A 72,089-nucleotide genomic window follows, 5' to 3' on the forward strand; every position below is an offset into this window, starting at 1 on the left:
ATGAGGAAAGGCTTCATAAGTTGTCTTGAAAAAATAAGGGCTTTTAAGAGGAAGAAGTGAGGACAGAATACGTTCCTGGCAAAGGGTATATGCACTCTACAGAAAGAGGAAATGGTTCATCTGATTAGACTGTAGTGTAGGTGAAAGGGAGATCATTTATAATGGAAAGATAGATTGGGCTTAGGTTGGTAGAAGAGTTCAAAGTTGGTCCTAATTGTAGCAGCAAATCATTGAGGGGTTGTGTTTGCTTGTTTGTTTGTCAAATATGTGAATAACATGGTCAGATCTAAGTTTCAGAAAGGCTGTGAGTAGGGGTAGCTAGGTGGTATAGTGGATAGAGCACTGCATCTGGAGTCAGGAGGACCTGAGTTCAAATCAGATCTCAGACATTTAACAATTACTTAGCTGTGTGACCTTGGGCAAGTCACAACCCCATTTCCTTGGGGGGGGGGGGACAAAACAAAATCAAAACAGAAAGGCTGTGATTAGTGGATAAATTGGAGAAGGGAGAAATCAGAGATTGAAAGATTTACCTGAATCATATTACAATAGTACAGATAAGAGGTGAAAATATTCTAATTTATGGAGGTCATAAAAATGGGACAAATTTAAGGGGAGATAGAAATGGCAAGATTTGGCAACTGAAGTAAGAGTGAAGCATTGAGAATGACACTGATGTGGCAAACCTGAATAAGGTTTGTCATCTATTATCATCTTCCCACATGGGCTTGGAAATCTAATTATTTATTTCACCTTTCTTTTCGCCTCTATCAAAGTTAATTAAACACTTTTCTTTGTAAGCATCCACTATGAGGAGTCTTAGGTCCTTCCTGCCTCTCCAAACCTTGGCACTATAATTATGTTTTTGCTTTCAAGGTAATTGGGGTTAAGTGGTTTGCCCAGTATCACATAGCTCATAAGTATCTGAGGTCCGATTTGAATTCAGATCCTCCTGACTCCAGTTCTATCCATTGTACTACTTAGCCACCCTTGTAATTATACTTTTAAAATGTAAATTGACTAATGATCCCACTTTATATTAAAATTTTTGAGTCCGTTTCTACTTCTTCATTGGAGTGATTTCCTTTTCTTTTAAATAGCATTTGATTCTTGATAACATTCTATTTTTTATGTATTGTGAATCATGCCTGGCCATTGACCAGAGTTGCTACCATTACACCAAATTAAGGTGAACAAAAATTTACCTCTTACCTTTAACTTTCCCTTTAATGTGACAGGTTTAAAATAAATAGACTGTGAGATTTCACTATATCATTTCAAGCTATGGAGTCTTCTTTTTTTTTCCCACCTGATTATTTGCAAAAAAGAACTTTCAGTTTTCATTCTTTTGCAAGCTCTGGCATTCTCCATTTTTCTATCACCCTCCCTTCCATTCCCCCTTCCCCATGGTAGTGAGCAATCTTATATAGGTTGTATATGTACAATTGTGTTTAACATATATCCAAATTAGTTAAGTCATTAAAGAAGAATTAGAACCAAGTGGAGAAATTATGAGAAAGAAAGGAAAAGCTCATTTGCTTCATAAAACAATATTTAAAAAGTGAACATAATATGCATTGCTCTGCATTCAAAGTCTATAATTTTTTTCTCTGGATATGGATATCATTTTCCATAACAAGTCTCTCAGGGTGGTCCTTGATCATTGAACTGCTTAGAGGAGCTGCATCCATCATACGCATAATGTTGCTGTCAGTGTGTACCAACATTAGTTCATGCAAGTTTTTCCAGATTCTTTTTGAAGTCCATTCATTCATGATTTATTATAGAACAATAGTATTCAATAGTATTTATTGAACAAGTTTTGTTCAGCCATTCCCTAATTCTTGGGCATCTCCTCAATTTCCAATTCTTTGCCACTACAAAAAGAGCTGCTTTTTTAATGCTTTCTTTTTTAATGCTCTCTTTGGGATATAAACCTAATAGTGATATTGCTAGATCAAAGAGTATGCACAATTTTATTATCCTTTAGGCATAGTTCCACATTGTTCTCCAGAATGGTTGGATAAATTCACAGCTCCAACAATGGTACATTAGTGTTTCAGTTTTCTATGGAGTCTTCTAATCTCTTGCATTTCTGGTATCTCAATATCAATGGTATTCCTACAGTGATTTCATTTTTCATAGCACCATAGACTAATATCTTGTGAGTTCAAAGAAACACAAACATACATACTAGTGCTTTCATTTTACAGATGAAAAAACTGAGACTCACAAATCAGTAACTTTCAAGATCCCACATCAAGATAATTGTTTACAAGAAAATAAATAAAAAGCATAAAAAATATCAGAGGATAAGATTCCACATCAAGGCTAAATTTTGAACCCAGAATCTTGACAACTCTTCCAATATTCCATGGTACTTCTGTTTTGTTAAAGAAATTAATAAAAAATATTTACCTTGGCAAGTAGCAGTGTTTTGAAGTAATAGTGTAGGAAGATTTTAACTACACATAGTTGAAAGGTCACCTACATTGCAATGCATTGATAACAATGCTAGGAAAAAAACCTTAAAGAGATCATAAAAACCTCCTCATAATTTTAATGAGTTAAAGGGAGATCCATTTTCCATAAGCACTTTTCCTGTTTACTGTCCTAATGTATTTTATAATACTTTAATATGTCATAATAAAAACTGACATTTATGTAGTGGTTTAACATTTGCAAAGTGCTTTAAAAAATTCTCATTGGAATCTCACTGCAATCCAGGGAGATAGGCACTACAAGTATCTTTCTGCCAGTTTTGTTGATGAGAAACCTAAGTTTACAGCATCTATATGACTTGTCCAAGGACACACAACAGGTAAGATCCAGAGGAAGAAACTGAACCCATACCTCTCCAAGTTCTGCTCCATTAGTCTAGCCATTATATTATACTCTTGTTATATAAACCATTTTATTAACAGATAATCTAGGACATATTTTTAATAAATAAAATTCTACAAATTTCAACAATGCAAAGCACAAGATGACCTTTTCTGCAAAGCTACTAGAAAAATGACCATATTTGTATACTAATTTTAAGACATAGAATAAATATATCCAGGTTAGGATATATAATAACCTATCAGTAGCTTATGAAATCCACATTTCAAGGACTCTTGAATTAAACCCAGGGACACATTTTTTTAGAGAACTCACTTGGCCCATTCCTGCCATTCAACCAACTTTTACCTTGAGAATACTCACTTTCAGTAATGTCAAAGAAACTGGAGACTTCAATGATTTTCTTTTTTTAGTAAAGAAAGCAACCGGATCATCCTCCTACCCTCACCCCTTATCACCAAGGATACATAGTACAATTTCTTTGCTTTACACTAAAAAAAGAGTAGGTTTCAAATACTGCACCAGCTTTGTGGTGATTCTGTTTTGGAAATTTTTCCACTTACTATGAGAGCAGCTAAGAGACAAAAACTGATTAAGAATTGAGGTAAAAGCAGGACTGAGGAAAAAAACAGTATAGACTTAGAATGTAGCAAAGTAGGGGATTTCAGTGACACACACAAAAAAATAAAAATAAAATAAAAAGCAAACAAAATAAAAACAGTCTATTTTAAATCTGTCACATTAAAGGGAAAGATAAAGGTAAGAGGTAAACTTTTGTTCACCTCAATTTGGTGTAATGGTAGCAACTCTGGTCAAGGGCCAGACATGATTCACAATACAGATTCTGCCTTACACTAGATGCAATACTTTGCAAACCATAAAGCATAAACCATAGTTTGCATAGCACAGTTATATGATAATAATAATAATAATAATAATAATAATAATAATAATAATGAGTTTTGCTATTTTTCCCCTGGAACAAGTTTATTGACAAAATAGAATTAGACCATAGAATTACATGTCAATTTAAGGAAAAAGAAAATACCAGAGTTTATTTCCAAATTAATTTTGGAATTTTCTCTTTTTCTCTAATAACTTCCACAGTAATGAGCTCCTGTGATATAAACTATTGATAAGAAGATTTTTAAAGTATTTTTGTTTTAAATATACAATTTTAGCAGCAGTAGCAGTCCCAGTAAATTTTTGTTCATCATTATGCTTTGCTTAGACTAATACTAAAGTTGGTATATAGTGTGTTAACCACTGATGAAAGGGTACAAATTCGATTTCTTATGAGCAGAGTACATAATCTGCTCACAGAAAATTTAAAATTGACTATGCTACTAAAGAGATGATTAGTGAAGAGAAGAATAAAAACAAAAATCAGATTTTATTTTTCAACAAATGTTACTTATTAGTCTTAGTTTCATCCTATTTCCCACTGTTCTAAGATGGCGCTAGCCTTTCTGACTCTGAGGCACATTGGGCAAAATGTGCCCCTCTTGTTTTGTACTCCAAAGGCAAAACCAGTTCCCATTGATTACTTTCAGTTGACAAATGACATAAATATTAGTTACCGTCCCTGTCTGTGTGAGAGAAGCCCAAATGCATTATGTCATTGTACAGAACTGCATATGAAATCAATAAACTCAAGGAAAATGGCTATAAAACTGCAATTCTTTAAGTCAAGGGAAAGTAAATTGCTTATGCTGCCCAGGTAGTTTGGGATTTGTTGCCTGTTTCCATAAGAGAGATTTTCTTTCCAATAACTTCAGGCTCAGAAATTACAGTTAGTCACTGTAAGCCTCAAAGCCTGATGCATTAATCTTTATATATGTTCTTTTCCATTGCATCTTGCTTTATTTATGAAAATCATTTTTTCTGAAGTAATACCATAAGCTATACAACTTGTTTTCATGAGGAATTGAAGTTTTAAAATATATATCAAAATAGAACAAGTGATGAAATCCTATTTGAAAAGTACCATGCAGAAATTACAACTATTTATTGGTCATGATAAATGGTGTTCTGCTTTTCTTATAGGTTGGAATTTTGGGTGCAGTTACAAATCATTGCTTAACCCTCTGGTGATGCTTTAAAATATCACATTTTGGAGGGTCACTCCTTTAATTCTGATCACATGCTTGCTTAATGGATTGAATCTTGCAGCATGCTGCCACATTTATCTTCAGTAATGGTTAGGAGACCTCATCACTATACAGAACATGGGAAAATGAAACAAATATATTTTAACACTCAATCTCTTTCCAAAATACTTCAAAGAAAAATATCTGATTAGAGTTATGATTGAAGAAGTGTTATATTAAAGAATAAAGTGATGTAATGTGTATCTACACATTTGTTTATAATTTCACATAGGAGATTAATGCTTTGTTCATTTTCTGAGAGACATCATTTCATTCTTCTATAATTATCTCTACACTAAGGTGATCACTATTCCATCTGCTCAACTCACGAAGTTGGCATTGATTTTTTTTAATTAAAAGCTATTGAATAAGACATCTGACTAAAAACATGTTCAAGATACATCTGTTTTTCATAATAAGCCCACATTTGCTGGAACAAAAAAACAGGAACATTTATTGGGAAATTTTAGGAAGTGAAAACAGTACAAATTATTGCTCTGTCCTGATGAACTAAAGCACTCTCTCCTCTTCCTACATACTCAGTCCCTGGAAGAGTGGGATCAAACTTAAAGTGATTGTGTCAATGCATTCCCCACCACCACCACCACCAGCAAAAGGGGAACTGTTTTCTTGCAGAATATTGTGACTTAATGAAAAGATTACTTCTCAAGTCTACATCTACACTTGCCTTAGAAGCTGTGAATACTGGGAGATTTGACTATGGACTCTACTTACTGACTCTTTCAACCTGTTAAAGGTCACAAGGTTATAATCTACTCCATTGTGTCTCCCACACTCTATTTAAAACAGGAAAGAACAGGATTTATGCATAAAGAGTGACACTATAGATAAATTAATAGACCAAGAAATACTCTTATCTATCAGAACTCTGGAAAGGGATAAATCTATGACCAAACAAGAATTAGAGAACATTTGTAAAATGCAAAATGAATGAATTTGACTTTATTAAATTAAAACATTTTTGTACTAATGAAATCAATGCTGCCAAAATTAAAAGAAAAGCAGAAAGCTGGGAAACAATGTTCACAAGTAGGAGTTTTGAGAAAGGTTTCATTTCTAAAACATATAGAGAATTTCATCAAATTTATAAGGTCACAAGTCATTCTCCAATTCGTAAATGTTCAAAGGATATGAATAGACAGTTTTCAAATGAAGAAATTAGAGTTATATATAATCATATGGAAAAAATGCTCTAAATCATCAGTGATTAGAGAAATCCCAATTAAAACAACAATGAAGTACTACCTCACAATTATTAGATTGGTTAAGATGAGAAAAAGGGAAAATGATCAATGTTGGAAAGGTTGTAGGAGGACTGTGACATTGATGCATTGCTGGTGAAGTTGTGAACATATCCAACCTTTCTGGAGAACAATTTGGAACTATGCCCAAAGAGCAATAAAATTGTTCATAACCTTTGACCCAACAATTCTAATTCTAGGTCCATATTCAGAAGAAATTATAAAAAAGGGGAAAGTCCTACATGTTCCAAAATCTTCATAACAGCTCTTTTTTATACTGGCAAAGAATTGGAAATTGAGGGGAGGTCCATCAATTGGGGAATGGTTAAACAAGTTAGGGATACTATGAAATACTATTTTTAATATGAATCTATAAATGTTTGAACTCTAAAGAAGCATAGAAATACTTATGGGATCTGATGTTGAATGAAGAGAGTAAAGCCAAGAAAACAATATACACTTCAACAATATTATGAGATGAACAACCTTGATGGAAGCAACTCCTCTCAGCAGTTCGGAGAGCTAGGACAATTGTATTCGACTGTCTATGGACTATGTTATCCCCCTTCAGAAGAAGGAAAACAAAACAAAAATGCAAAAAAGCTCTTCAGAATCCAATGAACACTTCATAAAGATTATCTCTTATGTATCCCCTTAATCCTAATTCCTCATACCTAAAGTTATTAATCTGTAAACATGTTTATCAAAACATGTATGTACAATGCTAACCTGACTATTCACCACTGAGGGGAGAAGGGTGGGAAGGGAGGGTAGAAGGAAGTTTTGTACCTTAAAAATATACATGTGTATATGGATGAAAAGCAATCAATCAATCAATCAATCAATAATGCAGGAAAGGATAAACAGACAGTAAAGAAGCAGTGGGACAATGCATTCAAAGCTAAATGACATCGTACTTAGGAAGATAGGGTAGCTGGTGTCTTTTCACTGCTTATACTTTCCACTGCTATCTCTGTCCCCATCCAAAGACTAATAGCATTTCATCTTCTTCACCTGAATGTCACCAGAGGATTCCATCTGTTTAAGCCATTTATTTGCATATTTAATTCTGGCTTAGAAGACAACTTAAAAAGGTAGATTTTTCATGATGTAAGTCAATAAGAAGCATTACAATCTATGTATGCTCTGAATTAGGGAAGGGAAGAATGCCTTGTCCTTGATGGTGTATGGAATGTGTATGTGTGTCTTTATGTTGTATCATATTTTAATAGCATGACATTTTTAAAATGATGAGACATTTTAAATTTAATTTGAACAAGCATTTGGAACATCTTATAGCATATGGCATAAGAATTTTCTCTAAATGGCTCTATGTTTTTCCCAGCAAGCAGTCAATATCAAATAGGGAATTCTTTCAATTCATCAAACTGCAATTCTTAAATATGGAATTACTGAATTTGATTATTTCTGATTCCTATTTTTTCTTTTATATTTATTGATTAATTTATTGATGCTACATATATCAATTTCTCTATTTCTCCATCAGAATTAAGTAGGTTTGATTATTGTAGTGTTAAAATATATGGGTAGGTCTGGAACTATTTGCCCTTTATGCCTATTTTTTCTTTAATTCCCTTTGAGATGACAGCCCTTTTAAACCTAAACATCATTATTTTATTTACTTTTTTACTTCCACTTTTTATGTACAAAACTAAATCTATAAATGTATTTGGGGAGTATGACCTATTTTTTAATCATATTGAGTCAGCCTATCCATGAGCAATGCATATTCTTTTAATGCTTTGTCAAATTGGATTTGTTTATAGATTTTTGTAGTAGAGTATATGTATACAAGTCTTGAATGTTTTCTCAAAGATTGGATCTTAAATTACTTTTTGTTCATAGCAGTTTTTAGTTGAATATCTCTTTTCATTATTTACTCTCAGATTTTGTTATTACTATGAAGAAATCCTGTGTATATTTTTGTTGGTTTACTTAGTACCCTGCTGTATTACTGGAGCTATTGTTTTAATTAGTTTCACTATTCTCTGGAATATTTTAAGCAATTCCAAATAGAGAAAGTGTTGTTTCCTCTTTACCAGTATTTATCACCTTAATTTTTTTCTCTTATCATATACTATCACTAGCATTTTTCTAACTAGGTCAAATATTTGTGAAGAAAAGAGAACCCTTCATTTATTCCTATCATCACTGAAAATTGCCAACTTTTTGTTTGATATATGTAAGTATATATATATATATATATATATATATATATATATATATATATGCTTTAAAGAGTTGCTTTTTAAAAAGTCTTTCCATTGTAATGCTTGTATGATTTTTGGCACCAAAGTGTATTATATTTTGGAACTGCTTATTTTTGTATTGTATCAATTGGAACAATTGATACTTTCATGTGACTTTGCTTTTATTCTTAACAAGAGCAATTATGTTTATAATTTTCCTAAAGATGAACCATAGTTGAAATACAAATATAAATAGGAATTGGATATAGTAAGAAAAACCAAACAAACATATATTATGGAAATCTATTTTGGCTGGGAATATATTTGAAATTTATTTTCTATTTTATTCTATTGATTTGTATTGATTATCTATTTACTAATGGCATTCCTAGTTTAGATATTTGGGACCACATTTTGCACACAAAAGAAATTTAAGAGAATGTTGTTTGATTTTTTTAGTTTTGAGAGTTATTAGAAATATGTGTGTATCATAGTTTTCAACTGCCCCTTAAATATTAGCATAACCATTATTCAAATTTATAGCAATCTATCTTATTTGGGACAGTTGCTTATTTTTTAAAATATCTTTTGGTTTTTGCCTTCTAGAATGATCAACTCTTTTTGTAAGAGTGAAGAATATAACATTACAATTTCATAATTATTAATCTGATTGCAATTATTTAGTCTTCCTATTTTGTTAGCATATAATTCTGTATAGTAGCTTCTTGTATTCTTTTCCTTCTCTTTTGATCTTACAGTATTTTGTTCTTTTAAAAAGGTTAATATTTTGTTTTTCTCTCTCAAATAGTTGGCTAAAATTTGGTCTCAAATACTTACTATCTGTGTGACCTCTTGGCATGTCACTTAAACTTTCAGTTTTAGTTTCCTCATTCATAAAATGAGACTAATAAAACACAGAACTCCTAGGGTTATTGTGAGTATAAATTGAAATAATAACTGTAAAACAATTAACAAACCCTAAAACATTTTATAATCACTTGCTCTTGTTATCATAATCATCATTCCAATAACTAAGTTTAAGTCTTCCTTATCATTTATATAATGTTACTATTAATTTTGTATATTTCTTCTCTAATTTTAAAAACCTGAGTTTGTTAATTTATTTTTTTTGGCTTATTTAATTTTGGACAATCTCATCCTCCCTTTTTTCATAATTTGTTATTTTTCCCTCCAAGGAATGGTTCATTATATCACCCAATTCTTGTTTTCTCATAATCATCATTTTCAGTTTCAAATAAACAATTTTTGTAGCTATGAAATTATGTTGTATTACAATTATAGGTTTTCATTATGGTTGACACATTCATTCAATATATCATTACTAAGTATCCATTCAGGTTAGCATCTTTGCTTGTGTTTCCCATATTAATTATTATGCTGGTTTAAAGTAAAGTATGCATTTATGTAAAGGATGTATTTCACATTTTTTAATTTATTTATGCATTCTCTGAGACATGACATATTTTAAGGTATTGTATGATACTGAGAACCATTAAGATTTCTTAAATATAACCATCATGAACCTTTCAAATCTTCAAGAATTTTACCAAATTTTCATTATAAATATATATATATATATGTATATATATATATACATATGTATATATATATCTTAATGTTTTATCTAGGTCTGAGAAAGGAAAATTAAAGTTCACTACAATTCATGCTATTATTATTTAGGAATTGTTTTGCATTTCATTTACCTTTTCCTTTATAAACATAGATGTTATGCCTTTTTAAACATATATGTATAATACTAGTGCTATTTCATTGCTTAATTCTGCTTTAAGCATGTTTTCTTATTTATCTGTTTGTCATTATGAATTTTCAAAATTCTTTGTCACAGAGCATGAGGGAAAATTCTGCTTCAAAATTAAAAAACCCTATGCAAAGCAAATTTTGTTTTAGACTCATTGTCCATATATATATATATATATATTATATATATATATATATATATATATATATATATATCTCCTTATTTTATATGCATTGCTTTTGAATTTATTAACTTGCTAGGCTTTGTTTCTTATTCATTATTTATTGTCATTTTGTTGAATTGTTTAATCCATTTACATATAAAGTTGTAGTTGTAGCATTCTATTTATTTGTTTATTTGTTTGTTTTTGCAATAGCTTTTATTCCGTTCTCCTTTTAAATCGGTACTTTTCTCTCTGATGGATTTTACTTATTATATTTTGATGCTAGTTTATCTCCAAAGAAATAAACTCACCTGTGCTTTCATTTAACTGCCCTATCCCAAATTCCTTGAATTCACTTATCTTACTTACTTTTCTATTTTCTATTATTAATACTTCTAGCCTTTTTTTACTCTTCCCAATAATTCTCTCCAAGAAAAATACAAGGTAGAATATCATCCCTTTAACAGTCACAAACTTTATATTTTTAGATCAAGTAATATTATTTTGTAACATTTTTTCTTTTTATTCATATAATTTATGGCATTAAACAAGTATTTTCATAACATAATATAGTAAAAACGATTACCTGAAACTGCAAATCTATTGTGTATAACTTGATATTCCTTTTAAAAATAGTTTTCATGTATTTATTTTTTTTCTCCTTTTTTTCCCCCTCTTCACAAGAGATTAAACAAATATGCTTGTCTTCTATTTATCAGATCTTTCTCTAGATACAGATAGGATAATTTTTCATATGTCCTTTGTAATTAATCTGATTATTTATAATAATTTAAAGTTCAAATAAGAAGTAGTATTTATAGTGGTGACACTCTTTTCTAAGGAATTTGAATTACCATTTCCTCCTTTTTCTGTTCCATTCTAGTCTATTCTAAATTTTATCCTTCAATTCCTAAACCATATACCTTCTCTACCTCTTTCTTAGAAATTCATTTGCAGGGGAAGATGTCATATAGGAATCACTAAATAAAGCTAGCGATCAGGAGTAGAATGTGACTTCATTGAAATGTTTAGGGTTGAAGTCCAAACTGCAAAGAAAGGAAGAGATTCACTTAAGCTCTCCCCCAAATCAAATCAAATACCTTTAAACAACAATTCTAAACGAATTCTAGACCACAGAACCCACTAAAAGATAGAGTGAAACAATTTTTTAGTCCAAGACAACTTAGAAGGTCATCAAGAAAGGTTTGTTTCACCTGGGTGAGAATGGAACATAATCCGGTACAGGCTGCTTTAGTACAGACAAAGCCCAACAAGTCAGGAATCGACCTGGGGAGTCACTGAATGGGCAGCTCCAGCAGTTAACTGTGGAGACCTTGGCCCATAGAGAAAAGAGAGTCAAGTTCTAGGGTGAGAAGGAGCAATGGAAAACAAAAGAAAATAATGTGAAATATCTCAGTGGAAAAACAAGTGACCTCAAAAATAGATCTAGAAGAGGAAATTTAAAACTTATTAAACTGCCTGAAAGTCATGATAAAAAAAAAAAGCCTAAACATCTTTCAAGAAATATCCTAGAACCAGAAACATGGAAACTAGAACATGGAAAGTATATAATAAACATCTCCTGAAAAAGATTCCAATATGAAAGTTGCCAGGAATATTATTACAAAATTCAAGATCTCCTGGGTCAAGGAAAAATATACTAAAGGATATATACATATATATATATATATATATATATATATATATATATATATATATATATATACTAAAAATATACTAAAGGAAAAATATAATAAAAACAAGTAAATAATTCAAGAATCATGGAGCATCAATCAGGATAGCACATTTGTAATTTCTACATTAGAGGATCAGAGGGCTTGGAATATGATATTCTAGAAGGCAAAATCGCTTATATTACAACCAAGAATCAACTGTCCAGCAACACTGAGCATAAATTTTAGGGAAAATCATGAATATTCAACAAAATAGGAGTCTTTCAACTTTACTGATGAAGATTAGAGGTGAACAGAAAATCTGATCTTCAAATACAAGACTCAAGAGGAACATAAAAAGGTAAACAGAAGAGGGAAATCATAAGGGACTTAATAAGGTAAAACTGCTAACATACCTATATGGGAAGATGACAATGGTAACTCATAAAAACTTTTATTATTAGGATAACTAAGAGGAGTGTGTGTGTGTGTGTGTGTGTGTGTGTGTGTGCGTGTGTGTGTGTATACATACATACATACATACATATATATATATATATATATATATATATTTATACACCTATATTCAGAGGGCATGAGTATGAGTAGACTATTATGGAATAATGTCTAAAAACTGGAATCAGGGGATGAGAGGGAAATTTAATGGAATTTAATGGAAGAGAAAGAATGGGATGGATTGTCTCACATAGAAGAGGCAAGAAAAAGCCTTTACAATGGAAGGGAAGAGGAATGAGGTGAAGGAGAGTGAGTGATCCTTATTCATAATAGGCTCAAAGAAAGAATAGCATACCCTTTCAATTGGATATAGAAATCTATCTTATCCTATGGGAAAGGGGAAAAGAGAAGAGGAGAAGAGGTGATAGAAAGAATGGAGACTGGGAAAGGGGACTGTCAGAAACAAAACACTTTGTAGTGAGGGATAGAGTGAAAGGAGAGAATAGAAAAAGTAGGGGCATGGGATGGAGGAAAATACAGCAAGCAAAAACTTTGAGGCAAAATTCTCTGATAAAGGCTTTATTTCTTCTACATATAAGAGAACTGAGCCACATTCATAAGAGTGGGAATTTGATAAATGATCAAAAGATATGAAACATTTTCAGATGAAGTAACCAAAGCTATCTCTAATAATATGAAAGAATTATCTACCTCACTATTGATTGGGGAAATGAAAATTAAAAGAATTATGAGACACTAGAAAAGGAAAATGACAAATGTTGGAGGGTATATGAAAAAAATGAAAATTATTATATTGTTGGTGGAGCTTTGAAGTGATTCAACCATTCTATAGAGCAGTTTGGAATTATGCCCAAAGGGCTATAAACTAACCATATCCTTTAACCTAGCAATATACTATTTAGATCTATATCCTAAAAGAGATTGAAAAAATAAAGGAAAAGTACCTATAGGTAATAAAAATATTCATAGAAGTTCTTTTCTGGTGGCAAAGAATTGAAAATTGAAGAGATATCCATCAATTGGGGAATGACTGAACAATTTGTAGTATGTGATTATGATGGAATTCTTTTCTACTATTATAAATGATGAGCAGGATGCACATAGAAAAACCTGGAAAGACTTACATTAGCCAAAGCAAAGTGAAATGCACAGTGTTCAAAGTAACAGCAGTATTGTAAGATAATTTACTTTGAATGATTTAGCTATTTTCAACAAAACAATGATCCAATACACTCTGAAGGAATTATGGTAGAAAATGACCTATCCACAGAGAAAGAACTGAAGGTTTTTGTATACAGACTGAAGCACTTTTACTTTATTATTCTTTTGGGGAGGTCTATTTTTCACAACATAACAATAGGAAAATATTTTGCATGACTATATATGTATAATCTATAATGAATTGCTTCTTTCTCAATGAAGGGGGATGTCGAAAGAGGAAAGGAGAGAGTTTGGAACTCATAGTTTTAACAATGAATGTTAAAAATTGTTTTTATATGTAACTTGGGGGAAATAAATACTAAAACAAGGAAAAAATTATGAGCTTATAAAAAGAAACTAGGAGATAAAGTGAACAATAAAACAAAAAGCCATTTTATCTTCAACTTTAAATCAAGTGAAGGCACAAAAATAGGTGGAATCAAAGACAGTGAAATCTTTTGTATTTTCCCCTGGTAATAATGAAAATATAAATCTATTTAAAGAAGAGAAACAGAATTTATTAAAGATAATCAATAGCTAAATTTTATAAAAACAAATGTCTGTGCTTTGAATTCATAAGCTCTTTTAATTTGAAGATTTGCAACTAGTTAACATGCATGATGCTCCAAGCAACTAGTATCTACAGCAACCATTTTTGTTTCCTCATCTTGCTTTTTGGAAAACATTCTGTTGGGCCAGAGGCTAACAGTAGAAGATGTTCACTTAATAGCAACATCTGCTTGCCATAACCAATCAGCCTTGCATTAGTAGTTTTTTTTTGCTTCCAGTCAAACTTTAATTATGAGTAAGAAAGATGCATGCCTTTGTTTCATATGTTTTGTGGGGGGGGAGGGTTAGTTTATAGCATTTCTTCATATGACATTGAATCATAAAACTGAGGCATTGATATATTACCTATATTTACATATTTGAAGGAATATCATGGAAAAATCATTGCATGTCTCTCTTTGGTCCCAGAAGGCAGACCCAGAAAAGACTGATAAAAGATAAACAAAAGTGATGTTCACGATCAGGACAACACATCCTCTCAATTAGAGCAAATCAAAGGAAAACTAAACATCTTGTGGTTCTTAAGATACTTCTAGCTGCTGAGATGGAACATGTGTGTATGTGTATACATATGGATACACATAAATATTTGTTTATTTATATATACATACACATATACACATCAGCATGTGTATCTACACAATTATCTACCCTCATATATGTGTATATGCCCACAATCTGCTCATTCATACATACTTTTATACCTGCATGCACATATATACATATCTGAGGAATGTTTTTGATGTTGTCTTCATGTTACTGTGAGGCTGCCTACTAAGAGATCAATTAAGCTGAGTGCCACAAGATTGTGAAGTTAATTCCAAATTTTGAAGAGGTTTGCCATGATCGTATCAATATAAATCAGCAAATTATCCTCAGCAGCAAATTATCCTTAAATCAATGATTCTCAAAGTGTGGTTCATGGATTCCTGAGATCCTCAAGTGGAATACACAAAGTCACTGTTCCATGACAACCTTGTCTCACTGGTACCACATTGCCTCACAATTTCCTCTAAAAGTATATAATGCAGGCTAAGTGTAAAGTAAACTCTCTGATCTTCTTCACTACATTTACCCATCCATCCATAGGCACCTTCTTGTCCTCATTCTCTACTTTTTCAATTCCTTTTGTGTTTTTTCTTCTTTCATTAGGATGAAAATTCCTTGATAGCAAGAATACTTTTTTTTTTATTTTTCCTTGTATTAATATAAGCAAAGTTCCTGGTTTACTGCTAGGGCTTAATAAGTGCTTATTGATTTGACTTACACAACTAACTGCATTTTTTAAATTGTAAAGATAAAATTCAGATAATATCTAAAACCAGTCATTGTCTTTCATTATCTGGAAGAAAATTTGACTGTCTTCCATAGAAGCAGAGGCTCTATAGTATATAGTAGATAGAGACCTGACCCCAAAGATTAAGAATCTCTGTTCAAGAAATATTTTATGTGTGAGCATCTGTAAGTCATATAGCCTTTAAATGCTTCACATTGCGCCTACTATTAAAAGTTGTTGACTTTCCTTAGTTGAGAGATTGACCCCATCTCAGAAGTCCCCATACCAAAGAAATCATTGGTCTATTCCTTAACCCTTGCTTATCAACTTGTCTGTCAAAGTAATGGGAAGTGGTGTTTTTGATTCCAATGATATTTACACTAACAAATGCTTTTGTTGGGGTTTTTTCTGTTGTTATTTTAGTATTCTCTGGCCCCTTGTTTACTATGCTACTATTGATTGGTTGATTGATTGCTTCTTATCTTTGTTATCAAAGAATACCAAAACGATATCACTGTATTTGACACAAATTACAACATTGGCTGATTGGACCAATATGAGCTCAGATCTTTCTATCACAGGATGGGCACAAATAGTCCACGTGAACACCTGAGGTGGGTACTCTAAAATGACAAATGTTACATTTCTTTTGAGCTGCTTCCATTCTGCTTTCCTCATGGAGTGCAGCCCCTTTACTGATGAGACATGCCAAGCTGGGCATTTGTGTGCTAATGTCTCCCATGATGGACAGTCATTTCTAAATTTTTTCAATGAAATCTTCAGGGTGTCTCAGTGTCACTTCTGACCCCATTGTGAGTGCTTGCCCTGGATGAGTTCTCCATAAAAGAGTTTTTTGGGCAAGCATACATTTGACATTCTAACGATATGTCCAGTCCATCATAATGACCCTCTCTGTAGTAATGTTAGAATGCTAGGCAGTTTAGCTTGAGAAAGGACACAAGTGTCTAGTATCTTCTCCTGCCAGATGATCTTCAGAATCTTCCTAAGACAATTTAAATGGAAGTGACCCAATTTCCTGACATGGCACTGGTAGACTATCCAGGTTTCACTAGCATATAGCAATGAGGTCAACACAACAACTCTATAGACTTTCAGTTTGGTTATGAGTCTAATACTCTTTTTCCACACTTTCTTTTGGAGTCTCCCAAACACTGAACTAGCTCTGGCAATGTGTGTGTCAACTTCATTGTGAATGTGTATCTCCTGGAAAGGACACTGCCAAGGGAAGTGAACTGGTCCACAGTAATCCAAACTTCTCCATTTGTTGTAATTGATGGTTCTACATATGGACGCTGTAACACTGGCTGATGGAGCACCTGGGTTGTCTTGGTGTTAATTGTTACACCAAAATAAGCACAAGCAGCGGAGAAGGATTTGTTGCATCTCAGCTTCAGAGGCTATATTGAGTCACAATCACCTGCAAACGAAGATCCTGCACCAACACTCCCTCTACTTTGATGTTGGCTTGTAGCTTTTTCAAGTTGAAGAATTTGCCATCAATGAGTTAGCTGACTTCAGGGAAGGCTTCTGATAATATGGTTGAAAACATCATGCTAAAAAAGCATGGGATCAGGAATACAGCCTTGCTTCACTCCATTGGTGCCTGGGAAATCATGAGAGCATCGTTCATGATCCAGACCCCTGCCTGGCACACATGCAGTCATGAGACTGATGTAAAATTCTGATGAACATCTCCAGGAAACAAATTATTGAAATAATTTATACATAAACCCTCAAGAGTAATGGAATCAATGACCTTGGTCAGATCTATGAACATTGTATGTAAAACTCTATTCTGTTCCTGGTATTTTTCCTGGAGTGGTCAGATAGTAAACATCATATTGACTGTTCTTCCAACCCTTTCTGAAGTCATACTAACTCTCATGGAGGTAATCAACTTCCAGGTGAAGGATTAGTCTATTGAGGAGTACTCTGACATGAATCTTACAAGCAATGACTAAAAGAAAAAGACCTCTGTGATTTTCACAGAACAATCTATTCCCTTGACCCTTGTAGAGATGGACACTCCACACCTCTACATTACCATTACTACAAAAATGGAACTGGGGCATGCAGGTTTAGTGTGCTCCATAGATTCTTCTAGACAAATAGGAAACTTCATAGGATATATTTTTAAAATTTAATTAAAAAAATCCTGATATTCAGAGTACAATAATCCAAGTGGAGAAGTTTGGGGAGAAAAATGTTTTAATCTCACTTTCCTGACAAATGAGAAACTTCAAATACAAATTTCAGTCTATATGATAGCCTACACTTTTGTCACTGAAATTTCTGGAAGGAACATATTATATGCTATGAATCCAAATTATTTAGTGGAAAATTAGTTCTGTGTTTGTCAGTTTCAACCCTCGAATAGAAGTCTTGAGCTTATTATCTATGCAAGGAAACTGACAGTACTATTTTTAATAAGTGCAATTAAATGAGGTACATGAATTACTTTTTATCAACAAACTATTCTGGGAAAATGAATACTTTGAAAACAGCGTCAGGCTCACTGATCATTTACTGAATATATCTATTGCCAGATGACGTCTAGGAATGAAATTTTACATATATGTAGGTGTAGGTCTACATCTATATGTATCTATGTGTGCATGTATATAACTATAACTGTTTGTATGTGTGTGTATGTGTGTGTATATGTGTGTGGAGAGAGAGAGAGAGAGAGACAAAGACAGAGAGAGAGAGACAGAGAGACAGACAGAGAGGGGGGGTAGAGTAAGAGAGACAGAGAGATAAGAGATACAGAGAGAGAGGCAGAGAGAGAGAGAGAGAGAGAGAGAGAGAGAGAGAGAGAGAGTTTTTCTTTCTCCTTTAATGGATTGAAATGAAGAAACCAGTAGAATTTTCCAAAACTTTGTATTGATTTTTACCATAGTCAACACTAAGGGATTTATGTTATGGTCTTTTCCAAAGAAAAAGGACAGACTATCAACAGACTGTTTGTTTTCTGGGCATTAGTCAATATAAGTATGAAGGACCTTATCACTGTGAGGTTGGTTATTTGTTGGAGAATTATTTGATCAGAGCAATCCATGAAAACACACAAGGCCTGCATGCCTCTTCCATTTTTGTAGTAATGGTAACAGAGGGGTAGAAAAGGAAGCAGAGAGTGCTAAAAAATCACAGTTTTGAGGCAATCTATAAACATTAAGTTAGACATTGGTACTCTTAATTTGGAATTCATGTGAGATCTATGGCAGTGAGTGAACACACTACAGAAGGAACTGAATTGTTTCTGTTTTGACATATTCCTTATAAATTAAAGTAGAAGACAAAAACAAGTTGCAACTAAATAAAAGAATGGCTCATAGTTTTTTTTCCTTTTAGATATAAATAAAAGAAAGATTTGGCTTTATTGTGCTTCCAAAAGCATCGGGAAACATCATTCCAGAAGATATGTAATCATTTCATCTTATAGTGTTGTGTAAATATATGATTTTATTTCATAATCTTCACTTTTGCACTTGCATTTTTGTATTCCAGTTCAATTAGGCCTTTTTTTCCAAAGAATTTACCAGGAATATCTATAGCATTTTATATTTTATGTTTTCTCATTAGACTTCTTTATTCTTTTCTCCCTTCTTTCCTCTCATTTATGGTCTTATTTCTATGATAATTCCACTTATTTCTTGGATTGATTTCCTGAACCATTCTAGACAGGTTAGAGGATATTGCTCCATTACAGGAAGCCTGGCGGTAAAATCTGTTTTTATCTAGCTTTATCACTCATACCGTTGATTTTTCTATGCTATTCTTGCTGAAAATTTGATTCTTAGAATAAACCCTTTTCCTTTCTAAAAATCCAGGGCCCCTTGCTATCCCTTCCTACCAATTCTCTAGTCCCATATATTAAACAGGATGCCAGATTTGAGGAGATATTTTTTTTTATTTTTTTGATAGGTTTAGGTGACTAACGGCATAATTGCTATAGTGTGTATGACCACAGTAGGAGAGCCTATTCTTTACTCCCAGTGACAGGCTTTTAAGGAACAAATTCTTCTCTCCCACTGATTTTTTTTCAGTGTTTAAATTTGTTCTTCCTGGTGATGGAGATGGTAGTAGTGGTGGTGGTGGTGGTATTGGTGATGGTAGTAGTGGCTGGGGGAGGGAGTTAGTAAGTAATAAAAAATTAAGGGAAATGAAACTATGACAGTGCTTTGCTGATGAAAATCTCTTTTAAATAATATTTTTTCAATTATATATAAAGATAATTTCTAACATTCATTTTTAAAATTGAGTTCTATATTTTCCTTTCTCCCTTTACTCATCTTTCCCCAAGACAGCAAGCAATCTGATATGCCATGCATTTAGAATAATGCTAAACATATTTGCCAAAAGAAAAACAGAAAAAAGGGAAAAATTACACCAAAAAGTGAATACTCTAGGATCTTAAAGTGTTTTTAAAGTATTCTTAAAAGTTTTTGTACTTATCTTTTTCACCTTTCTCTCCTTTAGAAATCCATGTCTATGACTCAACTACTGCACTGATGTGTTTAATGCTACATTCATTGAAAACATAGACTCCAGTTAACATATATACATATATATATATATATATATGTTAATATATATATGATAGACACATAAGTTCACAACGCTTTCCTCATTGTTTGGAGATTTTGCTTTCATTATTCAATTTTCTAAAATTGATGGTGGTTCTTTGGACTTTGTAAATTTCCTGATCCATTGGAATATCCCAAAGGTGATCTTATTTCTGAAGTCTTTGTAATTCTCTTCTCATGAAAAGCACCCAGATTGATCTCTTCTTAGAAATAAAGATTTAGTGTTTGCTCATCGTGCCTACAAATGCATTCATAAGTAGGGAAGATTTATAGATATTCCACTATCAAGTATTAAGAGGGAAAGCAACCTCAAGAGTTTTCATAAACTGAATAAAAAGGCTAACATATGTAAGGGAGTTACCATTGTGAAGTGTGGTAATAAAAGTAAATTATTTACTGGCCTAGGAAGTGAATGACTTCTGTTTCTGCTATTTCATTCTTAATCTAAGAACCCCATAAAATAAGTGGCAATTTTTAATTTGAAGAGAGGTCGATATTTCTCACTCAAATGATCTTATTTGATCAGCAAATGACTAAATTGCGATATGAGATACTGAATTTTTGCACCAAGAGCTTAAGGATTATAACTCTTATTCATAATAAAAAGAAATATTTATTTATTCTAAACTGGTTTCTTGACGTGCAAATCAAGTTGTTCCAAAGGTCTGTATATGCTATTAATGCTTGACCATAGAAAATCTAAAGAACCATGAATATCCAACTTCCCAGCAGGAGGAGAATTAGTGAAGAATGATATTTAAACCACTAATTGAAAAGAACAGGAAGAGCACTTTCTGTGGTGATAATGATGCTTCCAGCAGTTCAGGATGTTTTCAGGTAGAATCCTATGGAATGTTTAAATGAGATCAGAGTATATTTTTATAATGGGTGGCTAATAAATAAATAAATATATATGTATATAGATAATAGATATACAGAGAGAGAGAGAGAGAGAGAGAGAGAGAGAGAGAGAGAGCCAGTGCAGTCTTGTCTAGGATTACCTAACTCTGCTGCATCTATGGAAATCCATGACAGCTATAGGAAAATTAAAATTCCCTAAGTGCTGAACCTTATCTTGTATTTGAGTCACAAAATCAATGTGCTGAATATAACAAAAGACATTGTCTATTTGGTGGTAGCCTCCCTGAATAAGATTTACAACTCCATAAAAACCCCAGATGGTCACCCACAACCAATTTATCACTTTAGACCCCAAATTGAGGTAGGTTTTACGCAAAGTAGTACTTTTGATAGACTACAGGGATCTCATGAATGATCAATATAAAGCTGTAAACATATACAACCATTCAATATTCCTTGTCTCATGACAAAACATAACATAAAAGAGACTTGTTTTATTCTCTCTGTCAACATATATTTTGTATAGTTCTGTATTCAGGTACTCATAACAAAAGCTTTGTTAGAAATGATAGATTGTACTCTGTAAGTGGTGGGAAGCTCCAGGGATATGTAATCTCTTCTTTTGGAAGCCTTAAGAAGTTATGGAGGGACAAACTGGGAATAAATGGTTCATTGACTAAGAGGAAGAAATGGTTACATACAATTCAAACCTATGCAGGTTAACTTTCTAAGACACAAAATGGCTGTAGATTCTGGCTGTAGATTCCTTGTAGCAAGACGATGTGGTTGACATGAGCCAATTTTATGAGCAAAACTGGTTTTACTAATACTAATACTAATGATAACAATTAACATTTCAAATCATGCTTAAAAAGTAAAAGGCAAGATGGGTCAAGAGATATCTCAGATTGATAAAACAATGCTTACCACAGGTGGAGTGGTTTAGGAGTTCCAGACACAGTCATTTAAAAATAATTTTGTCTAGTCTATTAAGAAGTTTTCAAGCTAATATAATGTTTTCCATTTTGTCAACAATAATGATGTCAGGGAAAGGTGTGGCTAAATGGTTTGTCCAGATTTCAAAATCAACAGATTCAAAATTGACTTTGCTTTGTTTTTAGATTCAAAACTTTTCAATATAACAACACATTTTCAGAACTTTTAGATATTTACAATAATTTCCCTTCACATGATAGTTCATCAATAATTTATATATACCATTCTTGAAAACTCTTTGCTAGAATGGAAAACTGTATAATAAAAATCCCTAAAGAAAAAAAAAACAGCTATTTATATTCTAAAGGAAACCACAGAAGATCGTGTAAGATAAAAGGTAGATTTACAGAGTACATGAAGGTTTTACCATTTGAAATGGTCAGGAGTGATCAGTGTTTTGATGTTTCGTTATCAGTCTGTATTTAAACTAAAAGGCTGGGATGAAACTACAAGCACACTAGAAGTTAGAAACAACAACAAACTTTACAAAAGACAGAGGGAAAATTGCTTCAAACAATACAAGCAAGGGCAAAATGAGAATATTTTTGTCAAATAGATGTAGTGATCAAATAGTTTCGATCAATCTTTCAAATGTATAAGATTTTGATTTGGGGCATCCAACTAAGAGATTAATGAAATTAACTTTGATTTCTTGTTCACTAACTGCATCCGTTTAGATCACTCTCCCAGAAGGTGGAATTTACTTGATCCCTAAGCCTGTTGAAGTCAAGAAAGGTGGGTCTTGTGATCACATAATGACCAAGTAAAGGAACCAAGAAAGGATTATTAAGAAGCAACACAATGAACTCCCCTCCTCAAACTTTTCCAAACTTGTAAAAATGTGCTAGATTGAATCTTAATGGGAGTAATCTATTTTTTAAAATGATGGTAGAGATGGTAGAGAAAAGAAAAGAACTTGTCTGAGCTCTCTACCAAATCCTTCTACATACCTTTAATTTAACTTTAAACAAATTTAAGGGTGGAACACTCCACAAAAGGATAAAGTGAAATAAGTTTCCAGTCTAAGGCAACTTGGAAGGTCATCAAGAAACATTTGCTGTTCCTAGATAAGAAAAACACAGTCCAGCTCAAATCATACCAGTGCAGACCCAAACCCCAGCCAACCAAGAATAGGTCTTGGGATGACTGAATTGGGGAGATGGGATGATTTCCAAACTTCTCAGCCCATAGATGCCAAACACCACTTGAAAGATCAGGGTCCATTGCCCCTCAGTAAGAGTTGACCATAGTTCAGTACAGATTGTGTCATCTCAAATCTGATCCCAGCAAAAAAGGAGAAGCTCTTGGAAAACTCTGAATCAGGAGCAGAAGGAGCTGCTTCCAGAATTCTGAACCCATAGAAGCTAAAAAGATCAAACAACTGATCTGAAGAAGATTACAGGGATCTCTTTGCTAGCACTGAATCAGGATTCTGTTGCTATACTTGAATATGGTCCTGGGCAGCAGTGCCATGACCAGGAGTACTAGCATACCAGAGCTTGTGGCCACAGGGCAATGGAAATCCTCATAGTTTTAGGGCAGGAAAAAGTACTTGTTCTCCCAAATGAACATTGATTCAAAATTCTTAAATAAATTTTTAACAATGAGATTACATCAAGTTATTGTTAGGATAATACACCTTAATCAGGCAGGATTTATACCAGGGAGGAAGGGACAGTTCAATAATAGAAAAACACTCAACATAATTGAACATAACAATAGTAAAACCAACAGAATCAAATGATTATCTCAATAGATGCTGAAAAAGCCTTTGATAAAATACAACATCCATTCTATTAAAAAGTACTAGAAACTTTAGGAATAAATGGAGCTTTCCTTAAAGTAATAAGTAGCATCTATCTAAAACCATCAGCAAATATTATATATAATGGGGATAAACTCAGAACATTTTCATTAAGCTCAGGGGTAAAAAAAGTGTACTCGTTGTCACCATTACTATTCAATATAGTATTAGAAATATAAGTTTTAGCAATAAGAGAAGGAAAAAGAAATTGAAAGAATCAGAATTGGCAATGAGGAAGTAAAGCTTTTACTCCTTGCAGATGATATGATGGTATATTTAGAGAACCCAAGTAAATCATCTAAAAAACTCCTTGAAACAATTAACAAATTTAGTGATGTATCAGGATATAAAATAAAGCCTCAGCATTTCTATACTTGAACAACAAAGTCCAAGAGCAAGAGTTAGAAAGAGAAATTCTATTTAAAGTAACTGTAGATAACATTAAATACTTGACAATCTAACCCCCAAGACAAATCCAGAAACTGTACAAATTACAATTACAATTAGAAACACTTCTAAAGGAAATAATGTCAGATCTAAATAATTGGAAAATGTCGATTGCTCATGGTTAGGTTGAGCTAATATAATAAACAAATGAAAATTCTACCCAAATTAAATTATTTATTCAATGACATACTAATAAAACTACCAAATAATTATTTTACCAAGTTAGATAAAATAGTATCAAAATTCATCTGGAGCAACAAAGTGTCAAGAATAGCAAGGGAACAGATTAAAAAAAAAAAGGAAGGTGGCCTAACTCTACCGATCTAAAACCCTACTATAAAGTAGCAGTCATCAAAACTATCTAGTACTTATAAAGAAATAGAGTCAGTGGATAAGGATAGGTTCAAAAGAAACAGTAGTAAATGACAATAGTAATCTACTGTTTGACAAACTCAAAGACATTAGCTTCTAGGAAAAGAACTCACCATTTGACAAAAATTGTTAGGAAAACTGGAAACTACTGTGGCAAAAATTAGGCATAGACTCACATCTCACACCCTATACCAAAATAGGGTCAAAATAGGTACAGGATTTAGACCTTAAGGGCGACACAATAGATAAATGAATACAGCAAGAAATACTCTATCAGATCTATGGAAAGGGCACATATTTATGAACAAACAAGACATAGAATACTTTATAAATTGCAAAATGAATGCTTTTGACTATATTCAATCAAAAAGTTTTTACACCAATGAAATCAATGCTGCCAAAGTTAAAAGAAAAGTAGAAAGCTGGGAAACACTCTTCACAACTAGAAGTAATGATAAAGTTCTCATTGATAAAATATAAAGAGAATTGCATCAAATTTGTAAGGTTACAAGTCATTTCCAACTTATAAATGGTCAAAGAATATGAATAAACAACTTTCAAATAATGAAATTAAAGCTATATGTAATTCTAAAAAATACTCTAAATGATTATTTAATTAGAAAAATGCAAATTAAAAGACCTATGATGGGGGCGGCTTGGTGGCACAGTGGATAGAGCACCAGTCCGGGAGTCAGGAGTTCAAATCCGGCCTCAGACAATTACCTAGGTGTGTGGCCTTGGGCAAGCCATTTAACCCCATTTTGTTGCAAAAACCTAAAAAAACCCAAAAAACAAAGAGCTATGATGTGTTACCTCACACCTATCAGATTGATTAAGATGACAAAAAGGTCAAATGATCAAGGATGGAAAGATTTTGGGAGGATTGAGACATTAATGCATTGCTGATGGAGTTTTGAAGTGATCCAACCATTCTGCAAAGCAATGTGCCCAAAGAGCAATAAAATTGTTCATACTCTTTGACCCAGCAATTCCAATTCTAGGCTTATATCCCTAATAAATCATCAAAAATGGGTAAAGTCTTATGTGTTCTAAAATATTCATAGCAGTTCTTTTTGTAGAGGCAAAGAATTGGAAATTGAGGGGAATAGTTAAACAAATTATGGTATATGAATATTATGAATACTATTTCTTTATAAGAAATCATAAATGATTGGACTCTAGAGAAGCACAGAATGTGTTATAGGATCTGATGCTGAGCAAAGGGAGCAGAACAAGAACTATGTACACATTAACAACAACATTGTGAGATAATCAACCTTGATGGAATCAGCTCCTTATAGAAATTCAGAGAGTTAGGACAACCCTATTAGACTGGTTATGGACAATGTTATCGCCACCCAAATAAAATAAAACAAGACAAAACCAAAAAAATCATCAGAATCTGATGAACACTATATTCATCTTTTAATAAATATCTCTTATATGTTTCTCTCCTTCATTATAATTCCTCATACTGAAAGTCTGTACTCATGTTGAAAACAAACATACATATACAATATTAACCTGACTGTGTGCCACTGAGGAGAGGGGGATGGGAAGAGAGGGTGGAAAGAAATTTTGTAACTTAATACAAAAATATATATGCATATGAATGAATGTTGAAAAACTTATATAATATGTATTTGGAAAAATAATAAACTATCATAAAAAGAGAAAAAAGAAAAGAGTGCTTGTGGTTGCTCATAGACTGGAGCACAATGCAAGTAAACATCTCTCCTCAGATCATACCATCTTGGAAGAACTGGAAACTTACAAGTCCTTAGAAATATCTCTGTGAACAGCCACACAAACAACCTGAAGTTTAGGACAGTACACCTTCCACCCCGGAAGCAGGCCCCAACTGTAACAGAAAGTTACAAGCAAGAATTGATTGGGAACATGAGGAAACAACAGAGAAAATCTCTGACCACAGAAAATTATTATGGTGACAAGGAAGCTCAGAACCTATTTCAGAAGATAATAAAGCCAAAGTTCTTATATCCAAAATCTCCAAGTAAAATAAAAGTAGTCAGGTCATGGTAGAGTTCATAAAGGATTTTGAAAATCAAGTAAGAAATGTGCTTCTTTCTTTGTTCCAACACCAACAATTCTGTCATGGGTGGATCCCATTCTTTATGGTAAGTCCATCACAAAAGTTACTTCCATATTTTTCCACTGTTGCCTTTGCTGATTGCAACTCCCTCCTTTCCTATTTCTCCACTACCATGTACTATATTTTCTCTCTCCTTTCACTCTGTCTCTGCTGTAGGGTTGCTGAGTTGCACAGCAGACAGATACCTGGTCCTGGGGCCAAGAGGCCCCGAGCCCCCCTACCACCCCTTAGGCCCAGCATCCACCTGGCCCTATGGTCCCGGAAAGGCCATCCAATCCCAGCCCCTTGCAAGAACTAAAAAGGAAAATGTGTTATATCTGACCACTCTCGCCCCATGGTCCATGCTCTCCTCCATCATTCAATCCCCCCTTCCCCCCGTCCCCCCCCGTTCTTCTGACTCCAGATGCTTATACCCCATTGCGTGTGTGTGTATATATGTATATATATATATATATATATATATATATATATATATATATATATCTGTATGTATATATATATCTGTATGTATATCTGTATGTATATATATATATATATATATATATATATATGCTGTTTCTTCTCCTAGCCACCTCTGATGAGAGAGAGAAAAAAGAGAAGACAAATGAGAACATTGTGAGTAAATGTGAGTAAATCATAAAGAATAAGTCAGTAACTTGATTATGGAAATGAAAAAAAAATACAGAAGAAAATAAACACCTTAAAAAAAAAGACTAGACCTAAAGGCAAAAGAGGTACTAAAAGTCAATGAGGACGAAAATGCCTTAAAAAAGCAAAATTGGACAAAATAGCAAGAGGCACAAAAATTTACTGAAGGAAAAAAGCTCTCTAAAATGTAGAATTGGCCAAATAGAAAAAAGAGGTGCAGAAGTTCACTGATGAAAATATCCTTAACAATTATATTTGATACTTGTAAAAAAATCAATAAAATTTTAATTGAGCAACTGGAAGCTAAGGTCTGTATGAGAAATCAAGAAACAATAAAAGAATAAAAAGAATGAAAAAATAGCAGACTGTGTGAAATATTGCAAAGGAAAAACAACTGATCTAGAAAATAGATCCAAGAGAGGGCTAGCTGCAATTAGTTCCTAGAACAATCAATCATCTCACACAGTTGGCCGCAGGTAGCTCCCATTCCACTTCACTCAACTGCCATCACCAGCCAGCTGCACCCAGGTACAATTATTCCCCAAAGAAAGGCAGTCATTGAAGGGAAATGAGGAGCTAAAAAGACCTAGATTATCTACTAAACCTGTTCTTCCTCAATCTTAGCCTAAAACCAAAATGGCAGTAGTGCCAAAGAAAACGAAGTCAGCAAATGATAAAAAGGATATCAAAAAAGCAAGAAGATGGCAGCCAAAGTCAAAGTTGAAACAAAACTGGAGGAAGTGAAAGAAGAACACCACTCTGAAAATGGAGAGACCCAAAATAGTGAGTTACAGGCTGTGGAATAATCTGAGGAGAAAGCAGCTGCATATGCCCTGTATATCTGTCATTTTGGTATCTGTACCTCCATCCTGTAGTATTATCACAGAGAAATATTTCTTCAACTATTTTCTTTTCTTACTTTTAATTTGCACTTTTATTCATTTACAAATTACTAAAAATAGTTTTTGTAAGACTAAACAAAATCTCCTTCCCCCTCACAAAAGTTAAAAAATATCCTCATGAGAAATAAAATGAAAGAAAGAGAAAAACATGTGCTTCAGTCTGTGCTCAGATACTATCAGCTCTGTCTCTGCGATGGATCACTTTCTTTATCCTAAGTCCATCAGAGAAGTTACTTCCATACTTTTCCACAGTTGCTGTTGCTGTAATTCCCTTCCATCCATGCCTCCCACTAGCATTTATTATATTTTCTCTCTCTTTTCACTCTGTCCCTCTTCAAAAGTGGGGCAGCTGAGTAGTGCAGTGGACAGATTACCAACCCTGGGGACAAGAGGCTCCAAATCTACATCCCAACTCAGGGACCCAGCAACCACCCAGCCACATAGTCCCAGAAAGGCTGGCCAATCCCACCACCATGCAAAAAGTTTAAAAAAATGTGTTGTATTTGACTAACCTCTCCCATGATCTACCCTCTCCTCTATCACCCACATCCCCCCTCCCTTCTCCCTGTCCCTTTTTCTCCCATCCCCTTTCTCTCCTTTTTCTTCTAGAGTTCTATACCCTATTAAGTATATATGCTATTTCTTTCTGAGCCATTTCTGATGAGAATGAAGGCTCCCTCATTCCCCTTTACCTTTCCCTCTCTCACACCATTGCAAAAGCTATTTCTTGACTCATTGACATGAAATATCTTAGTCTATCCTACCTCTCCTTTCCCTTTCTCCTAGTACATTTCCTTTACACCCATTGACTCCATTTTATAAAATATATGCCTTCAAATTCAGTTCCCTCCTGTGCCTTGTCTACATAAGTTCCTTTTAACTGCTCTAATAAATAAGAAAGTTCACATGAGTATTATCAATATCATCTTCCCATGTAAGAATACACACAGTTCATCATCATTAAATCCCTTATAATTTGCTCTTCTTGTCTACCTTCCCTATGTTTCACTTGAGTCCTTTACTTGAATATCAAACTTCCTATTCAGATCTGGACATTTCAACAGGAACATTTGAAATTCCCCTATTTTGTGAATGTCCATCTTCTATCCTGCAAGTGGATGTTCAGTTTTGCTGAGTAGTTGATTCTTGATTGCATTCCAAGTTCTTTTGTCTCCCAGAATATTATATTCCAAGTCCTAGGAATCTAAGGATGTAGATGCTACTAAGTTCTGGATAATTTGAACTGATTCTTTATGGATGCTTGTAATATTTTCTCCTTGACTTGGGAGTGTTGGCATTTGGCTATAATTTTCTTGGGGGCTAGATTTTTAATATCTTTCTGGAAGAGATCAGTAGATTCTCTCAATTTCTATTTTGCCCTCTGCTTCTAAGATGTCAGTGAAATTTTCTTTTAGAAATTCTTTTAAAATGAAGTCAAGGCTCTTTTCCTGATCATGACTTTCAGACAGCCCAATAATTTTTAAATTGTCTCTTCTGGATCTGTTTTCCAGGTCAGTTGTTTTTTTCAATGAGATATTTCATGTTTTCTTCTAGTTTTTCATTCTTTTGATATTGTTGTATTGTTTCTTGATTCTTCACAAAGTCATCAGCTTCCCTTAGCTCCATTATACATTTGAAGGAGTTGTTTTCTTCAGAGAGTATTCTTATCTCTTTTTTCCATCTGTTCAATTCTGCTTTTTAAGATATTCTCGTTAATTTTAACTGCTTTTACCATTTGCCATAACTGGTTTTTAACATGTTTTCTTCAGCATTTTTCGGATTTCCTTGACTAAGTTGCTGACTTGATTTTCATGTTTTTTCTGTATCATTCTCACTTTTCTTCCCAATTTTTCCTGTATCTCTCTTACTTGATTTTCAAAATCTATTTTGAGATCTCATAGTCTGAGTCCAACTCCTATTCTTGGAGACTTTGGATACAGAATCTTGGACTTTGTCATCTTCTGAGTGTGTGTTTTGATTCTCCTTGGAACCAAAGTGATTGTCTATGGTCATGCTCCTTTTTTTCTGTATACTCATTTCCCCAACCTGTGCCCTGGTTTTGGGGTGCTTCCCAAGCTTTTAATTGTTCTTGGTTCACTGCTGCAAGGACCTCAGCTCCTTCAAGGTCTTATGAGAGGCTTTGACTACTCTTGGGGCCTATGCTTTGGTCTGTGGATGATCACAAACATACCTCTCTGTCCTGGAACTGTGAGGAGGATCCTTACTCTATGGCAATGGGGGGCCCCAGACTTTAATTAGGGTCTGAATATGGACAAAGAACCAGAGTCCTTTCCCAGGGATAGAAAAGAAACCTTGACAGTCTCTGGGACCAGCTTCCAGGTAATTCCCAGCTGGGTGGCTCTGTGAGCCTGCTTCCAAGGGATCTGGGCTGTGCTGAGGTGCATGCTCTGAGCTCTGCACTTGCTCTGGCAGAGGTTTCCCTCATGATCTTCCAAGTTGTGCTTGGTGTTTTCTGGGTTGGCAGGTCATAAAATTGTTTCTGCTTCCACATGCTGGAATTCCTAGGGACCCCATGGGCTGTTTCCAGAAGGCTGGAGCTCTATAACTTGTCCACAGTGATCCTGGCTGTGCTACTGCCCCCTCCAACACCATGGAACAGAGCCTTCCCATGATCTTCCAGGTGGCCTTGGGCTAGAGAATTGCCTACTGGATCTTTCTGTGGGTTCTATCTCTTGAAAATGTAATCAGAGTCATAATATTAAGGGTTTTGAAAATTTTTGGAAGACAGCTCCTGGGAAATGCTTTCCTCATGCTGCCATCTTGGCTCTGCCCCCTACTTTTACTTTCAATTATTTTTTAAATGCAAGTATTTTTTAACCAATGAAGTTAATTCTGAACCATCTCCCCCTTAGTCACTGGATAATAATATTACCAACAATATATTACTGTCTCTCCATTTTGTGATTGTATTAGTTGATCTATGGGAAGAAAAAGTGGTGGTTTCTTTGTACTTTTGTTACTATGTCCCTTCTTTGTATATACTATCTTCTGTCCTTTGAATTTTCCTTTGACTCTGGTAACATTTGCAGTGAAGTAGGGAGGTACCAAATAGAAAATTCTTACATCAGCAAATCCAGGGTATCTGTGGGTTGATCTTGTAAAGAAGGCAAGCTATTTTCATGAAATTCTAAGAGGTAGAAATGTCTTTCCCAAATATAATTTGAATATTAATTTTTGAAAGAAAGTAAAATGTGACCAAGGTTTTAAACAAAATATAAATGTTTATATCAGAAGAGCAGTTGATTGTACGTGTAGCCACTATTAGAAATTATGCTGGATTTATCTTAATAAAAAAAGACTCCTCAAAAAATAAATCCAGTAGAGATCATTTTAAGATTATTGTACTACCTGAAAGCCATGATTTAAAAAAGAGCCACACCATAATCTTTCAAGAAATTATTCAGGAGAATTTTCCTGAAATTCTAGAACCAGGAGCTAAAATAGAAATACATCTACCAATCACCTCCTGAAAGAGATCCTGAAATGAAAAGTACTAGGAAATTTAGCCAAATTGTAGAATTAGCAGGTCAAGTTGAAAATATTACACTCAGCCAGAGAAAAACAGTTCAAGTTATTGTGGAGTCATGATCAGGATAAAACAAGATTTAGCATTTTGAATATTAAAGAATTGGACTTGGAATTTGACATTCTGAAGAGCAAAGGAGCTAAGATTAAAAATAAAAATTACAAACCAAGCAAAGCTGAGTGTAATTCTTCAGGAGGAAAATGAACATTCAGTAAAACAGAGAGCTTTCAAGAATTCTTGATGAAAAGATCAGAACTGAATAGAAAATTTTTCTTTTGGGTACAAGATTTAAGAGAATCATAAAAAAAAAGATGAACAGGAAAGGGAAATCATAAGAGACTTAATAATATCAAGCTGTTTACATTCCTAAATGGAATGATGGTAATGATAATTCATAAGAACTTTTTCATACCATGTTAGGAGACACAGTATGAGTTAAGAATGAAGGGAGGAGTTAAAAGAAATTAAAGGGCAATGTAGGAATGTACTGGAAAAAAGAGAAAGGGGGAGATAGGATTGGAATAAATTTTTTCAAATAAAAAAGGTAAGATAGAACTTTGACAGCAGGGGAAGAGAGGGTAGTTGAGAGAGAGTAGTGAACCTTACTCTCTTCAGAATTAGCTCCAAGAGGGAATGACATAAACACTCAATTAGAAATGGAAATCTATCTTATTCTACAGGAAAACAAGAAGGGAAGTGAATGAGAGAAGAGGGTGATAGTAGGGAGAACATATTGAGGTAAAGGATATTTAGAAGCAAAATACTTTTGAAGAGGGACAGAATAAAAGGAAAGAGAAAATAGAATAAAGAATAGGGTGGGAGTAAATGATGGAGGATTCAGTTAGCAATAATAAGAGGAAAAGGCAGGCTTTTTCAAAGAGTCTTTGTGGGTATAATCAGGTATAATTAGGAGTAGGACTGAAAGGTAGTAGTGAGGGATTAAGGAGTAGCAAAAGGTTGTGTTCCTGGGCATAACACAGGAAAGAAGAGTCTTAGATTAACTTTAAATTCTCAAATTAGGGTTAAGAATCTTAATTGAAGGCTGCAATTTGACTGGGAGTTAAGGTAATTGTTAAGGAAGCCTTAAGGAATTTATAATATATTACTAGAAGTATCTGATGAGATAACTTGGAGACACTAGTTTAGATAGGATTAAATAGCACACTAATACAGAGTTCATGCAGAAAAAGAAAGGTTTAACAGTTTTAAAAGAGCATCTTTTAACAGAGTGCTTATTTGCTTAGGAACATTCCTTGCTCATAGGAGTGTGCTTGTAAGAAAAAAATGTAGAAAAAAGGAAAGGATTATAGTAATTGTCTCAACCCAGAAAAAAAGGTGGAGGTAAATTAAAACACCTCTTTCTCTCCAGAGTTTCCTGCATCAGTATTAAATCCAACATCTGCAAGTAGGCTAGGAGAATAGACAAAAAAAAGAAAAACAAAAAAGGAAGGAAGAAAAAATCAAAACTAAAGAAAAATGCATCATAAATAGTTGCTATGGTTTCAGGGGTGCAAAAGAAAATAGTTCTAAAATATTTTGAAGAAATTATGCAGAGAAAAAAATACAACTTGAGCAAAATCTCAATTAGAATTCCTCAAATAGATGAAGAAAAAGTATTAAAACATGGGGGAGGAGGGTTTAGGGGGCATAAAAAGCATTGAGGGAAAAAATGGAAAAGATCTATGTAAGTTGGATTTGCAAAAGAATCCTGAACACAAAAGGGACAAAATATTACCCAATCAAAAATACCCTGAAATTTAGAATGGACCCACTATAAGTCAATAACTCATGAGGCAACAAGAAACATTAAAATAAAATCAAAAGGTTTAAAATTAGGTAGAAATATAAGCTATCTCATAGCAAAAACAAATAAATAAACAAACAAACAAATAAATAAATAAATGAACTGACATAAAAACAAATTGAGAAGAAAACAAGGAAGGGAAGAGAAACAAAGAAGGACATAAACATGAGTGAACAACAATAAAGGATTGAAAAAGGATAAAATTTCGCTGCAACTCTAATCTTTTCTTTAGGAATGAATAGAAGTCTTTCATTTCTTTAGAGGTCCCTTACACTCCTCTCATCCCCTGCTCCCCACCCATTTTGTTGGGTAAGCTGTTCTTGCCTGTAAGCCCATATCTTTTTTTTTTCTTCTGGAATATCATATTCCAAATTCTCAGGTCTTCTAAGTAAAAAAAAAAAATTAATAAAAAATTCTTCAAGAATTCAAAAAGAAATAACTCAGATGATACCAAGTACCCAAGGGCAGGATAACACAATTTTACTACAAGAAGTTGAGAATTTGAAATATGATCTTATCCCACAAAATGAGTACAACACTAAGGATGGGAAGCAGGAGATAGGGGAGTGGAAGGGACTTTTAAAGAAATTAAAGATGTCGAATCATTTCTAATGAAAAGACCAGAGTTGTAGAGAAATTTAAAAGTTCAAAGGAAAGGGGAGGCTAGGTGGCTCAGTGGACAGAGCACCAGCCCTGGAGTCAGGAGAACCTGAGATCAAATCCAGCCCCAGACACTTAATAATTATCTGATAGATAGATGTGTGGCCTTGGGCAAACCATTTAACCTCAATGCCCTGCAAAAACCTAAAAAAAAAAAAGTTCAAAGGAGAGATGAAAAACAAAGAAAAACAAGAGTAATGAAGGATTGAACAAAGACAAAATGATTACATTCAAATATTGGAGAGATACATTAGTTCTCTCTGAACCTATGGATTTGGAAATTCAAATGGACAAGGTTTGGGAGTGGTTCTGTTATATCTTTCTTATCATACAAATAGAATGGAAAGAGGGAAAATGAAATACACTGTGTTTTTATGGTGTGAATGGGAGCAGATAAAGGAAAAGGAATATTATCTTACATAATAACAGTAGAAAAGTAGACATCTAAAACAAACAAGAATGATGAGATGGAAAGAGCAGTTGTCTCTTAAAACTCACTCTCATCTAATTGTTAGTGTTTGTCCTTCCTTCTCAAAGAGGACCAATGGAATCAGGAAGGTGATATCTTTATTTGCAAGTGAACTGGGTGCAAAGACACCAGTCCTATTCTATCCTTCCGAACCCTCTGGGTCCAGACATAGGTCAAGATGACTGGAGACTGCCCCGGCTGCAGTGGGAGATTTTGTCCTTTTTACTATTCAATGATTAAAGTTAGTTAAGAAATCCGAGGGGGAGGTTTCTCTTTTATCAATTTAAAAAAAAATATCTATTCAGAAGGGTAAGATTCTCAGACTTTCTGATAAGAAAAGAAAAAGATTGTGAACTCACCTCAACTAGAGCCAAAAATACCCAAAGAATAAACTTAAGTCTTGGACTAGGGAGCATTATTGGCCAATCAATGAAAGGGAGAGTGATTTGGGTTTAAGACACAATCAAGTAGTTTCATTTGAATCTTTTTATCAAATCTGATTTAACAGAGCTTTTTTTCGAAGAATTTATATTCCTTTGGACAAAAATCCTTATGTAAGTAACTTGATTCCCCATGTGGAGAACCTAGTCAAAAGAAAGAATATACATACATACATTCATACAAACAGCAGAGTACTGAAATATGTTTCACTCAACAGGGAAACTGGAAGAACAATAGAAGAGGAGAAAAAAGGAAGTGAAGGAAATGAAAGCAGTAGCAGCAGAAGGAGGAGGAGGAGGAGGAGGAGGAGGAGGAGGAGGAGGAGGAGGAGGAGGAGGAGAAAGGATTATTTTTAAACAAAACATTATCCAAAATATTTATAGCTCTTTTTGAGCCTGAGAGAGTCCACATAAATTGCTGGGATGGATGAACAAATTATGTTATATAAATAGAATGTAAAGCTAGTGGGCTGAATTAGTATCAACTTAAAAATCAACCAGGATTTCATAATTCTGTCTCTGGAAGTAGATGGCACTTTCCATGACAGATCTTTTGATATTGTCTTTGATTTTTTTATTACTTAGTTGAGTTGAATCAGTCATAGTTGATCATCACACAAAGTTGTTTTTGATATGTACAATGTTTTCCTAGTTCTGCTCATTACAGCATCAGTTGATGTAAGGCCAGGATTTTCCTGAAATCTGTTTGGCTCATCATTTCTTATAGGGCAATAATATTCAATTATCTTCATATATCACAGCTTGTTCAGTCATTCCCTAATGAGGGGCATCCTCTCAATTCCTAATTCTTGGCCATTACAAAACTAGCTTCTATAAATATTTTTGTCCATATGGGACTTCCCCCCCCTTTCTTATGAACTCTTTGGGAAGAAGAACTAGTAGTGGTATCACTACATCTAATTCATTATTTATGGGAAACACATTGTTGAGGATCCAAGAGTATCAATGCTAAAAATCTTGTGGTTCTTTGCAGAAGTATGTCAAACTTCCCCTTGATTCCTCCCCTTCTCTTTTTCTCCTCCATTAATGTTTCTGGAACTGGCACTTCTAAGGCCCTACTAGTGTGTTCCCCATTACTACTGAATCAGGATACGCTCCCCGCTTGCTCACCCAAGATTCCAATGGAGAGTGGACTCTAAATTAAAGTTCAGAGGCAATAAGAGAATACATTGTGCAGCGGTATACCTCACAATTCCTGGAACTAGGATAATTTTTTTCCTTTGGAGTCCTCAACAAGTTCCCTTTAAAAGATCCCTTCTGATTAGCTAACTTACTTGAGTTTCTAGGGGCTTAATCTGTGTTGTACCCATTATCTTTTTAAAATAAGTCTTGCTCCTTGAAACTGTCTTCCTGTATGTGCCTAAATAGGCAACTATTATACTGAAGCCACATTTAGTACCATCAACCACTACTACTCCAGTGGCCAATACTAGCAGTTACAATGAGACTTTTGATGAGATCTCTGGATGTTTCAAATTCACAAGTTTCGTGTTAGCTTATACATTTTATCATTAAGAAAGAATAAATGCAAAGAGACAGAGCTCAACAATTATATACTTAAAGTGTCATTAATCTGATGAGAGACAGAACTAAATCAAAGGAATAGACCCACTCATTTCTAACTCACATTCCCTGAGACATCAGTTCTTCAAGATCCACCATCAATTAGAAAATGTTTTGTGCTGTTTGCTTTTTGTTTGTTTGTTTGTTTGCTCCTTATTTATCTTGAATTGAAACCAGCTCCCTGATTCTCCACATGGTAGAATGAAAAAATATATCTACATGAGGGTACTCCAAGGACTCATTCCCATTTTCCCTCCCCCATGTCATATAAATGATATGTATATACAGTTAATGAAAGGTAAGTGGAGGAAAAGGACATGAGAAGTTGGAGGAAGAGATCAGCAAAGATTTTATAGAACAAGGTTTTGTGATGCTTGACTATCTAGTTCCTAAATTAAAAGAGGTGGACCCAATCCAAAAATTTCTGCGGGAAAATCTGTCATTTTAGGCAAAGAATTGGGTCACTATTTCCATGTGGTCATAGGTAAGAAAGCTCCAAAGCCCTGAGGCTCAACATTAACTTTTTTTAAAATAGTTTAAGCCTGAACATTGCAGCGTGTATTTTTTATCAGCATTTAGTTAAGTCAAAATGGTGACCACGCTTTCCTCATTGAGTGTCAGCTAATCCTCAGTTATTTCAAGTGATGTCATCATATATGACTTCTGTGATTATTCTATTAGCAAGTGATCAAGAAACTCATGACCCAAAGAATGGCAAAATTCAACCAAGGTCTCAGGAGTCCTTCTAATTCTTTTTCTAGCTGCTTTTTAGTTCTCAGAGCAATGCAGTTATATAGGCTTTTTTTATAAACAAGCATGACCTTTTTTCTGGTAAATCATTTTACTTTATTTTTTTCACATTACTATAATAGTCATGTTGTAAAAGTAAACACAACCCTTCCCACAAAGAAAGAGAAACCTCAAAAAACTAAAATAAAATGAGAGGAAAATATATGTTTCACTTTAACCCCATTTGACTTGCAAAAAAAATTAAAACAAAATTCTTCCATTTCATTGAATTTCCACCTTCTCTCCTAGAAAAACATGTTCATTTTGCTGAACATGACAATTCTCAGTTTTATTCAAGCTCTTTTTCCTTCCAAAATAGCGAATTCCAAGCCCTACAAGCCCTCAATGTAGACATTGTTGAATCTTGTGCTATCCTGACAGTAGTTCCACAATTTTTGAGTTGCTTCTTTCTGACAGCTTTGTAATAGTTTCTTCTTGACTTGGGAGATCTTGAATTTGGCAATAATATTCCTGGGAGTTTTTATTTGTGTTCTCTTTCAGGAGATGCTCTGTGGATTTTCTCAATTTCTATTTTGCCCTCTGCTTCTAGGATCTCAGGTCAATTTTCCTGGAGAATTTCTTGAAAAATGAAGTCTAGACTCTTTTCCTAGTCATGGTTTTCAGGAAGTTCAATAATTTTTAAATTATCTCTCCTGGATCTGTTTTCCAGGTAAGTTGTTTTTCCAGTGAGATATTTCACATTTAAGTTTTTGCAAGGCAATGAGGTTAAAGTGGCTTGCCCAAGGCCACACAGCTAGGTAATTATTTAATGTCTGAGGCAAGATTTGAACTCAGGTACTCCTGACTCCAGGGCTGGTGCTCTATCCACTGCACCACCTAGCCACCCCAAGATATTTCACATTTTCTCCTAGTTTTTCATTCTTTTACTTTTGTTTTCTTGTTTCTTGATTTCTCACAGTTTCTCTTGGCTCCATTCTACATTTGAAGGAATTATTTTCTTCTGAGAGCTTTTGAATCTCCTTTTCCATCTAGTCAATTCTGCTTTTTTAAGACATTCTCCTCAATGATCTTTTTCCATTTGACCTGAAATGGTTTTAAAGATATTATTTTTTTTTCAGAAAAAATATCTCCTTCACCAAGCTCCTGACTTGGTTTTTATTATTTTCTCACATCGCTCTCATTTCTCTTCCCAATTTTCCCTTTTATCTCCCTTTCTTGTTTTTCAGAATCTTTTTTTAAGCTCTTCCATAGCCTGAGACCAATTCATAATTTTCTTAAAGGTTTTGGATACAGAAACTTTGACCTTCTTATCTTCTGAGTTTGTATTTTAATCCACCAGAAGATCAAGGTAATTGTCTCTAGTAGAATTTGTTTTCTTCTGTTGTTTGCTCATTTCTCCATCCTATGACTTGACTTTAACACTTTTTTTTAGGTTGTTTTTTTTTTTTTTGGTAAGGCAATGGGGTTAAGTGACTTGCCCAAGATCACAGAGCTAGGACATTATTAAGTGTCTGAGGTGGGATTTGAACTCAGGTACTCCTGATTCCAGGGCCAGTATTCTATCCACTGCGCCACCTAGCTGCCCCCCAACTTTAACTCTTTTTTAAGGTGGACCCTGCTCCTAGGGTGAAGGGTGAATTTTCCCAAGTTTTGAGGTGTTTTACATCTGTTTTCAAGGAATCTTCCTGGGGATTTCAATTGCTTCTAGGCATTATAAGAAGCTCTGACCACTATCTTGGCTTGTGCTCTGTGTCTGTAGATGACCACAAGTCCTCCCCTCCTGCCCTAGATCTGTGAGAAGCATCCATGCTCTACTATGGCAGCGAAGTTCCTTCCCCTGAGACTGGGTCCCCAGACTTTGACTAGATCTGAGTATGAGCAAAGACACAGAGTCCTGCCTCAAGGATAGGAAAGAGATTTCTGTAGTCTCCCTGACCCCCTTACCATCTGTGGTCTGAGTAAGTGCTTTGGAAGCAGCTGCCAAGTGGTTCCCTTCCAGGTGACTCCAGGCCTGCTTCTGGATCTGCAGGCTAGGGCTGCACTGAGACCTGCACTGAACTGGGCTCCCCCTCACTCTGGTGTAGCAGTTTTCTCCTTGCCCTTCCCAATTGTCCTTGGCAATCCCTGGACTAAGAGGTCTGGAAATTGTCACCACGGCCAAGGACCTAACTGCTCCCAGGGATCCAGGTGTCCCGAAGTCTATTCCTAGATAGTTGAAGTCAGTTTGCTCTGGCACAGTCCTTTCTTGCACTGTGGCCCTTTCTAACCCAAGTAACAGACCTTTCCCTGATCTTCCAAGTTTTCTAGTTTCACTCAGTCTTTTTCTGATTCTGCCATTCTAAAACTTGGTTAGTCGTTATTTAGAGATATGGGGAAGAACTGCTGGGATTTTTTGCCTCCACTCGGACAACTTGGTTCTGCTCCCACTACATGACCTTTTGAAAATCACTGGTACACTTGCAGTCTGAGCTACCAGTGAGGCTGAGTCTAGGGATCCCTTGAACTGAGGAGTTCTGAGCTTCAATGGTTTAAACTAATTTGGGGAAGCTTGCAGGCATAGTAGATAAATTCCTGGGTCTCAAATGAGGAATAGTTTTTTTTCTCTAAGTTAAAATCTAGCCTCAAACACTTATTTGCTGTATGATCCTGGACAAGTCATTCAACCCTGTTTGGTCTCATTTTTCTCATCTGTAAAATGAATTGAAGAAGGAAATGGCAAACCACTCAAAGAAAATCCCAAATGAGATCATGAAGTGTCAGAAATAACTGAAAAAGACTGATGAGCAAGCTAATTGGGTGTCCATACTTAGATTTCATTAACAAACTGCACCCCTAGAATTGGAAGGACAACAGGCTGCCAAAGGAGGGCAAACCAGTCCAGGTCAGAGCTAGTTTTGTTGCTATCTCTTCCAAGGACTCTTGAAGTATTTTGATAGTCCATCTTTTCTTACTGCAGATTTAAGATATTAAAGTTTTTAAAATATCTATAATGTGATAATTTTTACCTTATTATTTTTCATAATCAACAAACATTAATTGTAGAATCATTTATTCTCTATATGTTTCAATTAAATATGATCAGTTCATTGTTGAATATCATTTGCAAATATTTACTTATTTCCTATTTATACTCTCATTTTGTATGCTCTGGGTATCTATGTGAATCACAAGGATTTTTAGATGTTGGTTATTCTTTTATTCTTTCTCAATATTCTTTTATAGAAAATAAGGTCCAAGATTTTTTTCCTATTCTTGCAATAGCTTTCATCCTTGTAATACCTTGAATATTATTATCTCAACACCCTCAATAATTGTATTGCCTTTAACATATATTTCTTTTGCATTTTATTTTATCAGAAATATTCTCCCATTATTATTCTCTTCATTATCATTTCTCCTCATAATCACTCCTGTAATTATGCAATTAGGATCCAAATGTATACCATTATCCTTGATAATGTATAATTTTTGTAAATCTTTTCTGTAGTTTTTTCCATTTGAATTCCTTTAATTTTATCTCTGAAAATGGACTTGGGGGGCAGCTAGGTGGTGCAGTGGATAGAGCACCAGCCCTGGAGTCATGAGTTCCTGAGTTCAAATTCAGCCTCAGACAATTTATAATTGCCTAGCTGTGTGACCTTGAGCAAACCATTTAACCCCATTTGTCCTGCAAAAACCTAAAAAAAAAAGGAAAAAAAGAAAATGGACTTCAGATGTTTGCTTATTTAAATATCTTTTTTTAATTTATCAATTTATTTTATTTTTGTACAAATGATAGTTTTTTATACATTGCTAAAATATTCTTGTTTAAGAGTAAACATAATACCCCCTCCCCCGAAAAATACAGACCCTCATGAGAAAGGAAAGGAAAGAGAAAAAAAGATATGCTTGTTTGGGCTCCAACACCACCAACTCTGCCTCGGGTGGATCACATACTTTATGGTAAGTCCACCACAAAAGCTACTTCCATTTTTTTTCCACTGTTGCTGTTGCTGATCACAATTCCCTCCATTCATACATCCCTACTACCATATACTATATTTTCCTCTCTCCTTTCACTCTGTCCCCTTTCTAAAATGTTCTATAGGGTAGCTGAGTAGCACTGATCACTGGCCTCGGGGCCAAGAGACCCCAGGCCCACTCACCACCCCTAAGGCCCAGCAACCACCAGGCCCCTGTATTCCTGGACAGGTCACCCAATCCCAGCCCCTTGCAAGAAGTAAACAAGAAAATGTGTTATATCTGAAAACTATCCCCCCTGGTCCAACCTCTCCTCCATCACTCACATCCCCCCTCCCTGTGCCCCTTCTTTCCTTTTTACTCTAGATTTCTGTAACCTGTTGAATGTGTATGTTGTTTCCTCTCTGAGCCATTTCAGATGAGAATGAAGGTTCCATTATTCCCCCTCGCTTACCCCCCTTCCATATCATTGCAAAAGTTCATTGTAAAATAAATAAATGAATGATTTTTTTAAAAGTCTTTTATATGAAATATCTTAGCCTATTCCATCTTTCCTTTCTCTTACTCCCAGTACATTTGCCTTTTAGTCATTGACTCCATTTTTACGATATATTTTATCTACAAATTCAGCTCTTTCCTGTGCTTCATTTATAAAAGCTCCTTCTACTTGCTCTATTAAATGAGAAGTTTTATATAAATATTATTAGTATCATTTTTCTATGCAGGAATACATGCAGTTCATCACCATTAAGTCCTTCATATTTTACCCTCCTCCTCCACTCTCTATGCTTCACCTGAGTCCTGTATTTGAAAGTCAAACTTTCCGTTCCGTGCTGGGTGTTTCAGCAGGAACAATTGAAATTCCCCTGATTCATTGAAAGTCCATCTTTTTCCCTGGAAGAGGATGTTCAGTGTTGCTGGGTAATTGATTCTCAGTTGCATTCCAAGCTCTTTTGCCTTCCAGAATATTATATTCTAAGTCCTATGAGCCCTTAATGCAGTAGCTGCTACGTCCTGTGTGATCCTGACTGCAGTTCCAATGAGATTTCATTTGTGTCCTTCTGGCTGCTTGCAGTATTTTCTCTTTGACTTGTAATTTCTGGAACTTGGGTATAATATTCCTGGGGGTTGGTGTTTTTTTTTTGGATCTCTTTCTTGGGGAGAATGATGGATTCTCTCAATTTCTATTTTCCCTCTGCTTCTAGGATATCTGGGCAATTTTTCTGTAGGAATTCTTTAAAAATGAGGTCAAGGTTCTTTTCCTAATCATGACATTCAGGTATCCCAATAATTTTTAAATTATGTTTCCTGAATCCGTTTTCCAGATTTCTAGATCAGTTGTTTTTTCAATGAGATATTTCACATTTTCTTCTAATTTTTCATTCTTTTGGTATTGAAGTATTGTGTCTTGACTTCTTCACTCATAAAGGCAGCAGTTTCCTTTAACTTCATTCTAGATCTGAAGGATTTGTTTTCCTCAGAGAGCTTTCTTATCTCTTTTTTTTCCCATCTGGCCAGTTGTGCTTTTTAAACATTTCTTCTGCTCAATAAGTTTTTTGAACTGTTTTATTCATTTGACCTATGCTGATTTTTAACATATTTTTTCTTCAACATTTTTTTGTATCTCCTTGACTAAGTTGGCTGACTTCTTTTTCATGTTTTTTCCAGCATCTCTTTCATTTCTTTTCCCAATTTTTTTTCATCTCCCTTATTTGATTTTTCAAAATCTTTTTGAGTTCTATCATAGCCTGAGCCCAATTTCCATTTTTCTTGGAGTCTATAGATGCAGGAGTTTGTACTTCCTCATTTTCAGATTGAGTATTTTGATCCTTCTTGGGATAATAGACAATATATTTCTCAATGGTGTTCCTCTTTTTTCCTCTGTTTACTCATTTCTTTATCCTGTGCCTGGTTTGGGGGTGTTTCCTGAGCTTTTGAGCATTATTGGGATGCCCCCACAAGGATCTCAGTGTGTGAAGTTCTGATTTCCCTTCTGGTCTGTGAATGACCACAAGTGCACCCCTCCGCCACAGGGCTGAGGTGGGGGGGGGGGGGCTCCTGCTGTTCTATGGGGGGCCTAGACTGTGTTCAGGATCTGAATGTGGTCAGAGCCCCAGGGTCCTGTTCCAAGTACAGAGGACAGACCTCTGAAGTCTCTCTCCACTCCCCTACCTTTGGTGGGCTGAGCACTCAAGTCTCAGTTGCCTGGGGGCTCCTGCTTACTGGCTCCACCTGCTTCAGTTTCCTGCATCTGGGCTGCAGTGAGGTCTCAGCTGCTGAAGTGATCTTGCTGCCTGCTGCAACTGCCCTGAGGACCTGGGCTTCATGTGCTCGCTCTGGCAGAGGTCCCCTCCACTGATCCTCCAATTTGTGCTGGGTGCTCCCTGGTATGTTGGTCAGGAAACTGCCCCGCTGCAGGGAGTTGCTGCTCCCAGGCACCTTCTCATTTAAATATCTTGACAAACTTTCTGCAAATTGCTTTGACACTCTGATTTAATACTGGTTTTATCCCTTCTGTTTTAATACTATTTGTGTATAATCTTTGGCAGTGTTCTCTCTCCATTTGTGAAGGAAATAAGAATTTGTTAACCAAAACACTTTCTGAATTTTTTGGTTCTGTTTCTTATTAATTTACTTTTACTTTGGGCTAGAATTATTACATTCAGTGTCAATGTCATTTCTGTTGTTCATTTCCTAGCTTTATTTTCCAATTACTTGATTCAATAGTTCAGGGTAAGCTGTACACTATAGACTTTCTTTCTATTATTCATTCTGCTAGCTTTTTATAAATTGAAATCTAATGTATGAAGAGCTGGCAGCATGATTATTATATAAACAATTGTAGCAGAGATGACTTCTAAAGCAAGAATAAGGCCTTTCTTATGTTAATATATAATCTGTTTCATTCTTTATAGTTTTATTTGAGGCTTTCCATATCTATTATCTACCAATTCTTTTTTTGAAGAACATATCCATGATATAGGGGTCTAAGACTTCTGGGAAATCACTACATCTCTATTATTCTTTCTTCCTGAATCATACATTTCCCCAAACACCTCCTCCTCATCTTTTTCCCTACATTTGCATTGAAATTACCATGTATCAGAATGCATATTTTTTGTGATAGCTGGTCTAATCAAGTTTTTCATAAGATTTTTCAAAAACTTCATCCTAACTAATCTAAGCTATTACATAAACTGTAATTATTTGAATGGGCATCTTTTTGCAAATGCCATATTTTAAGTAGATAAAAATATATTTCTGTGTCAGCATGCTTTAGGATATGAACATTCTGCTTCCTGGAAGTACCATAATTCTTGTTGGAGAATGAAGATGTTATCTTGGTTTTACTCATACTATTAGACAACTTCAGTCTACTCACCAGACATTAGCTAATCAGGGTTATGATTCTGTTGACCCAACAGGTCCCTGCTTAATCCTGATGATAGTCTATAGGGAAGAAGCATGAGAAAATGGCACCAATTCCCAGAAGAGCAGCAGTCTGAAGAGGCTTGTTCAGTAGAGTTTAAAGAATTAATTAAAGGAATGCTCCAGGTATTAAATATCTCTCTTGATAGACAGTATATTTGCATATATGCATGTCTGTATATGTGTTATAAATACATGTATGTGTAAAAATATGTTCTTATATCAGCATATATGTGTCTATCTATGTGTGGAAATGTGTTTTATATAGACATATGCATATGTTTCCTATGGATGAAGCACTGATTCCATTTTCTCAAGCAGCATGTACAATGAATACCCATAATAAGAGTGTGAATTTTATTCAATGCACATAAAATTTTTAAATTTGACACTTACATTTTCACACTATTCCATGACAGGGGTGTCTATAAACGCCTCCTGTAAGTGTGAGCAGCATATATAAAATGTAGAATATGAGCACCTGTTTATTGTTTGCATTCAAAATCATACACTTCATATTTATCAGTGATTTCTGATTCTGTAACTAGCCCCTGATTATAAGTATGTTGACAGTCCTTCTGGACACAAGTAGAACAGCTTTTCCTCTGTCTTGTCATTTAGTCATTTAGCAACTAGATAGCTCAGAAGACAGTACACTAGATCTAGAAAAATGAAGACCTGAGGTTGAATCTAGTCTCAGATACTTATTAGCTGTGATACCCTGGGCAAGTCACTTAACCCTTTTTGTCTTAAATCACTGAAGAAAGAAATGGCCAAGCATTTCAGTATGTTTACTAAGAAAACTCCCTGGACAGTGTTGTCCCTGGGGCCATGAAGACTCGGACATGACTGAAGAACAAAGTAATGTAGTCACTCTCTTCATAAGACAAATATCTATTACTGATTATGGCTATGCATATCCCATGCCTCTCCTAGGGTTTTGTGCCACACCAACTAGGCAGATCTAAGTGATAAAAAGTCATATAATGGGGATGTCTGATAGACAATTTTTCTTTTCTCACATTTTCTAGTGACAGCTAAATGAATACAGGCAACTGATGATGTCCAGAAGCTATGTGGCACCTGTCACAGGTGTAATCTGCACCCAGAAGCACCCTCAATATCGGAAAGGTCCTTGATCATCATTCCCAAATGTTCTTCAAAATGAATTACATGATTGAAGCAATATTGCTGCAAAGCCCCAAAGTGCAGGACCCAATGAAGCAATACAGCCTCTGGGAGAAATCAAGTATCCTATTTCACATTTGAGGATGCACAAGAGTGATTCAGATACACACAAGTACCAACAGAATGAAATCCCATAAGATAGTGTTGTATGGTATCAACCACCTTGCAAAACATAGAGTTTCAACTTTCTATGTGTAAGATCTCCTGTATCCTGTTCCAGTATGAAAGATAATTTGCATATTCTGTGGAAACATTATCCACTTTTCAAAATTCTCTAGAAATGATTAATGCCAAATTTGTAAAATTCAGAGAATAGAGAGTTTTATAAATCTCAGGTAATTGTCCCAGGTAAACTGCCTTTGCAAAACCCATTTACTTAGAGAGGTTTGTAAATTAGTGGGAACCACTATAAATGTTGTTAAAATAAATAGGGTTGACAAAATAATACCTTCAAACTAGGAGCATTCAGAATAGTCAGTTTTCACTTACTTTTCAATACATGTAAAGCACAATAACAGTCCCTAAGAGCACAGGGAAATACTCTGTCACTGAACTGTGAATATGGGATATATTTCCATGTGATTTCAGAGAGAGGTAATAGAGGAAAAGATGAATAGAGTCATGGGGAGGAGAGATGTTAAGGACATCCAAAGGATGGGGTAAGTGACATCACAGTGGGGAGGCAAGCCTCATAATTTCTCAATGATCTCAAAATGGGAAATTCTAGCACTCTGTGTCAATAAGAGGGCAGTAGGGCTAAAGAATTTTGAATGATCATGTGGCAGTTTATTATTATGACCTGAGATTCAAGAGAAGAAGCATAATTTATTTTATATGTGTTGGAAACCAGAGTATCCAAAAAAGATTAAATCTGCAAATGTTCAAATGACCTTCTTGCAGTATTACACAGGCATTTTTGTGTGGACTGATGGGGGTAAAAGTCTATGAATTCATATCAGAATTCACATGTACACTAACAAAATTATTTTATGTGCAAATATTTGTATGGTTATTTGCTGCCATTTTCCCCTCTAAATTTTTTTTCCTTCTGTTTATATTATAACCAACTCCTCAAGGCAAATCATTTACATTTATGTATACATATAAACACTATATATATATATATATAATATAAAACATACATTTATATATATTTCTAAATTGATGAATGTTTCATAAGAAACAGTTCATTCAAAATTGTGTAAATGCCAAATTATATATGTGTGTATATTTATATAATGATAAATAATATTGCTATGCACTTAGAGCTCTTTCATTCAACAGCTGTAACATATTTTGCAAACATTACTTGCAATCCTAGCCTAGAATAGAGGGTAAATTGCTCACTGTAAGGGACGTGCATTAACTCTTTCAATTCCCTAGGGCACCATTTCACAAATGACTTCTCTACTGCTCTAAATGGTACTTTGTTGCCCTGAAAGAGACACATTAATCTTCACAACATCCCAAGAGTATGTAGATCAGGAAACAGTATTTCTTATGGTATTTCTCAGTCTCTTGGAAGTTTAATATCTTACTCAGATTATGTTAAGTTCAACTTTTCTTAATTCATAAACCACCATACTCCCCTCATCAAATAATTTAATTAAGAACTAATAACCTGAAAGCATTAACCTATTGATGACTGTGCCTAACTTACCTGTCCCATTTTAAGACATCATAAGACATATGAATCATTAATGGCAGAGAATCATAAACTTAGAAGTAAAATGGAACTTAGAGATCAAGTCCAACCCCTTTATTCTATAAATGAGAGAGGTCATAGGACTTTTCCAGGTCCATACAGCTAGTGAGTATCCAAGCATGGACTTGAAACCATGTTCTCTATCTCCAGAGTCCTATCTTCTACACATGTTGCCTATCAAGGGCTAGATCAAGACATATTGAGATTAGGAATTTAGTAGAAAGTGATTTATTTATAAGAGATGAACCAGGTAGAGGTAGACCAGCTTCCCAACCATTCAAACAATGATATATTTTTTCTCAAGTCTCCCAAATGAATAAAATTTTCTCACAAAACAGAAATTGGGGAAAAAAAACAAAAACAAAAAAACAGAAATTATACTAGATCCATAATTGAAGAAAAGGTGAACTGAGTTAGATTCACAATTAAGTCACAAGAAGTCATACTACCATTTGCTGGCATGGCTATCGATAGCTTTATTTCTTCCTCTAATTACTTTCTATTCATATACTTGACTATGAAATTGGGAATGACATATATTTTCAGAAATTTATCTCAGTTCCCTATATGTACATATACATATATATATATATATATATATATATATATTATACATATATAATGTCTATAGTATTCATCTGGAGCTTGTCTAAATTCACAATATATAATAATGTTGGTGTATCTCTAGTTTCTATCAGTGATTTCTGGTGTTCCCAAATTTTTGTCAAATAATAATTTCTTGTTCCAATGACCAGGATCTTTGAGTTTATTAAACTCTAGGCTATTGTAATTCTTTGTTTCTGTGTATTATCTACTCAATATATTCCATAGATCAATTTCTCTATTTTTTATTCAATATCAAATTGTTTTAAGGATCATAACTTTGGAGTATCATATCAGGATCTACATTAATAGATCTATACTTCACTTTCTATCTATTTCACTCCTGTTAATTCCCTAGTTATTCTTCACTTTTTATTCCTCCAGATGAATTGGTTTATTATTATATTTAACTCTGTAAAGTAATGCTTGGTTTTTTTTATTGTCTGAATAAGTAAATTAATGGAGGAAGTATAATTTTGTTGTATTGGCTCAACCTATTCAAGAGCAATTAATACTTTGCCAAGTATCTAAATGTGTTTTTATTTGAACTAAGAGCATTTTATAATTTTGTTTACATCATTCCTGAGTGTATCTTGACAAACAGCATCTCAAGTATTTTATATAATTTGAGATTAATGAAATTTCTGCTTTTGGAACTGTGTTGGTAACATAGAAATGCTGATGATCTGTATGGGCATATCTTATCTCTTGCAACTTTGCTAAAGCTGTTCATTGCTTCAATTAGGTTTTTTGAGGGGGTTCTCTAAATAAATTACCATATAATTTACCAAAAAAAAGTGATATTTTTGTTTCCTCTTTGGCTATGTTATTCCTTCAATTTCTTTTTCTTGTCTTAATGCTGGGTACTATGGTTCCTATTTCTAGGTGCTATATTAGAAAGAGCTAATTTTCTAATTAAGGAGAGAAATAAAATGCAAATAACTAGGTACACACAAGATACACAGAGTATAAATGGAAGGCAAATTCAGGGGGAAGTCACTAACAGATAGAAGTGAAGGGGGTTGTTTAGTGTTTCCACTTCATCAAATTACCTACCCATCCTCATCAAGCATTCTACCAAGTTGAACTTAAGATTTTTCATATACAGGGACTTCTGATAGCTAAACTAAGTTGGTTAATGTTTTCCTCATTGATTTGTCTCATTAGTTCCTTCAGTGAGAATTCAGATGACATGTTGTATCTTAGGTACCTTACAGACTTTAAAACACTATGTCAGTGGTTCTTATTGTTATTACATGAGATTTCTGTGTTATTACAGCAGTACATCATAGCCAGAACTCAATGGCTTTTTCATTGGATGGATGGAGAATTTTTTTTCCTTTTAAAATGTAGTTTAGCTTCACTCATTGAGTCCTTTTTCCTTACAACAGAAGTCTTAGAGCCTGTTCTCCAATCCCATCTAATGTTGCTAATTGCAGGTACTGTTTTTGTAGTTATCTTTTAGATCTTATTAATTTCAAGGCAATTTTTTCTGTGTGTAACAGTTAAAAACCTTTTGATAATTTTATCACTATGTAAGTGGGAGGGAGGGCAGACAAAGGCATCAAAGAGGGAGGAGGAAAAGCTTGATGCTTGATGTTTAGCAACTTTTATCTCCTTAGGAGTTCTAGAATATGCTATCATTTCCTTTAGACATTTAATATCATACAAACCATGCTTTATCTTTACTTGCCTTAGAGAGAGTTTGACAAGCTCCCCAAATTATTCAGAGCATTTTGTAAGATCTATTTAATTCCTTTAATCTAATAGTCAGCAAGTCACCCCAAAACTAATGGCTCTTGACGAAGGTCCAATCCCACTATTACATGATAATTTTCTAATAACTGGACTGTCATGGTAAATTTTTAGTTCAACATTCAATTACAATAGCCATAAAAATACCACAATGTCACCTTGACACACAGTGGTACAATAGTTATTTTAAAGCAACTCCTCTCGTATGTAAAAATATCACACCAGAAAACAACGTAAAAGGAAAATGCTTAATGGAGTCCTATAATTTGAGATTATACAGAACAATAGATATATTAGACAAGGGCTCATAAAATATAGGACCTACTCCCCACCCCCCACTCACAAATGATCACTATACTACTTTCAAGGCACATTATGGGCCAGAATTCACTAAAAATCATATCTTACAAAATCCCTACTGAGATGGTTCATTATGTTTAACTTATGTGCCAATTAGGCAGCACAAAATTAAAAGCAAATGAATTACGAAAAAAAATATATGGGGTACTTACTTATTGTGGGCAAAATCCTGTGTTTTATATCTGTCATTATATAATTAAACAATTGAGTAAAATAAATGACGAGAAAGATTCACCCTTTCCATGGTAGTCCAGGTAAGATTGCCAGTTACCTGGGCCATCTCAGATTAGAAAGTGTCTGACATCTAAGAGTTAATAAAAGAAAGTTCTGATGTAGCCTTAATTCAGCTGAGTATTGTTTTCCTTGCTTGGTCTATCTTTAGAAGCTCCTGTTCTTCAGGTTTGGATCATGCTTGTACTGAGGAGAGCATGAAGGTGTATGTATCAACGGTTCCAGCTTTTGTCCTTGCAAACAATTAAATCTTCTTTTTTACTTTATTTGTCTTCTTTATATTTTGACAATTTTTAATGTTCATTATCATATCAAATGTTAGTGATTCAATTAAATTTTAGGGACGATTTTAGGACCCTTTAAGGAAAATTGGTCTAAATGGTATGAAATAGGGACTTAGGATATTGTTCCTTCCACACTCCTATACACGCAGGGGCATGTTTCCTTAGTGGTTACAATATTAATAATATCAGTTACATTGAGTTTCAGGAATTGTCTCATTTGATCCTTACAGCTACTCTGAAAGGTAGGGGCTCTTTTATTCTCATTTTACAGATGAGATAACTGAGGTAAAGTTTAAATGACACAAAAAGTAAGTGTCTGGGGTCAGATTTGAACCACTGAAGGTGAGTCTTTCTGACTCCAGGTCCGGCATTGTGGCATCACCAACCTCCCCCCTGTTTTAAACTATTAAGTCTCAAAACTGCATTAAGCATCTTGGACTTTCCACAAATATAACCACATGTAAAAATATTATGGACATCAAATCCTTATTAGAGATATTTAATAGAAAGAATGATTTTCCCCTAGGCAGCCTTTCCCCTTCTTATCATAACTATGTTCATTTTGTGCAAGAAAAAGCTTTTCAATGCTTTCAATATCTACCAAACTCCTGCTGTTCATTGTAATGTTCCAGCCAACTCTTGGAATCATACATGCTATTTGGTCTCTTCCCTTCAAGGGAAAGCGTTCAGTTTTTGTAGTTAGAGATTTCAATCTCCAAACTCAAGAGCTTTAGGACATAATAAAATGTGCCTTGGCTCCACTGGCTATTCCAGAGAGGAGTTTTAACATGCATTTGCATTGATTTTTGCACAGTTTGGGGTCTGACTATTGGAAGCTCCTTGGATCTTTAGACCAATGTTTTTCCAACTGGTATTCTACAGTTGGCAGAATCCTCTAGTTGCCTCTCATAAAGCTGGTATGTCATCCATGGATAAAAGGGAATGGTCTCAAGAACATATACTGACTTGGAAAACTGGTTCTCTCCTCAGAATTCCACCAGCACATTTCTGATCATGAAATCCCCGTGACAGTTGACCATTTTCTATCTCCATTCATGGATTGTTCTCTTGGTCTCTATCACACAGCTGAAGCTTGGTCACTCCCTTCTGAGTGGAAAGTAAAAAGAGCAAGAAAAAAATTTTAATAATTTATGCCTTATCAGTTTCTAAACTGAAGATCACCACTCCTTACCCTTATAATCTTATTCTGAATTACTCTTTCCATATTTTACTATGAATCCTCTGTGGCCTATAAAAACAAAAAAAATTGGAATTGTGAGCAGGAAACAATAGAATTCCAGTTTTTTAATCAGTTTTCCTTATAGCATACATATGAGAGGAACCCAGAAATTCAAGGATAACCAGAATGTATAGATATTATATACAGATAAATGTAATTAGGGACAATCCAATAAAGAAGTGGAAAAAACATTATGACCATTTTCCTTTTCATTATTCTTTTTTATTTTTTATTTATTTAAGACAATGTTATTAAGTGACACCGTTGGGCATTTATTAAGTGTTTTAGGACAAATTTGAACACAGGTGTTCCTGACTCCTGTGTGGATGCTCTATCCACTACACCACCTAGCAGCCCTCTCCTTCGCATTATTCTAAGACACATATATTGCTTGAATTTAAAACAACTAGAATGAGTACATTCCTATCTATCCAGAAGATATTTTTGCGTATGTAGCAGTCATAATGTTGATATAACAGTGTCACCAATAATGGACTTATCTAAATGGAAATGTTGCTGTTATTCAGTTGGCAACTGAATAGACAAAGTTCTTGTCTGATTCTACATGACCTCATTTGGGGTTTTCTTTAAGAGATTCTGGAGAAGTTTGCCATTTCCTTCTTCAATTCATTTTTCAGTTAAGGAACTAAAAGCAAACAGAATTAAGTGACTTTTTCAGAGTCAAATAGCTCATAAATATCTGAGACTAGATTTGAACTCATGAAGATGAACCTTCCAGATTCCAAATCACTGTACCACCTAACTGTCCAAGGAAAAGAAGAGACACCAACTGAAATGAAAAATACAAATTCAGAGAAATTGAGATAGTGAATTTACAGATTCAACAAACTGCAATAATTTACAGTATCACTGCTCTTTGAGTTTCTTTAGTAACTGAACCCAGTCAAAGTATAAATTCTATACATTTGAATAACACATTTATATATATATATATATATATATTCTGCATTTTTACTGTAAGTGATCTTAAAAGTGCACAAATTAGGTTGAGTCTGTTGTGTACTTTCAATTACACTGAGCTGAATAAATCTGAAACACCTTGAGTACTAAATGCCAAAAAATATTGAAATCCATACAAACTATAAATTTAAAATGCTGTGTATTTTGTGATACTTTGGTTTTTGCATTATGCAAAGGACATAATTGGAGACCATACTGTGAAAGAAAGATGTTCAGGTGATAAATTGCATCATGAAAATCTTCTATGCACTTAAATATAGCATATCCTTTGCTTTAAAAAGACAAGAATTGCATCAGTTCACAGGAATGCAAAAAAATGAGATGAGATGACTCAAGGAAACCTCCATCTTGCTAGGCCCCAGATTTTGATCCATTCAGATTCAAATAAGTGAGTCATTCAAATACCTGTCTCATTCCTGAGTTGATAAGCCTGTTCAGCCATTAGAGTACAGTAAGAAAAGGATCAATCAGTCCAAGAAGACACTGAGTCTGGAACCAGAAGATCCAGATTCAAGGAATGATTCTCAAATAAACTATTAACCTTTCTAAACTACTTCATATTTTTGGTTCACATTGTCCTTCTTTGTAGAAGTAGAAAGTTAAACTAGATGATCACTATGGCCTCTTTCAGCCAATATTAAATATCCTAAGTCTTGACTATGATTTATTCTTCAACTTCTAGAACAACCTTCCCTATCAAATGACAGAATCCTCTTATTTAGAGAAAAACCAAAAGAGCAAAAGATGGAGAGCTACTTGTGGGCAAGAGTTTTGTATTATAAAATCCTTCTGCTCACAAATCTCTTCCTCACAGTCAATTACGAAGTTTAAAATTTCCATAATTACAGTCACCTCTTAGGATCCTTCACAAATAGTGATGGAACTCGAATTCAAATCAAGTTCTTCTGCCTAAATTCTCTGTATCACTCTAATTAATAAAAATTACTAGAACAGGGGGTGGAGCCAAGATGGCGACAGGAGAAGAACCTCTCTTAGGTGCTTTCTCTATATAATATTTCAAAAATCATAAAATAATGACTGTAACTAAATTTTCAAGAACCAGAACCCACAGAAAGATCCAGTGAGGCAGTTCTCCAGAACAAGGTAACCTGGAAAAGTGGAAAGTTTCCACTCCACGGAGTTAGAGGGGTGACCTACCAGACTGAAGGAACTTCAGCATGCTGTAGGCAGCCCCAGGGCACCTGGGAGCTGTGGCTCACCACAGCAGGGGCAGTTTCCTGATCTACACCCTGGGGAGCACCAAGGACAATTTGGAATATCAGCAGGGGGGACCTCTGCCAGAGTGAGCACATGAAGTCCAGTCCTCAAGGCACTCAGTGAACAGAAGTGGCCCCAGCAGCCCAGATCCAGGAAACAGAAGCAAGCAGAGCTGGTAAGCAGGAGCCCCAAGGCAAGTGAGCAACTGAGTCAAAGGTAGGGGATTGGAGAGAGACTTCTGAGTTCTGTCCTATGTACCTGGAACAGGACTCTGGGGCTCTGACCACATTCAGATCCTGATCACAGTCTAGGTCTTGCATAGAACAGCAGCCCCCCCCCCACCCCAGCCCTGTGGCAGAGGGGTGCACTTGGGGTCATTCACAGACCAGGAGGGAAGACAGAGCCTCACACACTGTGATCCTTGTGGGGAGTGGGTAGCCCAATAATGCTCAAAAGTTCAGGAAGCACCCCCAAAACCAGGAATAGGCTGGGAAAATGAGTAAATAGAGAAAAAAGAGAAACACCATTGAGAAATACATTGACTATGATCCCAAGAAGGATCAAAATCCTCAATCTGAAGATGAGGAAGTACAAACTCCAACATCTAAAGACTCTAAGAAAAATGGAAATTTGGCTCAGGATATGACAGAACTCAAAAAAGATTTTGAAAATCAAGTGAGAGAGATAGAAGAAAAATTGGGAAAAGAAATGAGAGAGATGCAGGACAAACATGAAAATGAAGTCAGCAGCTTAGTCAAGGAGATCCAAAAAAAAAAAATGATGAAGAAAATAACTGGGTAAAAACCAGCATGGGTCAAATGGATAAAACAGTTCAAAAACTTATTGAGGAGAAGAATGGTTTCAAAAGCAGAATTGGCCAGATAGAAAAAAGAAATAAGAAAGCCCTCTGAGGAAAATAAATCCTTCAGATCTAGAACGGAGTTAAAGGAAGCTAGTGACTTTATGAGTCAAGAGGTCAAGACACAATGCTTCAACACCAAAAGAATGAAAAATTAGAAGAAAATGTGAAACATCTCATTGGAAAAACAACTGATCTGGAAATCTGGAAAACAGATTCAGGAAACATAATTTAAAAATTATTGGGATAACTGAATGTCATGATTAGGAAAAGAGCCTTGACCTCATTTTTAAAGAATTCCTACAGAAAAATTGCCCAGATATCCTAGAAGCAGAGGGAAAATAGAAATTGAGAGAATCCATCATTCTCCCCCAGAAAGAGATCCAAAAAAAACAACCCCCAGGAATGTTATAACCAAGTTCTAGAAATTACAAGTCAAAGAGAAAATACTGCAAGCAGCCAGAAGGACACAAATGAAATCTCATTGGAACTGCAGTCAGGATCACACAGGACATAGCAGCTACTGCATTAAGGGCTCATAGGACATAGAATATAATATTCTGGAAGACAAAAGAGCTTGGAATGAAACTAAGAGTCAACTACCCAGCAACACTGAACATCCTCTTCCAGGGAAAAAGATGGACTTTCAATGAACCAGGGGAATTTCAATTGTTCCTGCTGAAACACCCAGCGCCAAACAGAAAGTTTGACTTTCAAATACAGGACTCAGGTGAAGCATAGAGAGTGGAGGATAAGGGTAAAATATGAAGGACTTAATGATGATGAACCACATGTATTCCTGCATAGAAAAATGATATTGATAATATTTATATAAACTTCTCATTTAATAGAGCAAGTAGAAGGAGCTTTTATAAATGAAGCACAGGAGAGAGCTGAATTTGAAGATATAACATATTGTAAAAATGGAGTCAATAAGAAATGTACTGGGAGTAAGAAAAAGGAGAGGTAGAATAGGCTAAAATATTTCATATAATAATATTTTTTATTACAATGAGCTATTGCAATGGCATGGAAGGGGGGAAGGCGAGGGGGAATAAGGGAAACTTTGCTCTTATCAGAAGTGGCTCAGAGAAGAAACAGCATATATACTCAATAGGGTATAAACATCTAGAGTAAGAAGGAGAGTAGGGGGACAGGGGAAGGAGGGGATGTGAGTGTTGGAGAAGAGGGTGGACCAGAGGGGAAAGTGGTCACATATAACACATTTTCTTTTTTACTTCTTTCAAGGGGGTGGGATTGGATGGCCTGCCGAGAACCACAGAGCCAGGTGGTTGCTGGGTCTTAGAGGTGGTATGTGGGCTCAGGGCCTCTTGGCCCCAGGGCTAGTGATAAGTTTGCTGTACCACTCAGCTACCCTACAGCACATTTACAAAGAAGGACAGAGTGAAAGGAGAGAGAAAATATAGTGTATTGTAGTGGGGAAGTACAAATGTAATTGTGATCAGCAATGGTAACAATGGAAAAATATGGAAGTAGCTTTTGTGATGGACTTATCACAAAGAATGTGATCCACCTATGACAGAGCTAGTGGTGTTGGAACACAGACTGAAGCACATTTTTGTTGTTGTTGTTATCATTATTATTATTATTATTATTTTACTTCATTGGTTTCTGCAGGGCAATGGGACTGGGGTGGCCTGCCCAGGGTCCCACAGTTGGGTGATTGTTGGGTGTCCAACCCCGGATTTGGGCTCCAGTGCTCCGTCTACTGCATCACCTAGCTGCCTCTATTATTATTTTTAATTTTAATTTTAATTTTTTTTCTCTTTCCTTCACTTTATTGCTCATGAGGGTCTATATTTTGGTGGGGGGAGGGAGTATTATGTTTCCTCTTAAGAATATTTTAGTAATGTATAAAAAAGTCATTTGTACAAAAATAAAAAGAAATATAATTTTAAAAAGAAATTACTAGGACACTTGTTATCTACTATTATCTGTTATCACCATATTCGGACTGTGAATGTGAAAAAAATGGGAAACTGGATAGGAAAGTTTAAAGGGAACAAGGTGCCATCTTAACATGGAGTTCTGCCTGGTCTTAGTGAAGGAAAGTTTTAGTAACAGTCAGTAGTAGTAAATGGTAAATAAATTCAAGGTACTGGTGATGGTGGGAGTATATGTACATTTATTACATAGCTAATATGACCCTAAAGTGTGCTACTCTCGTAGTCTCAGACACTTAATAATGACCTAGCTGTGTGGCCTTGGGCAAGCCACTTAACCCCGTTTGCCTTGCAAAAACCTAAAAAAAAAAAATTAAGTGTGCTATTCTCTGAAGATGTAAGGAAAGTCAATGGCTAGTCCTGCTTTCAAAGAGTTAATAATCACATGGAAACAATTATGTATAAATGAGCTATATGCAAGATCAATGAGAAATAATCACCAGAGGAAAGGTACTAGAATTAGGGGGTATTAGAAAGTCTTTTTTGTAAGAGATAGGATTTTAACTTTGACTTAGAAGAAAGTGAGAAAATTAGGAAAAAAAGATAAGGAAGAAGAGTATTCCAGATGTGGGGGATGAGCACGGAAATTTTTTGTTGGGAGTAAGAAGTATTTTGTATGAAGAAAGGTGAGAAGGCCAACATAACTGTATCCAAAACCATGCTGAAGATCAGAGGGTGAATATAGATTGGAGAGATGGAAACAATGGCTATGAAGGGCATAGAAGGCAGCAAAGAGATTTGCATAATTTATTTATAATTATGGTAGGAAGACCAATGAATAGACCATTTCACTAGTCCAAATATGAGGTAATAAGAGCATGGTCCAGTATTGTGGCAGTTTCAGAGAAGAGAAGGATGCATGTGCAAGAAATGTCATCACAATCAAATCAACATGCTGTTACAACAATTTGAATTTCAGCACTGGATGATGGTGTCCTTTACTGTAATAGTGAAGTTTGGAAGAGGGAGAAGGGTATTTGAGGAGTTATAACATAAAAGACTATTAGAGATATGAGAGCAGTGGTCAGTAGTAAAATTAGAGTCAGAAAGATTATTAGAGATCTAGTAATCATCAACATAAAAGTACTAATTGGATTCACTGGGACTGATGAGATCACAAATGAAATATAATAGGAGAAGAGAAGATGATCATGGACAAGAGCTCTTTAGGATACCCACCATGAGCACATGTTTCCTACATGAAGTTCAATAAAGATGACGAATGGTCATAGAAACGGAAGAACAAGGAGAAAACAGTACCTTCAGAACCTAGAGAGATGAGAACATCAAGGAAAATATGGGGTTGGGAGTGTTGAGATAGTTTCAAAAGATACAGAGGTCAAGAAGGATGAGGATTATTTGTGTGCGTGTGTTTGGGTGTGTACTTGGAATTAGGATTAGAAAGAGTGATGAACATGTAGCAGTTGTTCAAGAAAAACCCTATTTTGCCTAATGTGAGACATCTCCAAAAATGAAATCTCATTTATTTCTCTTGGGAACAGAAAACAAATTGAAGATGATGCATTTCTATGTCAGTCCCAGGAAAGGATGACTGTTTTCATCGACTCTGACCAATCATTGGCCTGCACTTAAGATATAGATTCTGTTAGTACAGGAGTCAGCTGCCATGGATGCTATCTATTGCTATCTAAGGCTTTGAGAGAAGCTTATTTCCTCATCTAATTGATATTTTTATGAGAATAATCTACAAATCCTTGAAGAGGGTATTGGTATAGAATAAGTGGGCTTTCATAAAAGATATTGGATCTTTGCTGTCACACAATTGAATGAGAGATGTAGAGAATTCAAGTTCTTTCTGTGTGTATCATTTGTTGACTTTTTTAATTTTTAAAAGCATTAGATTTAGTAGTGGAAAATGATAAGCTAAAGGCTCTGATCCAACAATGTGTCACTCATGTATATACCACAATTACATAAAACTGTCTGAAAGAGATAACCTTGTTCACTTTGCATTAATGTCAAATCAAATATAAAAGAGGAATATGCAAAAGTTATATTATCAATATATTTATTGTAGAAAGGCATAATGGATAAGCAATGAGTTAGGCAAAGAATTTAACTGGAAGAGGAAAGTGGACAGAATTGCCTCTGGGAAATTTAAAGGTTATTTTCATGACCCCCATGCTTCTCCTTGGAAAAAAGATTCATATTTTCATATCAAAATTCTTCTAATGATGTTTTATGTTGCACACTGTGAAAATCTACATTCTCTGAAGAAATGAAATTGGGAATTACTCCAAGGGTTATGGAAAGGTTGATACTGACTCACTGGATGAGATACTTTAAGAAGAATTATATAGAAGGCATATAAAGAATGCCATTAAACACATTTATGAATTTTTAAAAGATGAACTGATATCATAATGATTATAATGATGATGATGATGATAGTATTATAAGGTTTGGAAATCACTTCAAATATAATGTCTCCTTTTATCCTCATAACTATCTCACAGGTTAGATAATAGCATTATGCCCATTTTAGTTGAGGAAACAAAGTAGAAAGAAATTAAGTGACTAACTCAAGGTCATATAGCTGATACATGTTTGAGAATAGATTTGAAATCATATCTTCCTGACTTTAGAACCCCAACTCTTTTCATTGTTTCTTCTAGGTACCATGATGTTTAAATAACAGCTATGCTATTCCTACCATTCCATGAGAATGTGATGAAAGTTCTCAATCTGTGCATTGATCTATACTAACAAACTTATGGGAAGACATGGGGTTAGGCAGGAATAAATTCATTTCAATATGCATTGTTGAAAAGGAATAACCACATTACTGAGCATAATGGATCACAGTTCCATTAGAGTATCAGAGAGTGTTGGAAAGCCTCCATTTCTAACAAATTTGTGTTTAACATTAAATAGACTTGTCATTTTAGGTGGAAAATGTTTACCAATTAGGAAAATGGAAACCAAGATTGATAGAAACCTAAATGTCTTTGAACTCTTTGGAGGCCTTCTAGCTAGTTTACTAAATTAACTTCATCAAAATGTTGTGAATATTTCCAAAGATGCTTCAGAGATACAAACATCTAGGAATCAGAGACAATTCATCCTACATTGCCTCAGTTACATTTCACTGAAAACTCCTCCTTAATAAGATTCATTCATCAATATTCACTGAAAACTTAGATTTATAAGAAAGGGAAAATTTCATGTAGATTCAAAGCAAAATAAAACAACCCTCAATCTAGAACAAATGGATCTGTTTATTATAGAATTTGACTACAGGACAGGATTCTTCCTCATCCTCAGAAATTGCATCTGATCTACAAGAAACTTTATCCCATGGAGGAGTTGAGTTCATCCCAGAAATTTCATGCTCTTAATGGCTAAGCATATAATGGTACAAAGAAAAACACAGTGATATATGCTATATAGTCAGGGATTTGAGAGGCTTGTAGATTTCTCCCTCCCTTTTTGTGAGATTGAATTTAGAATTGCAATGTAGACCCACTCAGTTAGAAACCAAGCTTCATCATTATCACTGCTTCCTGATTTGAGGGATACATGTAGGTAGACTATTCCTCCACACCCTAGGAAGAACTCAATCCCTTTTTAGGGGCAAGGATTCGAAACAGAACAGAAGCAGCTTCTGATCTTGAGGGGATGACTGTTCTGTAAATGGAAAGAAAACTTCTACACCAAAGCGATTCATTTTTTTCTAAATTACATTTTCCCTCTAAATTACACTTTTCCTTTCTTACGAATACGTGGTTAAAGTGAATTTTAATAACCGGACTTAAATAGGAAGAGTTCCCAGCAAGATGGGATTGAACCAGTGTAAAATCTATTGTCTCTGGTACCTGAGCAGACTCTTGGAGAGAAACAGGAAGATAATATAATAAATTCGGATTAGGAATCTAGTAAGTTTGTATAATTAGACTTTCCAAGAAACCTGGGGTATTATTTCATATGCAGCTAGTAAATGGAAGGAGACATGATCCCATATTGATAGAGAGAATGCTGAGATGAGAAGGATACAGAGCAGAGTTGGTATCAGAGCCACCTCAGAGAGAGAAAATTGTAGTTCCACAAACTTAGAAGACTTGGACTTCAGTGATCTCCTCAACATAGCTCTGATTTCTAGTTTACCCCCAATTGACTTGAGCAAGATCAGTTTTTCCTTAAGTGAAATAAGACGCTTTTCCTTAGAGCCAGAAACCCTTCTTGCTCTCATCTAAAAAAAACTAATCCTTTCTTCTATTTTCCAACCTGTGTGAACCTAGGCAATTTCTGTTTATTGTTTATTTGTACCACTGGATTTACTCTTGTTCCATATTCGTAATGATCTTTTGTTTAAACAGCATTTGGTATGAAGATGAGTCAACAAGCATTAGCTAAGGACTAAGGAAGCAACAATTATTTTGAACCCATCATACAATAATTCTATCCAATATGCATTTAGGAGAATGGAGAAAAGAGTATGTGGCCAGGGGACTATTTGCCCCTCCCCTTCTCCAGCTAGTGTTCTACAAATACAATAATATCCTCTTTTCAAATCTAAGGCAGAATTCAGACATAAGTGAATTCTCCATGCTACTCCAGATCATTTAGACAACCATGTGGTGAGACATACCTATATCCTTATCTATTCCTATAACTATACCCATACCTATATCGATACCTCTGCTTGCTATATCTATAGCTCCATCTATTCTGATGCAATCTTTGGGGCCTGCTTTTGTTCTTTCACATAAATCTTTCTTCTGGCCATCACAAACTTCTGTGTGTGTTTAGAAAGGCTCTTTTATGCTGAATATGAATGAGCCACACATAGTTTTAAAAGCATATTCCAGTGTCAATTTTCAAATCTTTGGAAATTACCTTATATTGATTATACCTCTGAAACACATACTACTCTTAACCACAGGTGGTATTTTGACTTCAATATATTTCAAATATCATAAGTCTTGCTTAGGTCTTAAATGAGAGATATAATGCACTAATGGAAATATATATAGAAATATATATTCTGCTATTTTTTAAAAAAATGTATAGTGTTTGCAAGTGTTCTCTCACTTAAAAATCATGCCACTGAACAAAGTAAAATATCATCAAAACAGTTGTGATACTTGTACCATATTAATAAAAACTAACATATATGAAGTCAGAGAGAAATTGTCATACATCAGTTGATTTTCTGACTTTAATTCCACTACCATGTTGATAAAAATAAAATGTAAAGCATAACCAAATTAAAGGTTACCAGTGAGTAGCAAATGGTCAAATTTTATCTGAAAAAAATGGGGGGGGGCAAGGGAGAGAGAAAGAAACAGAGATAGAGAGATTTTTTTAATGAAAATCCATCATAGAGATATTTTAAATTAAATTCCAAGTATTTTTTGCTAGAATAATAATGTGAGAAATCAAATCATATGAGTTTTCATATGCTTAGACTCTGATGCCAGTACATTTCAATTGTTACTATATAACTCTGAAACACAAGGGTACATATGACAAAGACTGTCACCATCTAAAAACTGAATCTTAGAATTCCTTAACGGATCCAGGGACTGAGTCAACTCTCAGTGCCCTAGCAACATATATTTCCAATAAAGGGTGGTGGAGGGGAGGAAGAAATGGTTAAAATAATCTTCAAGAAAAAATTAAGGTATAGACTATTAGAATGTTCCCTGAAATGAGAGTGATACCCATCATGAACAGAAAACACCATTGCCAATCCCAGTCCCAAGGGAAGATGAGCACTTATCCCACACATCTCAGGATGGTTTCTCTTTTTTGTTTGTTTGCTTGCTTTGTTTTATTTTGGTATTTTTTTTCAGCATCAGCTGCTGACATGACGTCCTTTCCCCTGTCCTATGTTGTGCTTAGCTATTACCACAGTGGAATGGGTCCCCAAAGTGCATCATGCCAGAGGGACAACTTTAACTCTGCTGATACTACAAGACTGCTGATGCTCTAGGAAACATCTCCATTTAAAAGGATCATTAATCCAAAGGCTACCAATAACAACAACAAATAATAATAAAAAAAACAAAAATCTGTAGAAAATCATTAAGGGTGTTAAGCTTGTTTTTCAGAGAACATTTTATGAATATGTAAAGATATGAAGATATAAATTTAGATATTTATGGCTATTTATAGATAGTTATCTATTTAGACACACACATATATGCATAATCTTACCTAGCTAGAGGTAGGTGTGTATGTAGTGCATATACATATGTATATATGGACATGTGTGTATATATATTTTATATATGTATAATTTATTGTGTAATGTATATGTTTGTATGTAGATTTAATATTAGTTTAGACCTGTAATTTTATTGCTACATGGAACTATAAAATTCTGTAATCATATAGCATGTTCTAAAAATCTTAGAGCAGTTTTAAACTATTAGGATAAATCTGTGTATACTTACATATATGAATATATACATATCCATATATAATTCTGATGCATTAATAAACATGAAATAAACATTAAAATACTTAGTCAAATGTGAATATATAGACACATATGCAAAGTTTATCTGCATCATGTTATATAAGACTTCCCATATTTTGAATTCTTCATGATGAAATAATTTTCTATAGCATCTCAGTACCATAATTCATTCAGTCATTCCCCAGTTGCTGAGCACATGCTGTGTTTCCAGGTTTTTTTTTTATCACAAATAATATTGCCATGAACATTTGGGTATATGGGTCTTTTCTTTCAATAAACAACCTCCCAGGGATATGCTTCCATTAGTGAAATCTCTGAGTAAAAAGGCATAAACAATTTATTAACTTTTTTATATGATTGCAAATTGTTTTCAATAATCAAGCCAATTCAGAGCTACACTAGCAATGAATTATTATTCCTGCTTTCTCACATTCTAACTGATTTTTTTCCATCTTTGCTAACTTGATGAATGTGAAGGAATAGTTCAGGGCCGTTTAATTTACATTGTTCTATTATTAGTAACTAAACCACAGAAAGTCATATACACATATTTTAAATGGTTTTATTATGACCAAGTTGAATTTATATCAGGCATATGAGAAAGGCACAGCATTTGAAAAATGACTAATATAATTAATCATATACTTAAATATAAATAACTTATTATAATGTTATATAAACAGATGCAATAAGAATCTCTAACAAAATATGAACCTATTTAAATTCTAGGCACAACATCTCTTTGGGACCCTATTCATAAGCTACAGTTAATGGTGAAAAGAACAAAAAAATTGTATAGATGAAGATATATATATTAATTATCAAAGCATTTCAGATGAACATTTTGATACCTAATATACATAGAAAAAAATTGGGGAGCTACTTGCTAAACTATGTATGTAAAGAAATAGTTTTCAAATGGGATTTGAAGAATTTGGTTGAAACAAAATATATATATATATATATATATTATATATTATACATATATAATATATATATATATATACCATGTATATATATGTGTGTGTAAACAAAAATTTTCATCATCACCTCATTAAAATATATCCTCATATACCATCTTATTTTCTAGTGAGAGTGGTCTAATAATTTAGCTCAATTCCTATAGAAGCTCACATCCAAAGGTATCATCTCTGCTGCATGAATCCTTGTCTCAGTTATCACTTGATTGAGGTCCAAAAGGTGACATTTTATTCCCTGGGGGGGGGGTCATTGATGCTGCACTAAATCTGGAATGGTAGGTTATGGGAAAGACCTTATCCTCTTTAGAACTCACAAGTCAGAGGTTCCAATCTCCTACATCTAAAATGGAACGGAATTGCCATTGATATCAAAACATTTCATAGGCTGATTGTCTTGAGAGGGGAGAAATCAACTTTCCCTCTTACACCATTTGTTCTCACTATGTGAAGGAGACGCAGAAGGAGGTATAAATGATTTGTGCTATTTAGGGGAGAAAAGGATCTGTGCTATAGATATAGATGGAGGCATCATATGCCTGTTAACATTGTGGATTTGTCTCACTTCTACAGGAACAGTTCATCATAAAAGTCAGAGAAAGACTTTTTTATTTATTAAAACCATAAAAATGTGACAGAAAAGAATGTTTCAAGAGCATCAGAGACCCTCCTCTTCATTGGAAATTTCAGAACTAAGGCATGATGGATGCCTCTCCTCATTGGTTTATACAAATTTTATGACTGAAAGAAGGTAAAACTAAGAAAATAAGAAATCATATAAACTTCTGGAGACTAAAGTATTATTCAAAAAAGCACTATCAATTTGCTGTGGGAAATTTGGGAAGTTGTAAAATTTTAAGTGAAAGGTAAGCTACTGAAAGAAGCCATGGAAGAGAGAAACATCTTACAAATCTACATTAGGAGAGGAACACACCAGGGTCAGCTTATTGGAGCTATTGCAATTAAAAGTGGTCAGTTGAGAAAAGGCTAACTGGGTATGATCCACGTATGGTTAAGAACTTCATTGAAAGTGACATTATTATAGATCGAGGGTGTCCGGCTCTTGGTGACCCCTTTTGGGGTTTTCTTAGCCAAGACACTAGAGTGGTTTGCTATTTCTTTCTATAGTTCATTTTACATATGAGGAAACCGAGGCAAAGAAGGTTAAGTGACTTGCCCAAAATAAATGTTTGAGACTAGATTTGAACTCACAAAAATGATTCTGGGTCCGTCAATCTCTCCACTGTGCCACCTTGCTGCCCACTTGTAAGTGAAGGTGACAACCCTTCAGCAAAACAAGGAATTGTGGAAAAAAATAGTTTTATCTTATATGTTGGTTGCTTTCTGCTCCCACCTCTGGTTTGAGAAGCAAAAGCAGAGAGGTTTAGGGATGAGGATATCCTGAATTATGAAACTAGGCTATACTATGGTGAGATTTTGATTGAACAGCACAGCAACTGAGTGATTGAATAATTGGCTGGACTGGTCCTTGTCCCCCAAAATAGTCAGTGTGAATAAACTTGGCAGGTGCCTGGCTTAAATTGCCATTCAGATTAATTGCTAACACTTTCTAAATGTATTTTCAAGGGAGATATTAATTAAAAGATCTTGTAAAGGCTGAGCTGGAGGAGAGAAAAGGAAAGGAAGATGATCCCCTTGATAAAAAGAAATGAGGATCAACAGTCAAGCAGTAATCTCACAGGCTTTTGGTTTGGAGATACAGACATTCCTGAAAGAACCAATATCACTGAAGCCTGAAGTCTGAGTTGTTTATCTGAAACACATGAGTTTTCCTCCATCATGCTTAGTGGTTGTTTTTCCTCCCAGGTCCTCATTAGTGTTTGCCCATTCTTCATCATCATTATAGAGTGCAATGATCAAAGAGCGTGTGAATTATATGTGTATTGCATCATTTCTGTATTTGTTTTATTGTAGTAATGACTTTAACATTCTTTCTTTTACTTTGTTGTTAACTCGTTGTTAATGGTGGGTTGGATGAACATTTCACAGCACATGAATATATTTCCTTATGTGAGGCAGGTTATATATGGTAAGAACATTGACTGGGGCACAAGAGCTAATGTGGTGAGTAGGGGAAGCCTATTTCTCCAATACCTCTCTGAGAGTTTCATTGTAACGACGGTTTCATAGTAACTCTGATCTCTTCTTGACAAACAAGTTGGAATGAGGAAGCCAAACTCAGGAAAAGGATGAAGATGTGTAATATGCTCTGGTGAGAAGTGTGAGACCTTCATAAATGACAGTGACCTCCACAGACATGTCCATAATGTGATGCTAATGCTCTTATTGTAACATTCTTTCTTAGTGATAGAGTGGAAGGCATTGGAATAGATCATATGCATTCTGGGGTATATACATTTTTTAAAAAACTCTAAATAGTAAAGAATTAATTTTGCTTTTGTTGGTGGTGTCACATCACAATCATTCCAACATTTCCCTTCTGCTGCCTATACAGTGATATGATCATGTTCATAATTTTTCAAATAAAAAGAAAATCCATCATTTTGAAAAAAATCAACAGATGCTCCTCTAAATTTACATCTATAGCTATACACACACACACACACACACACACATACATATACATATAAATTAAGAGTCATATAGATTCATATCCCTATCTCTGAGTAACCCTATAACTGTACACAGGCTAGATTCTCAAGGAGATAGCTAGCCCAGCTTCAGGATCTTTTGCAGGTTTATAATCTTAAAACTATATTTCACAATCTTTTACCTATACATTTACTCCTAATATTCTGCTACAGAACAAAATCAGCTCAAAGAAAAAAATATTTACTGAGATGGTATCTCAAAAATATCTACTGCAAAACTCAGAGCACATTCTCCTGCTAGTATATAAGATTTTTGGAAAGAGTGGTCACATAGAGAGTTGCACATACGTGAGGAAAACAAATGGCAATGGAGACCCATGGGTCCATGACTGCAGAACCCCAGCACTTTTCTCTTTTCTTCTGATATCTTCATGCTGTTCCCTTCTCTTCTAGGCATATCACACTACACTGAGTTTCTTGGGTTGGTTCCCTGGTTCCTTTTTGCCTTCATACTTTCTTCCTATGCTCCAGGCTATACCTCCAACTCCAATATTAAAACTCATACCTTATATGATCTATTAATTCACTGTTTCATTCAACCATCATTTTCCTATTGATTTCATCTTTCCCTATTAGGAAACCAATGTTTCAGGAGCAGAGCCTATCTTAGTTTATTTGGGGTTTTGGGGGGGATATATTGCAGTGCTTATCATAGAGCTACCATAATAAGTTTTTAATAAGCACTTTTCAATTGATTGATTTAGTTGCTCCCTTATATGATATTATGACTGATGGAAAGAATAAAATATGTATTTATTAACTGCACTTTGCAAATAATATCTCATTTTATCCTCACAAAAATTCTGGTAGGTGAGCACCATTTTAATCCCCATTCTATATTAGATATTCTATTTAATTATATTCATATATAATTAATAAAATATAATCCCCATTATATATGAGAGGGCAGTTAGGTAGCACAGTGAGTAGAGTACTGCTACTGAAGCCAGGAAGATTCATCCTCCGGAAATCAAATCCAACCCCGGGCAAGTCACCTTACTGTATTTGCCTCAGTTTACTCATTTGTAAAAAAGAAGAAAATGGCAAGTGTCTTTGCTAAGAAAGCCCCAAGTGGGGTCACAAAGAGTTGAACAAGACAAAAATGACTGGAAAGCAATAACATACAAATAAGAAAACTTAAACAAACAGAAATTAAGTAATTTGCCCAAGGTCACAAAGCTAGCAAGTATAATGAGAGAAGATTTAAATTCTAGTCTTTCCTGAATCTAGATTCACTGTGCCACCTAGCAGCTTTCTAAAAGGGAAATAGAGAGACCTGCCTTCCATAAGAAAATAATAATTCTGTCTCAAAAACTGAGTATCAGAGCGGCTAGCTGGCGCAGTGGATAGAGCACCGGCCCTGGAGTCAGGAGTACCTGAGTTCACATCCAGTCTCAGATACTTAATAATTACCTAGCTGTGTGGCCTTGGGCAAGTCACTTAACCCCATTTGCCTTGAAACAAAACCTAAAAAAAAATCCTGAGTATCTAGTTATCTCCTGCTGTGACCAAATTCTTAGAAAGTTCATTGTCCTTTCCATCTCTTCCCCTTTGAATCAGCCATCTTAAATTCCATCAAGTTTGAATACATAACTTCTTCAATCGATATAAAGGGGTGACAAAATGAAATCACTTCTTTTTGACCCTCAACACTGATTATTTTTGTTATCTACCATTTATATCCAGTTCTTTTATCAAGAAAGTTAAGGGAAAAAATGATTCAATACTCTTCTATATTTATAGGTCCAAATGCAATGGAAGATTTTTTACTTGTTAAAAAAATGTGTACTGTTGAAAGTTCTTTTAAACATAATACATTTAAATCATTTTCAGCAATAATCATATAACAATGAAAACATTTCCAAGCATTCATTCTCAAGATGCTCTCTCTAGAGTCTGAATTTCTTTCAAAGAGCAGTAACTTTCTTACTCAATATTAAAATGTCACCTTTACCTTTAAGGGACAGAGAGTGTTTCTTTTTTCAAAAAATATATGCTAGGCAGCTTACAACCAGCAGCCACTTGTCATCAAAGAAAAGGTCAGTAAATTTGGAACAGAGCATTTTGTAAAAAAGAAAACCGTGTAATTCATCTTGAAGTTCAACTCTTTTAAATACTTTGCCATGAGATAAGTAGCAAACTTCCATGTGGTACAAAATATTTTCACGATCTTCTTCATTTCCTTGTCTAAAAAACAATCTGCTGTTTAAGGGTCTTGTTATAAAAAATATTCACTTTTAGGACACACAGAAGCATTTTGCATGCTTCTGGCCCAGAATTCTTTGCAGAAATGGTTTATCTAAAAATGAAACAATGAATTAATGTGTCATGTAAATTTACACTGGAATCCTTTCTTTATTCCAAAGATGCCACTTTATCAGTGGAAACATTTCTACCATAAAACTATTTTTAAAGAAGTCATATTTACTGTGAATTTATCTATCTTCTAGGGTACTCCCTCCCTCCTCCCTTTTTTGTCTGACAAAAGGAGGTATTTTCATATTTCTTTATGGAAATAGCAAAAGCTGAAAAATACTAGAAAAATTTGTTTCAAAAACTTCCAGAAATATAACCAAACAAGAATTAGAGCACATTGTAAACTGTAAAATTAATGAATTTGATTATATTAAATTAAAACGGTTTTGCACTAATAAAATCAATGTTTCCAAAATTAGAAAGAAAGCAGAAAGCTGGGAAACAATCTTCACAACTAGGAGTTCTGATAAAAGTATCATTTCTAAAATATATAGAGAACTGCATCAAATTTATAAGATCACAAGTCATTCTCCATTTGGTAAATGGTCAAAGGATATGAAGATAATTTTTAAATGAATAAATTAAAACTATATATAATCAAGTGAAAAAATGTTCCAAATATTATTGATTAGAGAAATCCAAATTAAAACAATGAGGTATCATCCCACAATTATCAGATTAGCCAAGATGAGAAAAATGGAAGATAATCAATGTTGGAGAGGTTGTGGGAAGATTGGGACATTGATGCATTGCTGGGTGAGTTGTGAAGAGATCCATCCTTTCTGGAGAGCAATATTGAAGTATGCCTTTGACCCAGCAATTCCTATTCTAGGCCTATATCCAGAAGAAATTATTCAAAAAAAGGAAAATCCCTATGTGTTCCAAAATATTCACAGCAGCTCTTTTGGTAGTAGCAAAGAATTGGAAATTGAAGGGATGCCCATCAATTGGGAAATGGCTAAACATGTTATGGTGCATGAATACTATGGAATATTATTGTTCTATAATAAATCATAAATGGTCAGACTCTAGAGAAGCATGAAATAACTTATGGGATCTGATGCTGAGCGAAGGGAGTGGAACCAAGGGGACAACATTGTGAGATGAACAGCCTTGATGGAAGTAGCTCCTCCCAGAAGTTCAGAGAGTTAGGACAACCATATTCAATGGGCTATGGACTATGTTATCTCCATCTAAAGGAAGTAAAACAAAACAGAACACACATACACATGCATACACACATACACACCCAAAAAAAGAAAACCCAAACCTTCAAAATCTGATGAACACTTTATAAAAATTATCTCTTATGAATCTCTTTCCCTTAATCCCAAATCCTCTATAATTAATTACTAATCTATCTTTGTTTATCAAAACTAATAATCTGTAAACTTGTTTATCATACCTGAGGGGAGAGAGGTGGTAAGGGAAGATGGAAGGAAATTCTGTAACTTAAAAATATATATGAGCATATGGATGAAAATAAATAAAATAATTAATTTAAAAAATTTTCCAAAAACTGTAATATACTCTAATACTTATTTCTTCAAATCTTCAGTAACATTTTCTTTGAATCTTCTGAGAAGGGAATGTATTGGTCTGAGACTGTTTTTTTTATTACAGAAGAAGCAACATTCCACAAACATTTGTGACTTTCTTTAGTAAGACATCTACAAAGCTATTTCTAAAAGTATATCATTAAGTTTAGTGAAAATTATTAAGTATTTACAAAATTGACAATGGCATGACTTTGAATATTGAGTATGCCTAGGTATTTCCATTCACCCTCCAGCTAAATTCTTAAATTAGATTAGATTGAGTGGAGATATTTTAAGAGAAGGGACTCTCTCTCTCTCTCTCTCTCTCTCTCTCTCTCTCTCTCTCTCTCTCTCTCTCTCTCTCTCCCCCTATCTATCTATCTATCTATCTATCTCTCTCTCTCATTCTCATCCTGTATGTCAGTCTCTGTCTGTCAGTCCATCTACCTCTTTCTCTACTATATATTTCTCACCTTTCCTATTCAAACCCCCATCATTTAAAAACTACTTGGTATACAGTTTGTACTTTTTGATTTCTTTCTCATACATTCATCATTGGGAAAAAAATTATTTTTGTCTTGTTCTGTATGCTTAATTTTGAAACATGTTGATCAAAATCATCATGGTCTCATACAATTATTAACTAATTATTGAAATATAGGACAACTTTTAGATTGGCTGCTAATGATTTCATATTTCAAACTGTCTCCTGGATAAATTATTTTAGCTTCAAAATATGACTGGAAAACAACATAGTTGTAGAAATGACAGCTCTACCATTCTCTTATTACCCTCTTGTGCTCACATCAGTAGCATTATCTTCAATTTTTGATTTCTTGAGAGACACAATTGAG

Source organism: Macrotis lagotis, chromosome 3 (genome assembly GCF_037893015.1).
Source record: "Macrotis lagotis isolate mMagLag1 chromosome 3, bilby.v1.9.chrom.fasta, whole genome shotgun sequence".
NCBI lineage: Eukaryota > Metazoa > Chordata > Mammalia > Peramelemorphia > Peramelidae > Macrotis > Macrotis lagotis.